Source organism: Agelaius phoeniceus, chromosome 5, assembly GCF_051311805.1.
Source record: "Agelaius phoeniceus isolate bAgePho1 chromosome 5, bAgePho1.hap1, whole genome shotgun sequence".
Classification (NCBI taxonomy): domain Eukaryota; kingdom Metazoa; phylum Chordata; class Aves; order Passeriformes; family Icteridae; genus Agelaius; species Agelaius phoeniceus.
This window is the reverse complement of record NC_135269.1, coordinates 59,683,811-59,754,717: the sequence shown is the minus strand read 5'-3', so window position 1 is coordinate 59,754,717 and position 70,907 is coordinate 59,683,811. Positions and strand designations below refer to the sequence as shown.

The 70,907-nt window shown below is 41.4% G+C and overlaps 1 protein-coding gene across 2 annotated transcripts; it reads right to left on the bottom strand.

The window, feature by feature from the left end:
- Window positions 1-11,107: 11,107 nt before the first annotated feature.
- NAMPT (nicotinamide phosphoribosyltransferase) lies at window positions 11,108-42,276 on the bottom strand. 2 transcript variants are annotated; one of them, XM_077179106.1, is made up of 12 exons: window positions 42,089-42,276; window positions 30,171-30,327; window positions 28,777-28,880; window positions 25,868-25,996; window positions 25,249-25,407; window positions 24,762-24,898; window positions 22,697-22,922; window positions 21,393-21,512; window positions 18,861-18,878; window positions 16,027-16,167; window positions 15,746-15,880; window positions 11,108-14,024 (listed from the first exon to the last, which is right to left on the bottom strand). In XM_077179106.1, exons 1-12 carry the CDS (start codon window positions 42,146-42,148, stop codon window positions 13,911-13,913), a joined length of 1,500 nt encoding a protein of 499 aa, XP_077035221.1. In that variant the 5' UTR covers window positions 42,149-42,276; the 3' UTR covers window positions 11,108-13,910. The 2 variants fall into 2 exon arrangements, with proteins under 2 accessions (XP_077035221.1, XP_054487963.1); XM_054631988.2 differs by lacking the exon at window positions 18,861-18,878 and having other exon boundaries at window positions 42,089-42,274.
- Window positions 42,277-70,907: the final 28,631 nt, after the last annotated feature.

Here is a 70,907-nt window from a genome sequence, read left to right as displayed (position 1 = left end):
CGAGGCTAGCTCGCTCATGCCAAGGCCGCGGGGCTGCCATCTAGCAAGCATGGTGATTATCAGCTCTATAGGGATTGCAAGCTCTCAGGATTTCAGCTTTGCTTGCTTGGTAGTGGTGCCCTGGGCTTGAGGCTGCAGCAGATGGAGAGAGAGGAGAAGGAGAAGGCGCAGGCTGTTCCACGGAGATGGCTTTGTTTGGGGAGGTCTGTGAAGGGTCTCTGCTCTTCTTCTTTCTCCCCTAATGGGGTACAGTGTGCTTCTTTTATAGGGTTGGAAAGGATCCAAGCTTGACCAATGGTAAGGGGTTAACATGACATTGCCTTATAGGGTTACAGAGATAGGTTAAGGGCGGAGGACAGGGAAACAAGAATTTTCTTTTGCTGTTTCAGCATTCCTATTGTTCATATTCTCCATGGTGCTTTTCCTAAATCTATGGGGTTTACTACAGTGCCCCAGCACAGGAGTGAGGAGGCAGCTAAGAAATTTCCTTGCACCATAGTGGGATGTGGGCAAAGTGCTCACAGAATCAGATGGCTCTTCCTGTAACAGAGGCTGGTGCTGAAGGTGCTGAGATTGATTGATACTGGCTTCTCCCAAAGCTCACAATCCCAGCACACAGTGGCAAGTTTGAGCAGCAGCCTCGCTCCAACACACTGCTGTGAAGGCATTGTGGTGTCACCCTAGAGCCAAAACACATGAACGTGCTCTTGTGCCCATGGGATTGCTCCAGCAGATCCCAGCCTCCAGGAAGCAGCACAGAGAGAGTGAACCCCCCACTGGGCACGAAGGCTTTGCACCTTTGAAGAGGTGCAGGATGGACATACCTGTCCATCTGTCCACAGGGGTGGGGACATCCTTGTATCTTCTTGTTCTTTGAGGAGGAACAAATGCAATCTTTCACTCCAGGAGATGCCAGCTCTCTCTTTTGGCAAAATGCAGTTCTAGATCCTAACTAGAGTGTTCCTATGTGGGCTTCTACCTAATTTCTTTTATGATAGTAGAGGTTATAAATAATTTCCCTGTACAAGACCTTGTAGTCCTGTTGAGAGAAAAGAGTCAAGAGGCAAAGCTGGGTGTGATACATTCTGCCACTGAGCACCCTCAGCCAGCCCAGCACTGGCTTCTTGTGTCTGAAATCTAAAGCAGCTCAGCCCAAAGCTGTTACCCTGGGGCTGGATTAAAACCAGAATTTTTAATGCTAGTTTGATTGTCAAAATAAATCTACTAAATAAATGGTCAAAGTAAAGATGGTCCTTGAAAGAAACAAGTTCCATCTAACAACAGAGGAGTTTGGAAAGATGGACAGGAATGGGAGGAGGAGGCTGGGCTGTGGTGTGAGATCAGTGCACAGATAAACTATTAACAGGTAAAATGTCTACTAGAAGGGAACTAGGAATTGCATGATCCAATGATTGATTAGTTAAATATCTATTAAAGGCATCCCTGACTGATGATCTTTGAGCTTGTACTTGATTTACTCCAAAAGCTCCAGGCATTTTTATTTTTTATGGAATGAATGTTTTATGACCCTTGAATCACCTGTTTCATTGAGCAAGGTTCCCAGTTTTCTCTAGAGCACAGGTATGAAACTTCCACCCACAGCCTGGTCTACACTTGCCTGCAGCTTTCCAGGGCAGCTTTACCTGGGTGGGAGTGAACTTCCCACTCCCCAGAAAGGCACAATTCAAAGCTGTTGTGATGATCACAATGTGTTTTGGAACAGGTCAGTTTAAGCATTTTGGATTTAAATAATGCAAGAATACTTAATTTTAATTTAAATCGTATTTATTTTTTCTACTTTTTAAGTTCTACTTTTAAAAATTCTACCTGTAGATTAATTTCATATTTGAAGACTTACGCTGACAAATTCAGCCTTTCAGCAGTTCAAAAATTTTCTAAGTAGCCATCAAATGGGCAGATTCACTTAAACCAAGCCTTTCTGCAAACTGTTCTGGTTTAGCAAACTGGCATTTTTTAAGGAAAAATATGTTTCACAGAAGAAATTCCAGTCCCCTTCAGCCAAATCCTTGTATAAAGGCTTTTATAACACTCAAAGGTCAGTTTGTTTTCTTGGAGAAAGCAAGTTCATATTTTCTTTCACTCTCATTTTCTAACCCAAAGGAAACAAAAATAGATAAACAGCCTCCTTTTGGTGCTAAAAGTGCCATTTTGTACTCTTATAATCTCTATAAAAAATGCAGTAAAGTAGCTTAAAACTTCTGTGGCTGAGCTGGTGAATGTGAAGCTGTGGAAGCACCCAAGTGCCAAGGCTCAGCTGTTTCTCACTGAAAGCCAGAGGAGGCCATCAGGCTGCTTGGGAGCTCCTCCACTGCCCTGGGGCTCCAGTGGGGTTTTTGGGTCATTGTTCAGACATCACTCATGGAAGTCCTGCCAAAGCTCTCAACCTGCAAAAATGAGCTGGAACTTGGGGGTGTGCACAGGTGAAATTTAGCTTTTCTGGCCCCAGGCTTGCCTTTGGGTTTCCATAGCCAGAATTTCATGCTGGCTGGAAACCCTGCTGCTCTGCCAAGGTCTGAAGGTCATCAGGACTGGGCTGTGAGCCAAGGCCACATGTCCTGCTGTGAGACAGCCCCTGTGAGGACAGACAGACACTGTGAGTGTCCCCCCCAGGCCTGGCTGGGGGAGCACTGGGCAGAGAGGATGGTAGTGCTGGTGGCCATGGCTGCAGGGACTGGTGCAGGGTGGCTGATGTGGTGCAGGTTTGCTGGGGAAGGAGAATAAGCTGCTTTTATAGGGCCTGTTGCAGTGGGAGATTATTTATGCCATGAGAGAGGTGGGTGATGTCCATACCTTGCCAATGGGGGAGGAAAGGGAGAACTCAGGCTGCTACCAGGAAACCACATCTACAATGTGAAACAAGTTTGTTGGGTGGAGCAAGGGGCTAAGGCAGAGTCTAAGGTGCCAGGCAGGAGGGCCTGGAGCTGTGGCTGGCAGCCCTGCATTCCAGCCCCTGCCCTGCCAGGGCTGTGCCATGCACAGGCAGCCCCAGTAAATCACCTCTTCTGAGCCGGGCTCTGGGGGCAAAAGGATGTCTCTGTCTAATGTATGTTAAAATTCTGCCATCAGTGCAAAATCAACAGTTTTAGCACAGTGTGGGTGGTGTTGAGGGAATCCTGCAGGCTTAACATACAATTAAATCTGTGGTTTATCTCTCAGTCAATTAATTATTGCATCCCTATTCGATGAATGAACAGCAGCACTCAGGGTCACAGTCTGTGTGCTTTGAGATAAGAGATGCAGTAAAGGCACACTGCAGGGCCCCAGAGCAGCAGCAGAGGGGCAGGAGATGCTCAAGCTGCCCCTCTGGAAGGCCAGGCCTGCTCATGGTGCCCAGCTGGCAGACATGGGTGCTGTAGCCAGCACTGTGTGGACACTGGGAATGGTGCAGGACCATGGAAATGTGCTGTGAGACCCCTTGCACTGAATCCACTGAGGCACCAAAGGGCACATGCAGGAATTGTATTTCTGGCTTTAAGCAAGAGGCTGTTTGCTTGTGAATGGGGCATGGGAGAGCCCAGCCAGGCCCTCAGGCAGACTGCCTGCTCCTATGGAAGCTATTGGTCAGCTCACTGGAGACTGTCTGGACTTTTCCTGGCTGTGTGCTCATTCTCCTGCATCTTGGTGGCATTTCTCAGGGCATCTCTAGACTGCAGCAGATGCCCTGCACTGATGATGCTCCAGGAGGTGAGCTGTTCAGAAAATGAGTATTATTTACTGGGTACACAGGGTCTGCTCAGGCCCTCACTGGAAGCTGAGGGTATGTGCTCCTCCCACTCACTATGTTCCCAGCAGAAAAATCCCAAGTCACAAACAACTGAAAATAGCAAAATGATCTCATAGATCAGTTGCTAAAAATACAGAGAGTCTACTTACAAACACTGTGGCTGTGTGGTGTGTTATTCATGCAGCAAAGACATCAGGGAATCCCGGATTCTTCCACTTTTGAAATTATTTTCCCTTCCAGGTGTTGCTGCTGCCCATTTCTGACCAGCACCAAGCTGACAGGGAGAGGATCTTATCTGGAAGGAAGTGCCAATGAATGAGGCAGGAGTACACAGTACACCCATGGGCTGTGCCACACCTGCCCATCAGCCAGGGGTGTGCTCTCCTTTTGGAGCCTGAACCAGCCTTTGGACTGTGCTGATCTGGGACTGGATTTGAGAAGTTGCTAAGTCTCCAGTGAAAGCTATTCAGGAAAGCTATACAGGATACACAAAGCAGTGCTCATCCCTCTGGCTTTTCTTAGATGCAGACAGAGGGATCTGGCATTCCCAGAGCTGGCTCCCTGTAGGCTCCTTTGCCCTGCACAACCTTGCTTTGCTTTGTGTCTGTCCTGCACAGGTGGACACCAGCCCAGGCAGAGCTCTCTGTTACCCCATGGATCTCATAGGCCCCAGGAAGCTGCTCATGGAGGCTGCAGTGGGTATCTGAGTATTTCTGCAGAAAATGAACACTCCTGACTCTGAGCAAGCAAGCAGGGCTGGAGGAACCAGGCAGGTACCCAGGGCAGGCCCTGGAGGTGTATTATGGTGCATTGTTCTGATGCACCATAGGTAATCCCTAAATACAGCACACACTTGCATTTGAGCTGCTCTGAAGCTGCACAGGCTCCTCTCCCAGAGAGGTTTGTTGAGCCCCTGTGGGTTGTCAGGTCCTGGCTGGAGCAGCTCAGGCTCCAGGGATGGTTGGCAAAACAGGCCTGGGCTGTCCCCAGGTCACCCTGCTCCTCCTGGGACTTTACCCAGCTAATGAACAGATCCCACTTCTCTGGGGCTGTGTTTTCTGCGGCCAAATATTCCCAACACATTCTTTACCTAAAGACATTATTTTTCATCGTTAGGTATTGCAGTAGAAACAAGGATTTGGCCAGCAGCAGGTCCTGTTTAAAGCTAAAAGGAGAAGATCCCAAGTGGAGAAAGAAGATTCTCCCTAACGTTGCAATTCAGAGCATTTTGCTAGCTGGTAGTAAAAAGGGAATGAAACTGGGCAGGTGTTTTTTCTTTTGTTATTTTATTTTTCCAGGTCTGTTGAATAAAGAAAAAAATCTTAATGCAATGTTAATTCCTCCAAGGCATTAGTACAACACTGCATTTGATTTTGAAAGCTCAAATAATATATAACTGCCAGGTAATTAACTATGTGGATTAAAAGCTAGTTGTTTCATTGATCTCAAAATATTGATCATTGCAGGTCACCAATGAGCAAGACGACATTTAGCAGTGATGCCACAGGACTGGGATCTCTTTGCCACAATTCTTTTGCTCAGTGGTGACCTAGACAATGACATAAACCTTCCATTGATAAAATCAGGGGTAATAAAGAGGAGCAAAGACAGGTTGTTGCAATGCAAACCTGACTTGCCTGATCACAGTCCCATGACATCCACTGGCAGGTAGCCAAATACCAACTTACACAACTCCAGAGACAGATATGCAGTGTCTTGGCAAGAAGCAATTCAGAGCCAGAGCTGGGAGTAACCTTAGATTATCATTTCAGCTCGAGCTGCCAGTCAGCTGGTGCCTGAGAAGGCTGCTTACACAACGCTCTGATGTATAAAATGAAATTATCAGAAAGAAGCAGAGCAAGTATGATCCAGGTAAACAGTTTATGAAAGATCATAGTCCATGAACAATCACTAATAGAATGTCCTTAGTATTTATGGATATTTCCTTCTATAGTTGGAATATATACACATCTGTAAACATCTGTCTATTCATATATAGAAAGATTTGCATCTTTGTGTGCAGAAACTGTACAGATGTACAGATGTGTATGTGATCCCTATACAATGAGTATTATATAAAATACCAATGCCAGGGCTCACTTGATGCTCCACAAACATGACAGAGGCACCCACACTGGAACTACTGCTTCCAATACGTCCTTGTTTCAAGTATAGAGGTGACCAGGTTTATATATGTATCTTTTTGGGACATGAAGATGATGCCTGTGGTTTTAAAACAAATGGCTCTTCACTCAAAATATTCTGGAATCTGGTTTAATCCTGAGTCCCTTGCTGAACAGAATTTTTTTTGGAGTCCAAGGATGAGCACTGTGCAAACTAGGTTATCTCTGCCTCTAGCCCACAGTGCTTGGAGGGGCTGTCTCTTACTATGCCCAGCTTTCCTGCTCATGCAAGTCCCTGAGAGGCATCACCAGCTGAAGCCTCCCATAAATTGGTCTGTCCCTTGATAATTGTCCCTCTTTAATCCAAACCTGAAGAACAGATTTGTCCCAATGGTTCACTGTTTTTCTTATCCCAAGGTCCCCCACTGCAGAATCTTGTGCCATTCACCATCAAGCACTGTACTGCAAAAGGATAAAGACAGCATGAGAACAAGAATACATTTCACAAAATTCCCCGAGCTGCCTGGAGTTGGATTTTCCAAATTTTCAAAAGACTTTTGATCTTGTGGACAAAGGCACAGTAAGACTAAGGGAGAAATTACAGTAGAAAGAATGAATTTAAGCTCCTGAGGGAGATTCTGATTGATAAATGCAAGAGAAAGTTACCTTCTTTGAAGTCCTTTGAAGGAGTCAATAGGTGTGTGGATATAACCTACTTTAATTTAAAAAAGGCATTCAACAAGATTTATAATAAAGTTTTCAAGGAAGCTAAGAAGTTTTGAGACAGGAGGAGCGGTCCTTACATGTACACAACATTGATCAAAGAAAATAATAGGAAGTTACTCAGCTTTCTCAGAGAGTGAAACTCCACTTGGTGATCTGTGCTGCTGGAGCTCCTGCTGCTTATCATGTTAAACAATGTAGAGAAGGGTGGGTAAGGAGGTGACAGCTTGCTGGAGGTGCTGAGTCATGCACAGCAATAAAGGTGGGAGCTGATTGTGAAGAATTGCAAAAGGACTTTATGAAACACTGTGAATGTAAATTATAATAGGACATGAAGTTTGGCATAAACCAATGTGCACAGGAGAAAATAATCCTAACCTTGCATAAAGTGACATACTATGATTCATCTACTACCTCTTAAATAGAAAGTCCTGGTGTTATAAAAATAGCTTAATAAAAATGTCAGTACAAAGTGCAGAAGCACTAAAGCCAAGCCAAACCAAACCCTGGCAATTCAAAGGCCAGGCAAGATCAGAGTGTGACACAGAGATTTATGCCATTGTAGGAAAATTACACATGGGTAAAAATTACACATGGATTCCTAAATTCCATGTGTTTTAAGAGAGTAGTGGATAGAGAAAGTCATTTGGGAAAGAACCAGAGGCCTTAGCTAACTTGCCACAATTGCCTTGTCTTTGCTGTGATTTTATAGCAACCATCCCAGTGACAGCACTTGTGTCTAATCAATTGATTAATTGATTAGACTAATGATTTGGGAAGGAATTATTATTTACAATCATACCACGAGCCCCAAAGTCACTCCCTCCTCTCATGCTGGGTTACAGCACACCACATATTCAATAACCATATGGGTTCTTGTCTCAAAATGCCTTTGGGCAGGACTCTGTTGTAACAGAGAAGAAAGGACTGAAACTCTTCCCAGGTCCTGCCTAATCCACAATGGGCTGTGAAAGGCAGACCAGGGATTAACCATGTGTGCTCTCTCCAAAGAAAAGAGCCATGGGAAGTCTGCACAGCTACAACCAGAGCTGGAGCTGAATTAGGCTCAGCAAACCCACCTTTAGTGGTTGGGATGGCAGTGGGACAGGTTATTTCATGAGTGTTGGACTTTCCCAGCAGACACAAGGCCCAGGATTGTGGTCTCCATGAACTCAAGAACTTTATCTTGCTACTCCATGTGCCAGTGAAGCCCCTGTCTGATGGAATTACCTGTGGGCAACCCATGTGGGACTGGCATTTGGTCAAGAAGCACCTGCAGAAACCAAGCTACAGTGCTTGAGTATCCAGCAGTGATTCATTAATGACTATAAAAGTTCTAAATGTATGTTTCCATGTAAAAGTATAGGGTTTTTACATGCAAACCAGTTTTCAGGAGAATATATCCTTATTTTTGCCAGATTCATGTCTGTTAACATTTTCATGGTCACAACTTGGACACAAAAGGTAACAAAGGGTCACCTCTCTCTGATCTTAATGTGTGAATCTATTTGCTTTGATTTGAAGGTGTAATGATTGCAAAACCTTGTACAGAGGTGAAATAATGCTTGTTATCTTTTGGAGATTTACAGTAGCAATAAAAACAAATAATGGTCTTTAAGCAGCAGTGCTGGAGGTGAGGCTGCAAAATCCACAGTGTGGGTGAGGAACAGGAGCTTTATGAAGTTTGTCACTGGCATTTGGTCTAAGAAGTAGATACAAGATACAAGGCTTGAAAAATGGATTAAGGTTAGACTGGGGCACATTAACAGACCACTGCTTTGTAATCACAGGGGCCTGCCAACACTGTTTTGGTTGAACAGACTCAAATGTTTTCACAGCAGATTACAGGATAGACTTGAACCTGCTCAACTGAGACAGAAATGGCAGGGAGGCACCTCCACCAGAGGGAGATTAGTTGTCATGCTCTGACTGACCTTTCTGTGACTTACAGACATATCTCTACCCAAAGCCACCTCACCCAGAGATTATCCTCTTAAATTGCTGGGCTATGTCATCCTTCTGACACATCCAACAACGAGCTGCAATTCCTTATGCTTAAAATAGGGCGGCATCTTTTGGAATAGGGAAAACTTCCTTGAAAGGGAAGAGCACACCAGCCTTGTTCTTTACCAGGAAACTGAGGAAAGCATGTCCCAAAGGCTGAAGAAAACAGCTCATTTCTTCTCCTGTTTGCGGGAAAGGGAATTAAGCTTGAGGCTGAAGTTCTCCCCTTGTTTTATAAGGTTCAGAGTCCATGCAGCTTGTTTGACATGTGTACTACTTATAGAAATATTTTGATGGTAAGAGTACTCAGACATTATAAAGCAAGTTTCCTAGCAGAGATGATGTAGAAGCTTTAAATAGCTACATTAATAACAAAAATTAATGACAAAGAAGTAAAAATGTCCAGCCCTCAAAACCTTCCATGCATCCATTATCTACCCACTTGAATTTCTTAAGCACTGTAATTATATGAAGATTCTGAAGCTATTTTCAGCAATTTATAATTACCTGGCTATATGCAGTATGATTACTTGACATGAGCATTGGATCAACTACCAAGAATCAGATCCTCAGATCTAACAAGTTATCAATGAAGCATAAATACATATACTAAAAATTAGAGTATGCTCATGTAAATTTATCTAATGATCCTGTGAAATATCTTGGGTTGATTTCCACATAAACTAAACTGCTGGAAGGAAAAAGGAATTATACAACCCAAATTTACTGATTTTTTTTCTCAATGGTAAAAAACCAATAAATTTGCCCTTGAACTGAGAGGAGTTGTGTAAGAGGAACTAAAAACTTTGCTAGGGGCACAATGGCTCCTCATCTGTCCTTAGAAGACCTCTGCTCCAGCCAGAAGCAGAAAACTGCCATTCTGGTGTCAGGAAACCTCACTGTAACTTGAAAATTCTAGAAATTCTGTTCAAAAAGCAATTAGGAGTACTCATGCAAAGATTAGTAAGGAAATTATATGGAACAAAATATGTTACTTGAGAAGAATCCTGGTGATTCTCTCCCGTATCGTCTGGATTGCTCTGGATTGGATGACACCAGACATCAGGGTACCTTTCAACAAAATATGGTGCCACAGTCAAATACTTTTTGGAAATTATCTACTGCTAAGTGCTTTTTGGATTAATTGAAACCAAATGCCTTTCTGTGAAGGGTGTTTTAAAATCATTACCAAGATCAGCTGTGCTGCTAGTAAAACAGGAAGATCCCTCCAAGAACATACTATCCATGGTTAGCAACTGGGATTTAGTAGGCATGACTTTACAAAGCATCTTTAATCTCATTATTTCCTTATCACCTGGTAATTTAGAAGGCATGTGGTTCTCCACATAAGGCCACATTCATCAGGTTTAAGAGGATGATCTCTCACTCAGATGTTTACAAATCTGATGGAGATGTGCACCTACAGGACCCTGATGGGACTCATGCAGAAATGCAATTACCATCACACCAATGCACCCTCACAGCCCCTGCCTCAAGCAGCTCAGCAGTTATAATTTTAATTGTCACAGTAGGATTGGAGGACATAAATAGGTCTCTTTTCTGTGAATCCCTTGCCTTCTGCACAGGCCAAGGCCTGGAATCTCCCTGCAGCTGACCTGGGAGCCATCACCACCCATTCAGGGCTGGTGAGTGACCTGACTTGCACAAAGGCTGGCAGGAGTGAGGAAATCAGCAGTGCTGGAGTTCCTGGGTTTTAACTCCATGCAAAGGAGGCAGGGGAGCCCTGGCACTTGGGTTGTGGGTGCTCTCTGTAAATCATGGAACAGAACCTTTAAATTCAAGCATTATTGTGGGCTAGAAGAGCCCCTTGTTACAGCAAGAGCTGCAGGGAGCAGCAACAAATGGTGACAGCATCACAGGAGGTGCTTTATCCACCATTACTGACACATTCCTGCTGGTACCATACCTGCAACTTAAAGTCCTGCATGAGTTAAAGTGTAACTTCCTCCAGTTACAGAAATCCTGTCCAAAGGACTCTCTGCTACAGAGCTGACATTATTTTTGACAGTGCTGCAGCAAACTGAAGGATGCAACACTGATGGTTGATTTGCCTTTAGACAAGCATTCTAGTGACTTTAAAGTTGAAATAATGAAACTTTATTTGAGAAAGGATTATGTCAAATATAGAGGATAATCTCTTCTATCAAATTCAAAGCCAAGTGCTTTACTTTTCAACACAGACAAAATGAAGCATGGATGTACTCACACACGCACACACACAAAAAAAAGGGAGAAAAAAAGCCCCAGAAACCAAACCAAATCCCCACAACCACACACACACCCCCCAAACAAGAAAAAAAGAGCTCAGTTTGCTTTCTCTTCTCTGGAGCTGAGCTGGCTGTCAATGTAAGCCCGACTGAGGCAGCTGAGCAGCTCTCCCTAAAGGAATGCAGTGCAGCACAGCCCTGCTCTGGCCTGGGCTTGGCAACAGAGAGCACAGGATGACATCTCTGATGCCCAACATCAGAACTTGAAGACACAGTCACATGGCTATGATTTTCACTGCCAGAACTAAACTTTATTTCCATGTGTATTACATACTGGTATTTGATGCCAAGTACATTAAAATTACTTTAACAGAGGATTTAAGTGAGGAATACTTATTCTTCACTAAACAAGAAGGAATGTAAAAACCTATAAGAAAAGAACTGTTTAAGCTTTGTTTTGATTTTGGCAAACCAAACAGTTAAGTACTCTTCTGTTCTCTCCTCAGATCTTTCAAAGTACCAAAAAAGTATATTTTTTTTTTTATAATCATGCAGCTGAAGAAAAAAAATAGTCTTACAAAATCCATTTCTTACGCTAAATATGGTTACAAATCAGAGTATTAAACACAAAATTCCCAATTCCTATTTTTAAATACAAATACTGTATTATATTATGAAATGGGGATAATTAAAATATATCAATGACTACAAATCTAGTAATTTAAAGCAAACAAACATGCTGTTTGCTTTCATGTGGAAGAATTAGGATATTGTATGGTTCAAGCACTGCAGTAATTTCTGTCAACTCCTTGATGCCCAGAATGTCAAACTGCCAAACACAAAGAGACAAGTGTTCAGGTCTGAATAGCACCAGGTGTTTTTCTTTCCCCCCCCCCCTTTTAAAGTTATTAACATTTAATAAAATGAGTGACATTACAACTTTCTGAAAGTGACATGCACAAGTAGAGAATTTGCTTTGAGTTTCCAACTAATAAGCTGGAAAAGTTTTAGACAATACTGAACAATTATAATGTATTTCATGGTACACATGAAAACAGTGCTTCCACAGTATATCCTCAGTTCTCAAGTACAAAAATATCGGTTATGGGTAGTCAATAGTTATCAAAATTTTTATTGGTACAGAATGAAAGCAGCATTTACTTTATTGTTTTTTAAACCATACATCATAAAATTCCCTAGTACACATGTGGAGGAGTGAAATAGGCTCTGTACTATTTACCTGCTACTGATCCTAAGGCCAGATTCAAAATCTTTCCGGGCCAAAACCAAACAATGTAATTAATAGCTAAGGGAAGGCAGTTCCTCAGTGTGAAAGGTCAGCATTAGTTTTACTAAAACACTATTCTTGAAACAATACATCACTTAAATGTATAATTACATACACTACAAGTGAAAAACAGGTTTTTATTAACAAGAACTATTGAGACTGGGCATAAACATCTTAACCACAAACCCTGGAAATAGTATGGATGCCTTGATGTGGCCCTTTTTGGTGAGAGAGTAAGAACAATGAAGTATGGCTTTTCAATCTTCCTTTAAAAGCATGTTTTATAAAATTTTGTAGGCTTAAATTATCTTAGGCCTTAACATTTTCCAATAACATCATCTACTAATTAGAAGCATTAATTACATCAGTATATTAAGCAATTGGCTGATAGCTGATCACCAGCAGAACAGGAACTGTTTGCTTTTGCTGTTGTTTTTTTGTCTTTAAGGGAGGTACTTTTCTAGTGAGAGCCATCCTACAGTACTATCAAATATTTCAGAGGTTACTACATAGCTTCTCAAATAAAATCCTCAACAGTTTCATTTTCCAGCAGATACTTATACCAAGCATATGCAGAGAGCAAATACAATCAAGTGCAGACAGTTCAAAAGTATCTCTCAAACACATTGTTTTACAGTTACCCTCTGCAAAATAAAAGCCCCTCCTCACCCCAAACAGATGGGGTGAGAAGGGGAAACAGGTCTGCCATTCATGTAGGAGTTTGGCTAGCATAGTTTTATTAAAGTTGTTAACAAAAATAGTTAAACATTTTTACAAGTTAACATCCAGTCTGACAAAAGGCAAATCAATGAAAAAAATACAAAAAAGTAAAAAAGTGCACTACCCAGTCCAGTATTTCGCTTTAAATTCATGTCACTTACAGTATATGAAAAATAAACCCAGAAGTGTAATTACTTTAAAATACACCGCTTCCATATTTCAGTATTTTACACATATATTCTATAGTGGAAGAGGAGATCTCTTAAAAACTTTACTCTTAAAATATTGAGGTGCATATACCAAGTGGGATAGACTTGGCAAGTTAAGTTGCAGTAGAGAATCCTTTCAAATTTGGCATTTCACTTACATACCTTACTGTGCCAGCAAGGTCAGTAATACCTAAACCTTCTAGAAAGAACAGTAATTTTGTTTAATGCAGATTTACTAATACAGACAACTACAAGAAATGGTGAGGTCAGCAACTCTATGGGATCTTAAGGAGATACGAGTCCTGATTTAGTTGTCAAATGGAACAATGTCACAACAAACTTTTAAGGCCATGTTTTATTTGCTGATTAATGGACAAAAGGCAATGGATTCCCCCCCCACTGAATATTTTCTTGAAAGTCTGTGCTCATAAAAATTATGAAAAGTTGGAAAGACTTAATTATTGAAATTTTAAATATATTTTACACAATCTTGTTTGTACAAAAATACAAGTTAAATATAAACATAAAGCAATCATGATAATTTTATGTAAATCCATTTTGTGATATTCTGTTACATATAAAAAAGTTTCGCAGCTCTGTCTCATTTGTGAAAAGATCAATACCAGATTGAATCACTACTGGCAAAGGGCCCTAAAAAGCACACTTCAGCATTAAATATGTTTTACAAGGTAAGTACCATTTCCTGATTTCATCTTCTAAAGACTGGCAAAAGATAGGGCAGTATGTCCATAAACCAACAAATAATTTGGCTACAATGTCATAAAACACAAACACACAAATCTGTACAATAAACCAGTAGCTATGCAGTACGAACTAGTTACACACACGTACACAGACATGGAATGGAACTCAGTGAGATGCTGACTGTAATTCACTGTTCTTCAGCCTGGCATTCTGTCTGACTTCATCAAATGAATATGACTTCGTTACCTTTCCATTCTTAAATACAGTGTGAAGCAGGTCCTGCAAGAAACACCGCTGTTTTAGCAAGAGTGATTTGGCAAACACAGGTTACACAAACTCCAAAGCAAGCACACAAACCCAGCCTGATAAGGCTGGAACTTTAGACTGTCAAGATACTGAATCTTTACAGCCTTTTCTGACACCTTTCACTATTGGTTACACAGAAGAAAGGGCTTGGGTCATCCTGTGCACAGACAGCAGCTTTGTGCTCCCTAGTCCCTTGAGTGTGGTATCTACCCCTGGCCAAAGCAAAATACACACCAAATACACCTTGCTAGGGCAGTTTGTAAGAAAGGTAACATGCAACCAACCAGTCAAATACAATTCAATTACAGATGTTTATATGAAGTATTTTCTACCTCTAGAAAAAAAAGTATTTCTTCACTGTGCCTTTTATTCATATATTTTGTAAAACAGCATATCAGGACAGGCTGGCACACTGCACACTGCAAGGGCAACAAGCACAGCTGGCAACAAAAGTCAGCACAGCAGCAACACTGAGCAGTCCCTGCATTTGGTGATCTACTGCAAGGACCTTTAGAGAAATGGGCCCACAAAAGGGCCCACATTTCCCTGGCATTTCCAAGGAGCCCCAGAACTGGTACCACACCAATGACCCTCTCTGATTTCCTGGGACCAAAACATTTTAATGAATAATTTGACCTGTCAAAAATGAAGGGACAACATATTGCCTAATTTCAGAGCCAAAGTCTTGCAGTTTGTGTTGAAGAGATTTCTCACCATTAGGTCCTTCCCTCTCTACATATATATGAATGTTCATAATTAACATATGTACAGGAATATGTGCATAGGAAAGTTACAAATATATATAATATCTTTGTGTCCAGAGCATAGTATCTTCAGTGTGTGCAAATCAGGTTTTTTTAATCTTGAAATTTCTCAGAGATGTGAGTTTTAGGCTTATAGTTATGTAAAGCAGTGTGCCTGGTAAGTACCTTCTGCCTAGTGGTACAAAACCAGCTTCTGTATACCAGAAAACTTGCAACTTCTAAGAGCAGAAGTGCAATTTGACAACTTATTTTCAGTCCTCTTAACTTGGGAAGAGACTCAACATGCAGTTTAAGGAGTCACTGTTGGATGCTGAAACACAAGACATATCAAACTGAAAGCCTGAGATTGGCATAAAGTTTGTGCTTATTTCATGGAAATAGCATTCCACTTTACAATTGTAAAGAATTCACAGGGAAACTGAATTCCTGAATCTTTAAAAACTGTGGAATTACTCTGTGTATAGAGCATTAATCCCTGAAGGAACTATTTTAAAAAAATCTCAGTGGGGAAGTAAAACACATTTTAGTTCCAGGTGTAACTAAAGTTACACTCTTGCTAAAGCAGTTACAGCTGTTCCACCTCCACCAAGGGTCACTACTCAAATTGTGCAATATTGGCCAAACAAAACTACCTGGCCAGTCTATATTGGGCAACAATGAGACTTTAGTTTTAAGGAGAAGTGGTAATGGTCTCATGTTTCTGAAGACAAAAAAAAGACAAAGATCTGTAATTGTAAAGCCTGAACATTCTACTGTCATTCTAACATTCTGCTGTTCCCAAATTTGGTACTGAGGTCATTTTTGAGGTAATAAGATGGGAATTGAACAAAATGACAGAGCAGAAATAAATTCTGAAATTAAGTTATAACCTGCTTTATCTCAGTGTATTTTTGCATGAAGAATGATGGTGTAGATTTTGAAAATTCATACCTGTCCATACTCTTCAAGATCTCCCTTGCCTTCCTCCAGTGTCACATACTCCCCAGCAGGTGTCCTATGCAACGACAGCCGGCCTTTCTTTGACCTTTTGTTGGGATCGGCTACAGGATCTTTGAAGACATTTATCTAAAATGAAGAGGATTTTTTTAGGAGGAAAGGGCTTTGTGGGACCTAATGCAGATGGTGGTAACAGAACAGGAAATGTCAAACAGGTTTTCAAATGGGGAGGCCTCTCCAGAAAGCAGAGGGGTAGAAGCTGTACACAGACATACCCCAAGGCCGTTGGTCACCACGTAACTACATTTGAAGGAACAGTTTAAGAGGTCTCTGGTTAGTTTCTGCAACAAAGCTCCACCAGATCCAAAGGCAATATTCTCAATACTCCATTTATTCTTCTTCATTCCCTCCACAATCTAATAAAAAAAAAAAAGAAAATTATGATGGAGCATACTTTTAGGCCGTGCCATTTTCCCATAAAATTATACTACTTAAGCAAGATGCTTTTACAGACAATTAAGCCAACTAACATTCAGTTTCCAGGAGATGTATGTAATAATTTGGTCAATACCTGGGACACTGTTTGCATTTTTATTTACAGCTCCAGTGTGGAACTGGAAAGCTTTTGCTGTAGCACAATTACCAGGCCAGCACATACACTTCCCAAACTAAGGTGGCACAGTGATGCAATGCCCAGAGAAACAGAGCTCTACAGAAAATAAAAGACTTCTTGGGAGTATTTCAGAGCCTTCCAACTTCTCAGAATTATGGAAGCAGAGCCTGTATCCTGAGAGAATGCAGCCATCCTGCTCTACTCCAGAAAGTTATTACCCTCTCTGAGCAATGACTTGAACAGAGCAATTCTCTTGAAAATCTCATTGAACTTGCTGATGTTACTCTAGACAAAGATGGGAAATGAGACTACATAAAACTGCTCACAGAGTTTGCTTTGCCACCTTCTCCAGCAGGTACAGATGAATGTGAACTGCACTCTATCAAGAGTGGAGGTAAAAGTTACTGTACCACTTCCCTCCACCCTGATTCTACCCTGACAAATGTGACATCCTCTAGCCTGGAGTAATGGGTGCTCATTTAGTCATGCTCATAAAGGGCCAAGATTTGTTTCCCTGACCCGTTACTCGTATGACAGCCTGAAATGATGCCTATAGCCCCAAAATAGGAGTTCAAACTCTCTTCTTCTAACATTTTACTATCAAAAGCAGGTGAGAAAACCAGAGTGGGTGAGACAGCAAAGTACCATCCATCCAGAAAAACAGGAAGATGAGAAACAGAATGGAAGAACATAATCTATGGGGAAAAATGCAGAGTTTCAAAAATCAGCAGAGTCAGAAATCTGGTAATATTTTGGGCAATCTTAGTGTCCTGCATCAAGAAGAAATGCCAGCATAACACTGAACAGGACTGTTTCAGGAGCTGCTGATGTCAAGCTGCTTTTTTAAGGGACAGCTAAGGCTCATAGAAGGGGAGAAAAAAATGGAAAACACTATTTCAATTTCAGACTGTAACAAACTGGTAGTGTAAACAAAAGAGCACACTAGTATTTTGCTTATGCACTTAGTCACATGCAGACTCTCTTCACAGGTACTCTCAGTCTGAATGCCTGACAGGGCCACTCCACAGGACACATGGACAGCAGGGCCATCACCTTCCCAGGACATGCTGGGAACACCCTCCCACTACACTCCTGTCACAGATTTCCCCAGGAGAAATCTTATCAGTGAGTTTCCATCATTCCAATGGTACCAACTTACTCAGCCTCACTTGGCAAGTCAAGCAAAATTAATGTCAAGCTCTACCACCATGACTTCTACTTAAGAGAACCCTCTGTAAGCTTTATATCCTGAATAAATGCCCTCTTAAATACATGACAGTCCTGTGGATTTTAGCAGTAGACATCATACACTCTCAGTGAACAAGAGCAAAAGTTATGTTTGTTTTCAGGTAATTAGTCTCTCCTGGAAGCAGTTAAAAGAGGCACTCAGGAAGATAAACAATTGAAATTAATTAAATTCTCCTTTAAGTACCTCAAAAGTAACTACAGCTGACAAAGGAAGACTAAGAAATGGTATTTTGTACACCTTCTACTTGAGAACAATGCCCAGTGGTGCCATAAGAAATGAGATTTAACTGGGCCTGGATATGGACTCTACTTATCAGTGCTGTCTTTTAAAGAGTGAATACAGGTAAGCTCCCCATGGTTCTGTCCTGACCCTGAGCAAGCCTGAAGCCATGTGAGCTGCTGGCCAAGCCTGAGCCAGGGTGCTCTGCCCACCTCAATGTGCAGCTGCAGAGGGCAGGAATGACACTGCACTCACTTGAACAGAGCTGCAAGGTAGCAATTACCTGTATAAACAACATCCTACACCAAGGCACGTGGTGCTGAGGCTTCCTGTTAATTGATACCTGCAGGTTAACAGATGTTAGTGCAAGAACAGCAGAGCTGGGCATGGCTGCTTAACCCTCGTGCCTGGGTGAGAGGAAACGTGAGCCCCCTTGCAGCTCCTGTTCCTGCTCTCAGTTACACATGGTTTGTTCACCTCGTGCTACAGGCACAACTCCTCACTTACTCTGGGTGAAGAATTGCTTCTATTCCCATTCTCTCAAGGGACTTCCATACTCAGGCTGGATTTCCCTTCCCCTCCTCACCAGATAAAGATCAATCTAAGCTGAAAGGCAGCTCTGACTGTACCAGTGACCCACAGCCAAGGCCCAGATATTATTATTTCTTCCTTAGGTATGGAGAAGAGATGGCAAACAGCAGTGGTAGTAGGGAAGAAAAGGGAGAGATCTGAAACAACTGAAGCCTCCCCCAAAGGAAAACAATACAGAAGAATTTTTTGCTTCATACTTTCAAACCTATACAGGGAGAACAATTCAGGTGTCAAGGTTTTCACCAGCTTCCTCTGAGCATTATGAGCATAATTAATACATGAACTGTGACTCCAGATTAGAGGATTAATTTTGTATAAAAATTTAAAGACATCTGGAAATTGAATGTTCAAAGAAAATCCTTTGAAAGTGTGGAGTTAGCAGATTGGAATGATTTTTAAAAGTGAAAATGCAAAGTAAGTCAAAAAAGTTTCCTTACCTGTTCTACCAGCATCCCCTATTAAAACAAAGAATTTTAAAATCCAGTTTATACTCTGAGTTGTTTTCTATATTGTTGTTTCAGCTACTTTGGAGAGCTAAATTAGATTATTGGTCATTACCCATTTTAGACTTTCCTACTGTACTCATTACCTTTCAATCTGATCTGTAACAATAAATCATGCCTAGAATTGAAAGCTGATACAGAATACTTGGAATAAAAATCTTGCACAGGCTACAAGAGAAAAAAGAGGGTGAAAAAAGATGGCCACAGTGATACATTTGTATTTGTTCATGTGAACTCCTTTTGGAAAAGAATCAATTATACTTCAGTGTTGGTTTGGTTTTGGTGGGTTGTTTTATTTTGGGTTTTGGTTGTTGTTTTAGGGATTTTTAAAAATGTTATGCTATTACACAATCTTCTAAAAGTCAGCATGGTAAAATCTGGGGTTTGCTGACATAAAAGGATGAAGATATTCACAATATTTAAATAAAACTAAAATTAGGTTGCAAAATCATGGTCATTTTGCTCCAACCTAATTTGCTGCTGTCAAATGAAAAAAGCCACTTTCCTTCCTGCCCATTTCTCCCAGCTCAAAACAAGTTTGTTTTCTTCTGTATAGTGCTGGCAAGTATTAGCCCCTTACTGGGGTACAATTTAATTCACTAAACCACCAAAGTGATCCCCTTTTGGCTGAGTTAATTTGCTGCTACTAAATTGTTTTAATGACTAGTGGTTCAATGACATGAGGCACAGCAAGATTTGAGTCAGGAAGAAATGAGAAGATGCCACTGGGCAGCAGTGATCTGTTTCTTCTGTATGTCTTGGGGAACTGGATCTTCTGCTCTCTTTTATTACATGTTACAGCCAACTGTTTCATAATCAATTACAGCCTCATAAAGAAAATAAACAGGCAGATCACCTGAACAAAGGATTGCTTATTCTGCCTCCCATTAGCTGTTGCAATTGTTTTACTGCTCTATTTAGAACTTGGAGAGCAGAGCATTTTTCCCTCTAGTGCAAAGATTTTAAACTACATGCTTTAATATTTAATTAGAATTGATGCTATATGACATCTTGAATTTTGTCCAGTATAACTTAGAAAAAGCAACCAGGGTTCCTTACAAGAAAGAATAGTCCAGTTTCTGTCCTCTCACAACTCATGAAAATCTCAGCCATAACACACTTGCCTAACACAGCCATGAGCCCTGTCAGATCATTGGTCAGAACAAGCAGAAATATTTTTCTTCTGTGTGGATTTTGCTCTCTTTAACAGAGTGTCTTCCCCTGCTATCTAATGATTACACTCTGTTTCCAACTATTAACTTCTCATGCTTGTGTTATGTTAAGCATATTAGCATAGTTGTACATTCTCAAAAAGCCACATGGGACAAAAAAATGGAATAGAATTTACTTTAAAGGCCATTGGAGGGGGAAAAACCTGCAGAGCATGACTGCACTCCATTTGGTCTATCAGATTACAATCTCAGCATTAACTGCTCCCTAGGGATCTGAGTGACAAATCTCAGTTCTGTCATTGAGGTTCACATTATGTGCCCACATTAGACATGCAGATGGCTTCAGACTAACTAAAACCCAAAACTGATACCTCCCTTGCTCATCATTTTTAGAAACAGTAAAAGTCAGCTTTGTTGAGAAGAACCTAAAGATGTGTCAGTCTAGAAAGCTAACACAAGTGTCAATAAATTCAAGTAAAATTAATCTTAATTCAACTTATTTCTGGGTTTGAACTCTAATACAGCTGGAGATGAAGACTCAGGACAAACCAGACAAAGTCAAATCCTCTTTCTCTTCCATGCCCTTTGTCATCTGTAGTTACTGCAGTTTGTACCTTTATAACCATATTGCATTACCCCATATCTACCTCTAGTCAATAGTGGTGAATTTATGACTTATTTCAAGCATGCCGAATTTACTAAATAATTTATGTTTTGGTAAAATTGAAGTTTTGACTCAGACTATAGCCTAACCTTTTACACATATTTCCAGGCTTCTCAACTAATCCTTAGTCCACTACTTGCTCAATCAAGGAACTTGCTTTCCTTACCCTAGGTTTTAAAAAGTTTCCTTCAAAACTACACCTTCAATATGTGAGGACAAGCAGACTTCAGATACATAACTAATGAGCCAAAGCAGTTAATTACTACTGCTGCAGCACAGTGATCATGCAGTGTGCCTGAGACATCAATGAAATGACCAAACACTGCCACATTTTGATCTCAATGAGACTTGACAAGCATGATGAAAGCAAACAAAAGGAGAGACAGTGGAAAGAGAAGGCTTACAACAGGGGGATTAGAAAATGCCTTTTAGGGTTTTTTATGCATCTTAATTTCCTGTGGAGTATTAATGAATTTGTTTTATGCATTATGATATCACTGCCAGTGTCTGGAATGAAGGGCAGGGGTGGGGTCAGCAGTCTCTGCTGCAACATCTGACTAGTTGTAACAGAGTCCAGATTAAATATCAACCTCATCAGTGTCACCCTGACACATGAACAGGATCTCCTACCTCTTGCAATGTGTTGATATCCACACCATCCCCTTGAATAACTCTGAGATACGGTGGCAACAGCTTATAGCCTTTTGAATTCTCTGTAATGGGAAACCTCTTCCCCAAGATCTCCAAGACCTATTGAAAAGTGGAAAGAAGATAGTTCAAAATTAAAATAAAAACCTGCCATTCCAATAGAAAAACAATTTCCACATTTGAGTCATGCTTTTTCTAAAAAATTAAAATAAGTCCATAAATATACCCACATAAACATGCTCTAAATCTATCCACACACAAAAAAAGCATGCCAGCCATTGTGGTGGAAGCCCTTAAAGCAGTCACAGACAACATGGTCTTTAAGAAGTTGCACCCAAGAGCTAATCAGAACCATGCTTCCACCCTTTCTCCCTTTGCTTGATGTGATTTTTGTTATTAAATGTGTCAGCTGAAGATCCTGCCCTTCTTTTGCCTTCCCTTAAGATGGTGGATGAGCCTTTCAGTTTTTTATGATTTTGTAAGGCACGGATATTTAAAATTAAACACTTCAGCTCGGAGGTTTTCTTATCAGCTCTGATAAAGATCATTCAGAGCTCCTATTTGTGATATGCCACTTATCCCAGAAAAAAAAAAAAAGTGTTAAATCTGTGTAGATCTAATTTGATAGAGTACTAATGTAACTAACATTGCCCCAACCTTCTTCATTTGCCAGTGCTGACAGTTAGTCAAATTCAGAGGTATCAACAGTTTTTATTATGAAACTGAAACAATCATTATGCTTTCTAAAGAGCAATAAGGCAAGAAGCATTTTTCCATGTGGACTCAGTGCCACTGACTTAAACGCACATCTTATTAAAGAGAGAAGAGGGCTACACGTGTATTTATAGCACAAAATCATGAATTACATTAACATGGGATGCCAAGATACCTAAACTTAGTAGTAAGAATTGTTATTGGCCTGGCATTTACTAGCACTGAAGTGATTTCCCATTGCATTTGTTAAGTGATAAAAGTTTCTCTTTATAAAAGCATTCCAGTATCACTACATCAGCAAAACTGATAACTTGCAAAAAGCTTCAAGAACCATATGAAAGAATGGGATTGATGAAAAATATGAAACTATTTGGACTGCAAAAGAGTTTCCAGATATATATACACTGAGGTGAAGTAAACATTTACATATTTCATAGGTCCAAATTAGCCAGCATCAAATATATACAATGCATACCAAGTTAGAGCCCTATATGTTTGCTAGCCAGTCATTACAAAAAACCAAACAATTGCCCTCCCCATCTTGTATAGAAATGGCTTCAAGGAAGGATTACCTTTAGAACAGTGTCAAGGGGATTCCCAGAATCTGGTCTAATAATAAGTGGTGCCTCTGGACTTCGGGCTTCAATTATATGCCTTAGGTCATCACCCCATATTTTTTCACAAGCATTGTAAATGTCATAGCTGTCACTAACCACAGATACAGGCACTGAAGAAAACTGTGTTACTATGTGCTCAAAAGCATCTTTTTCATGATCTTTCCCCCAAGCTGTTATGGTACTGCAAAGGCAATTGAAAAATTCATATTAGAATTGCATTTACATGTCATTCTGCATTTCCTACCAGCAACTGTTCAAGGCAATGATAAGCAGTATGATTACATGACAGCAGAAACTATGTGCTTATCAGGTCTGTGTTGCATGGATTATAAAGACACTATATGCTAAATAAACAGGCTTCATTCAGACAGTTAGGGAACTACAGATGCAAGAACAGAACATCTGCTCTGACAACTTCATGCTACAAAATGCAAAGTCAAGAATGAAGCACCTCATCATGTGTTAGAAAAAGCTAAAGAAGAAAACAGAATTTATTCTCTTTTTTAATAGTGATATAAAACAAATATTCTCACTTATACAAACAGTCCTCTAGAGGAACCTCAGAGCATTACCCTTGGTACAAGGCCACAGGAGAGCACATAAAACAGAGCTGCTGAGAGCAGTAGTAAATTACTGAATGCAGTTGATCTGCAGTAGCTGCTCAGACCAGCTGACATTAATGGCTTTGGTAACTTGTGTGCAAAGACCTAAAAATGCTCTTATGCACAACATAAAGAGTCAGTGGGCATTGAATTTTTACCTTAAAATTCCAGCATTATCTGCTGTGTGGCCAAGCCCCAGATCATAGTAGGAGGGAGACAAACAAGCTTTATTTCACAGAGGTTGGTGCAGTCTCAGAAGAGCCCTACTGACATGCCAGGGCAAGCACCATGCTCACAACACCACCTTGTATTGGAGGTTGTGGAACAGTAAAACAATTCTGTAAAAATTTGGGTCTCTTGTATGAGACTCTTTCTGTGTATTAACTGGGAGAGGGTGACTGCAGTCTGCATTTGGTGGTGCAAACTTTAGGTAGGGCAGTTTAGTCTCTGCTCTAATGCCACCACTTTAATATCCTGGGCAAAAGACACTTGATCTTGACTCCATGTATTTGTTTTTGCTTTCATTACAAAAAATTCATAGTAGTTTTGATCATCAGATATTTCAGACAAAAACTGTCACATCTATTGGTCAGGCAGGAGTTCTAGAGTGGCACTACAGCAATGGTACAGAAGTTCTATGAAGCAGTGCTGCTTTAAAGATGATCACTACCCTAGAAGGGCTATTCATGTAAGCCTTTCTGGCAATCCTAAGTGAATAACAACTATTTCAAATCAATAGTAAATATTTAACTGGGTTTTGTGCTCACTGTGAAACACACAACCAACCTTGTTTTATATTCTCATTTCAGTGCGTAGACATGCAACTGAAATTCAAGGATTTGCATTCACTCCCAACCTTGTACAGGACAGGATTTGAAAAAAAGTCAGAACTCTCTCTCTCAAATGCTGGAGGCTAATTTCCTTACTCTTAAAAACTCATTCACCATTCTTAGTGATATAGCAAGGATTTACCATTACAAGTTACACTGATGAGAAGCTTGAGAGCAACTGCCTCTTCTGGAGGGAGAACATGAACAGTGAGAGTCCAGAACTGCAACTCACAGAGTTTGTCAACTTATCTTGACAATATAATATTTAAATATTTAAATAATATTTAAAACAAAATTTGAACTTCATAGTGTGAATTCTCAATATCTATAGACTATAAACTTTCAAGCTTACTCTAAAAAGAACTGATAAGAAGGTTAAAGTTAAAAACATTTAAAATACATTTATAGCTAAGAACAAGCATGCTACTTATGTGCCCCTAGAACATACAGAGGCATCAGTACAGAACTGCAGCTTCAACAGCTGGATCAGTCATGGCTAATACTGTATATTTCTGGATACAAAGAGGGGTAAGAAAAGAATTACATTTTGTTAAGCTATTCTTACAAAAGCTTAGCCTAGTATCTTACCTGTGTTCAGCAGCTGGAACAGAATATCCTGGAACTGGATCTTTTGTACCATAGTACTTTTTAATTAGTGCAATTCCTGCTACAGTGTCTGTTCCTTTGAAGTTCACCAAGTGAGCTGAAGCTCCTATTCCTGCAGTCTGAAGAAGATGCAACTCTCAGTTTCCATGCCAGATACAGAAGCCTCCAGTCACCACCCAGCACCGGTTTGTAACAGCAAGACTTTGACTCAATTCCCACTTCACTACTATTCCCTTCATTCACTTACACTGGGAATACAGAGAAAACCTCTCCCAGTCCAGTGCTCACAGCTCAGACATTGCATCCACCCCTGTGCCAGACCTCCCCCTCCACACTTAGCCCAAACACAGGGCTCTGTGCATTCACCATTTCAGGGCAGAGCAGGGCCACAGGGGTTAACAGACACATCTACAAATCCTCATAACTAGGAACAATCAGACTTTTCCAATTGTTAGACAAGCAGTTTTACCTCTTGTGAAGAAACTCCTCTGTAGCCAAAGTCATGCAGTTTATATTCCAGTCCTTCCAAGCTGCCAGAAGTCTCCAGCAAATATTTGGCCAAAATCTTTTTCTGCTCTCTAGAGTTTGTAGCCACTGTGATTGGGTACCATGACTGCACAAGAATTGTCTAAAACAAAATCCATCATAATATTAGTTGCATATTTGTTTAGAGCTTGACAATGCCCAGCTGGCATTCATTCAGGCACAAAAAGGTCTATTTATTTTCATTCCCTGTTCAGAAAGTACTGATGCCTCCAACAGTTTGCTTTAGGGCTTAAGTAATTAGCCTTTATAAGGTAGGCAAGGTATTGCCCTTCCCAAGAGTTATCACTAGCTAACTACTGACACACAGTTCCCCCCATGGTCCTTTTTTATGGATAAAAGTACTGCTGTGAATTTCCTGTACAATATTTTTGTAATTATGATCCTTTGCCAGGTGGGGGAAAAAGGTCTGTGTAAGATGACTACAGAGAAGAACTAAAATAGAAAATGAAAGTTGCCAGAGATTTCCCGTAAAACAATACAGGATTCAAGCTTTAAGTGCACTAATATTTACTTAGAAAAATGGTGTTAAATTTCCAACTTACCTCAATCCAATTTGTGAGCCAGTAGCACTCTGGATCTGTGTTTTCTACTGTGAAAAGAACATTTCCTCTGGGAATTACAGAGCCCTCAGGAACAGCCTTTATTTCTATGGGAAGATGGCCATCATATTTCTGTGTAAGGGACAGAAATGTTGTTAGACAACAGGAAAGATTAGGACCTACAGCTCTTTGATTTAACCACAATGAACAGAAGGCTAGGAGTAAATAAGAGCTTTCTTCTTAATTTCTTTCAACTCTAAAAATAAACCCACCAGTCCAAATAAATTTTAAAAATCCATATTTTTTAAAAAAGGACAAAAATCATGTAACTTAAATACCAGTCTCTTTATCAAAACAAAATATGGTTATCAGTTGTATTCCTTGGGCAAATAGAGCCCAAAGGTAGAGAACTTAAGCATTCTATAAAAATACCTAAGTTTTACCCACAGAATGAGAAATACTCACTACTCATTTCCTTCAATGCTTTGACATGTAGTAAGCTAAAAAAAGTTTAGCTGCTATTCATATTTTTTTAAAATCCACTAGTTTTGCTTAGTATGAATGTGTGCTTTGTTCATTTATTACAGCAGGATCCATTTAATAACTATTTTAGAGAATATTTTCATCTTAATTACTGAAACTTCTTAAACATGAAGTCTTCCATTGGAATGTCATTCCTTTGTCAGTCTTTTATCCCCAAAGGACTAAACATTGTGTAAAATATACCCTTTGAAAAAGAGTAGAGTTGCAAATAGCAACTCTAAAGGACTAATTATAACTTTCTGAAAGAGCTCTGCAAGCTGTACTGGCAATATTGAAAATGTTTTGGATGGTAATATATTTTGACAGAAAGCTTCCCATGAGATATCCTGTTAAAGGCAACAAAAATTGCATCAATTCAGAGAAATTACAGATTCATAAGCAGCACCAAAACATTCTCCAGCACTCAACAGACATCAGAAATCTCTTCTACCTTACAGTTTAAAAGTTTATTCAAAAATGTAATAACCTGAAGCAAACTGTGTTTATATACCACACAGGGTCTAGTTGTCAGATTTGAAGATAACGGATTAACAAAAGACAACAAAGCCTTCAAAAAGGCTCAAAATAGTTTATTCACAATTCAATAAAGGCAAAAGTATAGTTAAGTGAAAAAAAGAATAAAAAGATTTCAAAGTTGCTGTAGGTGTTGATTTTGCCCATGGAAAAAATGGTATCATGCCATGGCTCTGTATTATTGCCCTTTGCAAAAATTTTGGATAGACTTGACTTGTACAATTTAGGACTTCTGTCTCTATCACTCATCACTGATTCCTGCCAACTTCCAGCCTTTACACCAGCCCACTGTTCTCCAGGAAATCCCTTTCTTCCTTCCAGCCCTTCACCCTCTCAGTATTTACCCATTCACTTACTCTCAAGTCCAAACTGATGGGTGTACATTTCAAATCCATGCTGGCACTTCCCTCCCACAGCCACTGCACCCTCCACTCTCCCTACCTCACCTGAGGAACTGAGCTAGGGAGGAACAGTGGCAGGTGTGTGAACAAACACTAGAATTCAGGGAGCAGGGATTCTGTGCATAAAGGGCACACACAGACTCAGAGTACATACACTTCCAGTTTGAGAGCCACCAGCATATGAGATCAAGACATGAAAACCATATTTGGGTTCTTATATATATAAATACACACACACACACAATTTTAATAAGAAAATTTGACAAAGGAATAAACATACACAGAAGGTATCCAGGAATGTTTATTTTGACTAGAACAAAAATTGAATGGACTTAGTCAAGCCACATTACAACTCAGTGAGGACAGACATGCAAAATTAAAAGTGTATTAATTCTGTTTATCCAAAGAGGGATCAAGCTTACTTTAACACAGATGAAAGCAGTTCACAATGTATAATGTAGCTTAAACACAAATATGGATTGAATTCACATTTGTACTTAGTTGAACTGGATGGAAGTCCTCCACAAACCTCCCCATAACTCCCTCTTAGAAAACTGTGGGTTTATTTACCTTGTTGCCATTTGCAACACTTAGTTGAAAATCACTCTTCTCTTGCCCACCTATGGTCTACCCCAGTGGCAGGGTAACACCCAGATACATTAACAAAGAGATGCCACCATAAAAGTACATAGAATTAGGGTATCCAGGGAAATATATATGCAGAGGACTAAAAAAGGGGCTTTCAAATGCCAAAAATATTCACTCACCAAAACCCACAATGTAACTAAGCATTTAATTACTCTGCAGAGATTAGTACATCTCTGATAAATGCTATTAGTCTGAATCTGCTGCTTTTACAGAGAAGAGATGTCTGCAATTACTTGAAGCCTAACACTTTTTAAACAAAAGGGGAAAAGGATAATTGTGAAAAGACTAAAGTTGAAAGGTTTTGTGTCAGAAGTGCTCAAGCCTTGTATTTTATAATAAAATTCACACTCATATCTCTGAAAAATTTATAAAACAACGGAACAAATGTGTATTTTCTCCAACTATTTATACAGCCAAGAAGTTGCAATGCTTTCTGCATTAAACACTGTAATGACTAGTTAGAGAGAGAAATGTAAATGATGCAGGCAAGCACTGAGTGCTGCATCACACATGGAGAGCTGCCAACGAGCCCCCACTCACTCAGGAGCTGGCTGACGGCAGCCAGAAATCCTCATTACCTGCAAAGCCGCGTCTGGCATCGGAAAGGATGGAAATTACTTTTCTCTAAGGAATTACAATTATATGATTATTCTTTGACAGCTGCTACTCCCTGTACTCTAAACATGAAAAGCTAAATTTATCCAGTCTTTACTATCAAGATTAAAAGGAGGGACTGCCATATTTATTCTACTGTTGATTCAGAAATCCTTCACAATGATCTCCAACTATTTTAGCAAATTTTTTTACCTCTAGAATATAGTTCCATCCCTTTTCATTGAAGACATCATCTTGAAAATGCTCCCTATATACTTCTTTGGCTTCCTTGATTTTCTCTTTGGTCACCACTTTACCTGGAGTTTCAGAAACAGATTAAAGCTTAGAAACTTGCAATATTCATCAACTGATAAAATAAATAACAAAAAGGTTCAGGCACAGCAAAGTTACTTTGCCTTCAACAGAGATATGAAGGAAACGTCAAATGCAGAATGTTTAAATCAAACTTTAACTTATTATACAGATTAGAATGCTCAAGAAACCATGAGGGTAAAATACACTTTGTGGTTTGCAGATGACTCAGGAAAATTTTGAGATTGTTCCTCTTTTATGACAGTCAAAAACCAGTCAAGAGGTTGAACAGCAGTGCTTTTCACAGAGGAATGTGTTGATTGTGCAAGCTGGTACATGCAGCAAGGACATATCTAGCACAAGGGTTAGGCTGTGCCATTCCAGGGGGAATCCCCATGGAGAGACTTTGCAACCAACCTTTGACTGACCACTTGTGCTAGGAACCAGCACACTCCCCACATTATTTGAATTAGCATGCTGCTGCTGTAGGGCAGTCATCTGCCTTAGAGAACAACCCTCAGATTGCCAAAGGTAAAAACAAAATTATCAAGTGTTTTGATTAGAATGGAATTTCAGTCTTTGGTGGAATTGGCAGAGATGTTGATTGGATCAAGACAAAAACATATAAGACATTTAACTAAAGTTTTCCTTTAAAACTTGGCAGAAGGCAACATGCACTCAGGTCAGAACAGGTGATATTTGTACATAAGGCAAAAAAGCAAAAAAGATTTTAAAGTTCACCAAAGAATTTTCAGATGTTACTCTTAAAATTATCAGTATAGAAACCATTTTCACATGTAGCTGCCATACTCAATGATCTAAGGTGAGCGACATCCAAAATTTAAGGAAAATTAAAATTTAATTTAAGGAAATTTAAAACCATTATTGGTTTACACAGTAAACAAACCAGCAAATACAGAACTGAAGTTAATGTTCAAAATGCAAAGTGTATTTTCCATCAAATCTTCTCTCTGCTTGTGACTCTATGCACAGCTTTGGTCTCTTTCCATTCCTTTCAATTTTGCCCACTTAAGTTGGAACAGGAACACCTTTTCAGTTTTAATACACCACTGGCATAAATAAAGATAATAGAGAGGTGTCTGGATTAAGAAGTTAATACCAATTTATGAGGGTGGATAGCTTTTTTCACAATCACATAAATAAGATATTATGCATGTCACTACTTGTGGTGTATCAGGATAACCTGAAATTGTTTCAACTGTAAGACTACAAGCTTGAAAAAAAGTTAGACATTTAACTAGAGAAAAGGTTTTGCTGGAATTTAAGACAATTACCTTTTAAATATTTATTCAGAATGTACTGCAAGCCATAAAAAACTGTTTCTTCATATTTCACTTTCTTTAATTTGGAATTTTCAGTCTTCTTTTCACGACATTCAAAGTAGGAATATACTTTGCTTGTGTTCGGTGGATATTGCTTGTAGTGTGTAACCTACATCAAGAAAAAATTCAGTAAGAACTCAAAACATCACTACAAAGCACAAGAGAAATCATATTTGTACATTAAAGCTTAAATATAACTCCCAGCTCTCCTGAACTGTGATTATTTATCCATTCACATTCTACACAAGTATTTACAGAATTTCCAGGCTTTTAACCTTTTTCAATTTTCAGTTCCAAGGACTGTCTTCCCTCTGTTACTCCTTGCTTCTTTATCAAGTCTTCTTTCCCGAGGTTGCTCTTCCCCTCCCCTGGTGACCTGGCTTTGGTTAACTGGGGGAGACTCTGGCTAGGATTCAGGAGCAGCACTGAGTGCCAATGTGCCAGGTCAGTTTTTGCTCTAGCACACCAAGCCTAATAGCTGCAGGAAGCACAAAATTCCATGCCACTACCAAACACCTGCTTCTATTTGAGTCCAGTTTTGCAGACCCCACCATCCCATAGCTCAGATAAACCCACCCTGACTGAAGAAGGCAGTGGCAAGGGCTTTACCCATGTGTCCCATTCCCAGTGAGCAGAGTGGGTCTCTCAAACTCTGCTTACACCAAAGCCAGTTCACAAACCTGTTACTGTCAGTAAAGCTGCTAAAATCTACCTGAGGTTTGTGCCTCCCTACAAAGTTTGCTAAATGGGCTTTTTTTTCAAAATTTGAAAAAGTTCACATAAAGGAAGCATGAGAAGTTGCTGCCTATATTACATGGAAACTGGTCATAAAACACAATGCTGAGCTGAATTCAACTATTACAGCTTTTCAGAGCTCCTGATAATAAATTTAGCCAGAAATTTACTTTGAGTCATAACAGCATTTGAAACAAGTACGCTCTAATAAACACTTAAAACCTTAAACCTGTACAATTTCATCTCCTAATGTGTAAAAAGCAAACTCCATGCAAAATCCTTAATTCCACACTGAACAAAAAGAATACACAATGACAGAAACTTGGCACTATCAATGTTTAAATTACAGAACACACAAATCAAGGTAAAGTATCCCCAAAGTTGAAGGTATCAAGAGTTTTCTTAAATTATGATGGGAAGTCTGTGAACAAGTCTATACATTCAATAAGGAAAAACTGTTCCTACAACTGAGAAAGCACCACTGTGCATCAGAACAAAATTCAAATGGTTGGAAACTCCTGTCTGAATATTTTTCAAACTCCCATATTTACAGGTTAGAGTATTAATTCATTATATGTTTCTTGCTGTTACTTACTCAAAATAACCTTAAAATTTTCTGTTTCTAATGCCACAAGGAATTGGAAAAGGGATAGTTTTACTGTTTCTCCCTTCTTGTCCTGATTTTTTAAATATATCTCAAACAGCCTCAAAGAAAAATATTTGAAGGTTGCTTTACCTGTATTCCTAAAACTGTATGTTAAGGAATTTTAAAAGGACAGTTTCCCTTCTCCTCTCAAATGTCATTTAAATTGAGTATTTGACTCAGACTGGACAATGAGCTACTCAACTGAATTTCTGGTTCTCCTGTACCAGCACAAGGCTGTTATGGTTGTGTTTCCAATGCTGCAAGGAAACATTCAAGAAAGGTCAATTTAAAGATCATTCCATTGTCTTTGCTTGTATGAGGTTTACAAGGCCAATCAAATAAAACCCAAGCTTGTCATTGCACGTTTTCTGCCCTGCCTTCAAACAAAGCATGGCACCACAGGCATTTAATGGAGCACAAACCTATTCTGTTACAATTCCACAGCCACTCAAAAGCAGAATGCCTAAGAGTAGCAATGTTAGACCCAAAGACAAAACCTGGCTTTTAGATTTAGTTCTAGCTATTCATAAATGTCTCGCTTCACAAATTATAACATGCCCTTTTCTAGTTCTGTGCAGAACTTCCAAGAAGTACATCACACTGCCAGCTCAAAGAAAACTCTCTGCATGATATCACCACATTTAAAGGAAAACGAAATCCCTGCACAAAAGAAAACACACACACACACACTCTTCTTTACTATGGAGCAGACAAAAATAGGCTCCATGTCTTTCTAATTAGTGGGTATATGAACACATACATATTGTGTATTAAATTGTATTAAAGGCACTCTGAGAAAAAGATCCTGTAACAAATCCTTAGAATGCCCATGCACTGTAAAGACACAGAGTGGGAACTCCTCCCCTCCCACTGGTGCCACCAAGATAAGTTACAGCAACCTCATGAAAAATTTTGCTCATTTTTACAACTGGTACTGGACTTTTGAGTTTGTGACTTGAGAGTAAAGGCTTGACACAGCTCAGCAGCTGCAAGTGTACACAGCACATGTGCCAGGACCAATTTTCCACATGAATATCTCAATTCCTTGTGGCAAGCTTGAGAGCAAAGCAAAGCAATGCTGCTGTTCTCATCACAATAGTTCAAACAATGAAAACCATACCTGCACAAGACAGGACACTCAGAGTTCTTTTAATAAGTTTATACAACTTACCAACTATGGGCAAGTTACTGAAGCCAACACCTACATTGTAATGAAAATCTGCGTGATCTTCTGCTCACATCTTGAAAATATATTCGACTTTGACAGTTCAAAGGCATCTCTTCCTGCTATATGTTTCTCTCTGTCAAAATGGTTACAGGCCCAAATTAACTTAGGGTGCACAGTGTACCCACTGAGCTGGTGCCACCTTTCCTTATTGCATTTAAGTACATTCTTTTAGGGACTTATTCTAGCTCTGCTTTGAAGAATGATCACAAAACAGTGCTCTGGCTGCAAAGCAAAACTTTAGAGTTGAAATCAGGCTGAAATGCTAACAGATTTATCCTTTATATTGCATTCCTGGGGACACAGCTCCTCCTGACTACCTTGCTGACAGTTTCAACCCCACTCAGGTTTCTCAAACACTGCATCACAGGTTTTGCTATCTTTTCTGATGTAAGATTAGATCTTAACCTGAAAATACATACTAGCTAGTGTCCAGAAGATAGTTACTTCTAGGGATTAAAACATTTATGAAAGTTTCGTGTTTGACAGAAATGTAATTTTATCAATTAAGTTGCTGTAAGTACTTGAAGGAGATAAGGAACTAACTTTGCAAGTCACATGTATGGTATTCCATTATATTCTTCACACATTAAAATCTATTTAAACAGTGAAAATACACGTCCCTAGCAATTAAAATATTTACATCTAAGCAAACCTTACAGCTGTAATTTTAATGATACTTCATTTGACATTCCACAAAGTTGTTAGTTTTACCTACAAAGCTGAGACACCCTTTTAAATACTACTCAATATTTAAAGGCACAATCACAATCTTAAAAGTACCACACTTCCCAACCACTGGCTACTTGAAGGGGGCTTATAAAAAAGATGTAGACACACTTTAGCAGGGCCTGTAGCAGCAGGACGAGGAGTGATGGTTTTAAACTCAAGGAGGGCAGATTCAGATTGGATAAAATACTTTTTTTTGTGATGAAGTTAGTGAAACACTGGAGCAGGTTGCCCAGAGAGTTGACAGATGACCCATCCCTAGAAACTCTCAAGGTCAAGTTGGATGAGGCTTTGAGCAAACTGGTCTAGTAGAAGATGTTCCTGCTCACTGCAAAGGGGCTGGACTAAATGGCCTTTGAAGGTCCCTTTCCACCCAAACTATTCTCTGATTCCATGTTGTATAGGTGTGTGAGAAGTTAAGCACAAGACCTCCAACCCCTGCTGAGTTATCTGGCCATCTTTGTGCTCCCAAGCCCTCAGACAGGGCACCATACTTATCAGGAATATCTGCCTACAAAATGTCACAGCAGCTGATTGTACTAGCTGTCATTTCTGGGTTTCTACATGGGGAAATAATACCCATCTGCCACAGTGGTGGTCAGGAGGCTTGGCATGTAGTGAAATGCCTGGTGGTAAAAAAAAAAGTGTGGAAAAAAAGGTCAAGGTCTAGGAGTGGGAACTGTTCACAGAAGACACAAAGAATGCAATTGAAAACAAAAACCAACCAACAAGAAAAAACCTGACACAACACTATAAGGCACTTGGACAATGAAAACTATGCTTCAAAAACGCCTGATCCTTGTTGTCTGATGAAGACTTGCATCTTTCTGTATCCTAAAGGAGAGTAGAAAGAACAACCAAAAGCAATGTACAATATTTGATATTAAATTTTATGTGACTTAAGAGATTAAGGCAGTATTGAGAACTCTGTGCTTTCAGTTAGGGGATGACAGAAGCAGGACTTGCACAGACGAGCTCTTGATAAGCAGGGGTGACTATAAAGTCAGTAGGAAATCCCTTTTCTTCAGGAAGAAAAAAAAACCCTAACCAACAAACAGAAAAGCAAACAAAAGCCTCTGCTGGGATTAAGAGACCCTTACAAGAAAACAACTCTCCCAAGTATCTTCAAAGGCCTTTTGATGTTTAGTTCAAAGGCTGTGGTTTAGGTTTTGTCTATAAAACATATGACAAACAGCTTTGGCACTACTACCTACAAGATTATGTACTATGACTGAAATAGAGCACTTTTATTCCAGTTGTGATAGCTCCTTGTTTAATTTAATGCAAATAAAGGTATATTCTGCACAAAGAATACTTTCAACAAGGACTACATCTATTTAATTAAATCAAGTTTTTTGAGGGAAAAAACATGAACCACAAATTGCATTTAGATCATCAAAAAACCACCCCAAACATTAAGAGTTACATTTTAAGAAAAAGGAATTAATGGGTATTCATCATAAAATAGGGATGACTGAGGTAAATGCTGCATTTTTCTATGCTAGATAAGATATTTGACATAAAAATATAAATATTCTTACAATCTACAAATTTTGTTGTACAGGATATCATGACAAACTCACTTTAAAACATTATTTAAGCCTAATGTAATTCAACCATTTGAAAACATGGGAAAAACAGATGGGACATGAGAAGTCAGGTGTGGCCAAAATCTCCACTGGTGGTAATTCCTGATGCCCCCCCAAGGTCAGATGCCAACATGAACCATCAGAAAGATGCTTCCAAGCCCTGTCTACAGTGCAGAAAGCAAACCCCCAAACATTTACCCAGCAGGATCTTGCCTGCACTGTAACTCTCATGTGATAAGATGATACCACCAGTTCAAGTAAGACAATATTTGAAATTTCTGCAGCTATTTTGAAAAATCCTTAGTGCTAAATGGGTACAGAACAACCTGGCCACTGCACCCATGGTGCCACACAGCCACAACCACAAAGATCAGAGGGACAGGTGGCAGGTAAGGCAGAGGGAGCATGGCCTGGACCCGGGGCCACTTGGCCAGGACACTGCAGGTCTGCAGCACAGGGGCCAAAGCACAGGCTGGTCACTGCACTGCAAGCCTGGATCTGCAAGAGACATTTGGGGATCCTCACCCCCCAGTACGCCTTGCTGAGTCAGACAACTTTAGTGCAGTGGTACTGCTGGTATTTACACCAGGGAGACTTCTGCAAAGCACCCCTAGACCTCCATGAATTGTGGTATTACATATTATTTACAAACATTATGGAAAGAGGCCATGGATGCAATACTGCTTTACCTAAACCTTTAGGAGATTTAGCCAACAGAGCAGCTAAAAGCAAAGTTTGCCAACAATCTACATGGAAAACAGCATTATTAGCAACAATAAGGAGATGAACCAGGACTTAGGAGCAAAGGGACTGCTCTATCAGATGTACCTCACTGAGATGAGGTAATTTACAGCAGTGATAAGGCATTGTGAGCCTCTTCAGGAAAAAACCCAACACAACTGTGCCTAACAGTTATATTCCACAGGGATGCTTTGGTAGCATTCAAGCAATCACAGAAGGAATGCACACCACGACAGTGGAAATGAAAACCAAACCAAAAGCCAGTATGGTTAAATGATAAATTTATTTGAACAAGAGAGGAAATGCCAGAAGAATCAAGCTTTAATAATTCAAGAGAAAGGGCATCCAACAACAGCAGGTAAAGTGCAAGACATTCTTAAGTGAGTTAAAAAAAGTAATCTAAGAGTCAAGTAGAATCTTACTATTTTGATTACATGAGCTTCAGATTACCATAGAGAAAAAAAAAGGCCTTAGAGAGGCTCCAGACCCCTTATTAGAATGCACAGGATTGAGACAATGTTCAAGAACCAAAGTGAGAATATTGGGAGATATCAGCTCTTATGAGATGAGAGAGATAAGCTAATAGAGGTTATGACTGAATGATGACCTTGTACCACTTCTAATGCCTCCATATTTGAGTTCATCCATCATTTCTTATATGTGTATTGAAAAATAAGATGACCAGAGGTGAGAAAAAAGAAGTTAAGAGACCAGTCAGTACTATGAAAAATAAGGAAAGCACATGCAAGCAACTGAATTCCTATGGAAGCTGCACATTATAGCAGAGCTGCTGTACATGACCAGGTCCACATTTATTTAAAACACAAGGTCAAGTGTAAGCACTAGCACTAAAAGTGTTCTAAATTTCTCAGACAAAACACAGTGCTTAAAAACAGCTACATTTTGCAGTTGATTGCTTTACCACTAAAGACTTTCATGGCTTTTGCTGTGGTTTAACCCTAACTGGCAACCAAGCCTCAAATGCCACTCACTCATTCCTGCCAGTGGGACAGGGGAGAGAATCCAAAGGTAAAAGTGGAAAACTCATGGGTTGGGATAAAGACAGTTTAACAGGGAAAGCAAAACTTCTCTGCATGTAAGCAAAGCAGAACAGGGAATTCATTCATCACTTCCCACGGGCAGGCAGGTGTTCAGGCATTCCCAGAAAAGCAGGGCTCCAGCCTGTGTAGCATTTACTGGGGAAAACAAATGCCACTACTCCAAATATTCCCCCCTTTACTCCTTCTTTGCCCAGCTTTATTCACTAAGCATGATGTCATGTGGTATGGAATATCCCTTGGGTCAGCTGGGGTCAGCTGTCCTGGTGTCCCCTCCCAGCTTCTTGCTGGTGGGATGGTGTATGAAGCAGAAAAGGCCTTGACTCTGTGCAGGCACTACTCAGCAAAATCAAAAATATCCCTGAATTATAAGCATTGTTTTCAGCACAAATCCAAAACATAGCCTCATACCAGCTACTAGGAAGAAAATTAACTCTACCTCAGTCAAGCCAGCAGTTTTACATCCAAGACTATCACAAAAGAGATGACAAAATGCCTTATGTTTACTGTCTACACATTTGTCAATAGTCTGCTGTACTACCACACACACTGTGGTAAGTTTCCTGCTCCTTAATGAAAAAGGAAAAACATTTACCTTTCAACAATGAAAGCTGCACTGGTTCTAGAAGGGCTGCTTCCCATTAATTTAAAAATTATCTGAATACTGTACAGTTGCAGTGCTCCTTTTGAGCAATGGTGTCTTGGGGTTTGTAGCAGGATGGTGTGACTGCAAATCAAAACTTGGAAAGTAAGGAATCTAGAGAGTGTGAAGATTGTGTCTTACAAGGAGTGTCGAGCCAGACGCTTCCAATGCTTTCCACTGGCAGAATTACAGGAGATAACACTCACACTCCCACCACAAGATTGTAATTAAGAAAAAAAAAAATATGGTCTGTTGTAAAGAATATTTTGCAGTCATTAAGTACTAGTCAAACCCAGCAGGCTAAAGAGTACTCATGTTTCTTCCTCACATACCTCTAGTCTTCTAAATAAAGAATATACAGGCTGTCAGAGCCTAGAATAAACAGACACTCACGTGAAGGGCTTCAGAACTCAGTGCTCTCCTACATCCACACAGAGTAAAAAGTCATCTGAAGTGACAAATACTTAAAATTCAACATGTAAGGGATACAGAATTTAAACATACATTTTGGGTTTCCTTGAAGCATCCAGAAAGAAATTAATTCTGAAATAGATCTAATTTACAGTCTAGATAGCAAGTCAGCTCCTCCTAAGAAGTAATTGCACGGCAGCTTATTATAACTATCAGCTTAATTACAAAACATGCCAAGCAACAGTAACAGATCTCATTGGCAAAAGCAAAATAAGCTATTATTACTGCAGCAAACAAGGTTCAGTCAATAGCCTTTGCCCACTTGCAGCTCCTGGTCCATCCAACCCAGGCCTGGTCCATGCCAGTCATGGCTGTCTTCCCACTGAGCAGCACAGCTCTGCCAAGCTGATCCTCTCAACACCGTTCCAGACTACCTATACTCTGGAATATTTCTGGCCTGTACAGAAATAAACAAATATAGGCTAAACAGAGCACTGGGAATCAGAGAGAAAGAAAATGCAGAGGAGGTGTGTCAGCAATGTCAGACAAATGAGGCACTGAGGGCATGGATCCTTTCACGGGGAAGGGCAGACAGTGAACAGAACCCCACTGTCTCAGAGGGGTAAGACTGCTATAGAATATTGTATAATGTGGGTGTATAATGTGATTGTATAGCTAGCTGTATAGATGGAGCTATATAAATTGTGTCTTGCTGCAGACACAAGACTAAGACATCACACAACACACAGTGATTTTCAAGGAGCCATCTGATACCCCCTCACTTGCAGTTTTCTATCAACAAGGATTTTAACTTCAAATACTTCCCCTTTTCAGTAATACCAAATCACCAGTAGAAAACTTCACTAATAGAAATGCCATTGCTCTAGTGCACATTAAGACATTGAGGTTCCCCAGATAACACTGCATTGATGAATCTCTTGAGAGTCTCATGATTAGGAGAATTAAAAGGACTGCTGTTACTTATCAGCATGTTGCACACACACTATACCAAATGCCCATGCCCAGACTCTAAGGGGATGGCATATAATTCCCAGCATACAGGAGCAATTATACTTTTGGGGGATTTGTAAAAGCTTAAGAATACAGAACAAAGTACACAGGAAGAAGAATCTAAGTGATGTAAAAACATTTATCTTGTTATTGTGTTTAGAGATAAACTGTATAATTTGAAGCCCAGGCTCAAAATCCTGGAGCACTTGTACAATTGAGTAAGCTCCAGTGTATAACAGAAGCTCAGTACTGGAACCAGTGCATTCTCACCTACTGGGAACTACTCCTGTCTAGGAATATTCACTTTACTAGCAATCAGCATGATACTCAGCAGTTTTTCAAAAGCACTTAAAAGATTTTGAAACTGAGTACTTAATAATCTCTACTGTTTAAGAGGAAATGTCCTATGATGCACATGCAGACAGGAAAATAGTGTAGAAGGAGGGGAGGCTGTATAGGCTCTCAACAGACAAATCTTTGCCTATTGAATTACTTTGTTTCTGAAATTGTACAGGCACTATAACAGTAATGAGTTGTGCTTTCACCCCAAATTTCCAACTGCAGCAACAGAGAACTCAGACACTGGAGCTAGTACTCAAACTAACAAGTTGTGACAGACATGACCCTGACATGCCACAACTTTTTTATGGACGGACAACTGCCTAAGCTGGGGTGGTACCACTCACTGTGGTCTGCATACCATATGGTGTTTATGGTATTTAAACCTGTATGGTTTATATACCATACAGGTGTTTATTTCTACGTGATTTTTGTCACCAGCATTAGCTCGTATGGACTGGCATCTACTGCAATTAGATCACCATGTAAACTTCTGAGCTGATCCATGTTTTTTCTCAGTCTAAATGTTATGTACAGACAGTTCTGCATACACAAACAGATGCTACAGTTGTGGATACAGCAGAACTATCTAAACAAAATGAAAAGAAAAAATTCCCCAATCAACTCTCAGTTGTTTTAATTGCTAATAGGAGTGTTTGGTAACTCCTGTAAAAAGCTTGACATTGCAAACTACCAGATATTTTAGTGCAGTTTTACTGAAAGTGCTCTCACTAAGTGAGTTTCATTGATTGGGAAACGACAGTATCATCCAGGGAGAAGATAAGTGATGTTTGCTCATATTACCTAACAAGATAAGAGCAGCTACTTGTTTAAGTATTGTTCAGAGACACTGCAATTCCTAAGATTTGGAAAAAAGCATATGGAAAGACAGACAATTTGAATAGTCCTAACAAAGCAACTGAGGGGGGCAACTGTTCTAAATATAATACAAAATGCTCCTAAGCTGCCACAGAAAACCTCATCCAAATTTGGTTTAAAACTGGGAAAAAAAACCCAAAAAACACCTCAGGCCTTTATTTGACCTCTTTAAGATTTCTACCACTCCTGGAATGTAACCAAGTCATCTACACTATGAAACAGCAAACAAAACAGAAGCAAACTGGTTTTATGTCACTCCAGTGTGCTGAACTGCCAGCAATCCTAGAGCACACCCAGTGCATTTAGAAAAAGTAGTGTGCAAATTAGATTTGAAGTAGATACTGTTCTAATCCAGGCCTGCAGTATTTAATGCGATTAGTTTCAGACATGGAAAAAAGTGCATCTTCCATATTTGAATAAGTTAGATAACAAACACTTAAACCTGGTTCATAAAGAGCACTGTAGTCAGATTACAGTCAGAATGGAAGCAGCTTTGCAAGCCCTCAGTTGCAGATTCAGGATGCCCTCCAAGATTTATCAGCATCTCCCAAAACTCGTTCCCACAAACAGCAACAATAGCTCTTAACTTTCTTTATGTCTTGATGTAACTTAAAGTAATAACAACAAAAATGAAAATAGTAGTAATAGTAATAATAATATCACCACAAGTCAGCAACTGCTGAGGTTCGTACTTTGGTAGTTACTCAGTAACAAGAGCTAGTCACAACATAGCTATTGCTTTTTCAATTCCTCTATCCAGAAGTACCTTCATCCCTGAAAACTCATCCCAGCATCCCAACGCTCAAAAAGCTAAAACACAATAAATGCTTTACAGCGACAACCAGGACTGTTACTGTAGTTTTGTTTACAACAACCTCGTGGACATTGCAACGCAGTTCCTGAAGGAAATAAGTGATCCCTGCAGCCCCGGAGGGGCCGGGCACCCGTGTCCAGCCCGGCGGGGGAGTCCCACGGGGGCTGCGCCCAGCACCTGGATGCTGAGCGCTCCCATGAGCGCGGCACAGGGGCAGGAGCAGGGGCGGCTCCGGCCCGGGCACACGGGCGGCGAGGCACGGCAGGAGCTGCCGGGGCAGAGAGCTCCGGCCCGGGGCGCCTGCACTTCGTCACCGCTGTCAGCCCCGCTATTTCCAGGAAACGAAGGGAGGGCCGTGCGTGCGCCTCTCCGCTCTAACCTCTACCTCGCCGAGCGAATGTGACACCGCAGTGCCCGGGAGCTGAGCACAGGGCTAGCGAACACGGATTTTGCGCCAGCCGGTTCCCGGGGCGCGCTGCATCGCCGCCAGGCGCACGACCGCGGGCAGGAGCGGCGGAGCGGAGCACGGCGGGAGGGACGCGGCGCGGGAGAGGGAAGGAGCGGCTGCCCCGCGGCAGCGCCGTGCGCGCCCTCCGCGACCCCGGCCAGGGCGGGGGGCGGGCAGCCCGGCGGGGCCGGACGATGCTCGGGGCCGGGCGGCCCCCGCCTCCCGCGTGCCCGCCATGGCCGCCCCCCGCGCCCAGAGGCGGGGGGATGGCGGCGCCCACCCCGCCCGCTTTCACTTTCTTTTCTGGCGCCGCCGCTGCTCCCCCGGCTGCGCGGCCCCCGGCACCCCGCGGGCAGCGGCTCGGGGCTGCCGGGGGCGAGAGGGGCAGCCCCGGCCAGGCCTGCGCCGTTCCCCCCGCACCGCCCGGGTGAGGCCGGGCACCCTCATTGGCGCCCCGCGGGATTTCCCAGCCCCGGCCAGGAGGGCAGGGGGCCGGTGGCGGCGGGACCGGCCTGGCTCGGCGTCCCGCGGACGGCGCGCACCGGCAGGTCCGGTGTCCGCAGAGGTGACCCCCTCTCTCCCGCCCGGCTGTCCATGCCCACCTTGTAGGAGTCGGTGGCGAGGAGGATGTTGAACTCGGCTCCCGCCGCAGCGCACTCCATGTCGCCGAGTCCCGGGAGGTGCCGCCGCCCGCACGGACAGAACCGGGCTCCGCCGCCACCGCTGGCGTTTTGAGCGGGGGGAGCACGGAGAGAGGGGGCGGGGCGGAAACACGGGATCGCGGCCTGGGCGGGCGCGCGCGGGGACGCTGATTGGTTGGACCGCTCTGCCACCGAGGGCGGTTCCCTGACGTCACGGCAAAGGGGGCGGGGCCCGGGCGCCGCGGGGGCTCCGATTGGTCCCGCCGCTGGCCGGTGCAGGGGGAGGGGCGGGCGAGAAGCGTCCCGCGCCGCACGTTCTCTTTCATTTGGTTTGGGCGGGGCCCGCCCGGTGACGTCACCACACGGCCGCGAGCGCCCTCTGCCTGTAGCAAGCGGCGCGCGCTCGGCTGAACGGGCGGCGGGGCCGAGGCGGGCGGGGGCGGCGCGCATGCGCGGAGCGGCCCCGGTTTCGGTTCTCGGCAGCCGCGGTTCCGGGAAAGGGGAGGCGGCACCGGCACCGGCACCGGCACCAACCCGGGCCCGGGGGGGAACTCCCGCCCGCACCAGCACCAGCACCCGCTGCCGGCCGGGCCGAGCTCCGGGGCAGCCGCTGCGCCCTGCGGTCCCTTTTACCAGCGCCTGGGGTGATGCCCGTGTGGGGAAGGACCTGCCGGCCTTCCCCAGCAGCCCGATCTCCGTCCACCCCCACTGCCCGCGTTCGGCACCGGCTGCCTCGGTGGAAAAGCATGACACTTTCTGACAGAAATACTTCCGAGCATTCTTTACAGTTCTTTACAGTTGCTGTTGATTACATATAAAGTTACACCTGCTTTCCAAAAGCTTTCTTTTATACTCATTATAACTTTAACTGGTATTCTCATTGGAGGAAATACGTGAGGTTTTCGAACCGTATTTATCTGGCATTCGCATAGAGGAGGAAGAGGAGGCTCGGGTGGCTTCATCTCCCCCCCGGCCCCGACAGGGCCTTGTAGCCCGCTGGGGCTCGGGTCCTTCCCCCAGGGAATGGCCTCAGTCTGCCCTGGGCAGGCTCAGCTCGGGCACTGGGGAGAATTTATTCACAGAAAGGTGATCAGACATCGGAACGGGCTGCCCAGGAGGTGCTGGAGTCACCATCCCTGGAGGAGCTCGAGGAAAGGCTGGATGTGGCACTCAGTGCCATGGTCTGTGTGGAAAATGTGTATTTTATGATTGACTTTTTGCAAATATTAAAATGAATATTATATGTGTTATGCTAGAAAGTTATGCTGTATTGATTTTCTTAAGGAGTGTGTTAGTTTTAGGTTGTAACAAAATGTTAAAATAGAAACTATGCTATGTAAGATACTTTTTTTTAAAAGAAAGGAGTCGCAGCGAGATAGCAGCCACACCGAAATCTTTCAGAGAAAGAGAATTTATTGCTGTCTTATCAGAAGAAACGAACTTTTACCCACCTCACTCAGACAGGACGACACCATTAGGATTAAGAAGAAGAAGAAGCTGACACTGACCTGACAGAATCCTTTGTTTGAATGGAATTTATGCATCATGTATGTGATGTATGAATATGCAACAGGTTATTGTTTTTAAGGGTTAATCCTTTGTTAATAGGTGTCCTTTTTTGGGCTTATGCTGCCCAGAAAAAGGTACCTGAATGTCAGTAAGTCTTTGTTTCTATTATCTCATATTGTCCTAATCCAAATTGTCCAAATTATTATTACTCTAATTGTATTACTATTTTTATAACCATTTTATTATCATTAAACTTTTAAAATTTTATAAAACAAGTGATTGGCGTTTTTCACAGTCTGGTTGGCACAGTGGTGTTCAGTCAGAGGGTGGGCTTGATATCTCCAAGGTCTTTTCCAACCTAATGGATTCTGTGAGTCCTTGGATTGTTCTGAGATGAGAGAACACTCTTGGTAGTATTAGTACTTGGTTGTATAGAGCACTTGGTAGTATATTACACTTGTAGTAATCTATAACACTCTATAACACTTGGTAGTATATAACACTATATAACACTTGGCAGTATATTGCACTTGTAGTAGTGTATAACACTCTATAACACTTGGTAGTATATAACACTATATAACACTTGGCAGTATGTTGCACTTGTAGTAGTGTATAACACTATATAATACTTGGTAGTATATAACACTATATAACACTTGGCAGTACATTACACTTGTAGTAGTATATAACACTATATAATACTTGGTAGTACATTACACTTGTAGTAGTGTATAACACTATATAATACTTGGTAGTATATATAACACTCTGTATTTGCTGCTCCAAAGCAGCAAATCCAGTTCCTGTCACAGCCATGGCTCGTCCACAACTGGAAGATTGTTGTCTCACTCTGCTAATCAGGCATATGGAAAAATAACTACTAACAATGCTAGCCTACTGCATTTAAAAAAAAAAAAAAAAAAAAAAAGAAAGCTGCATGGTTAGCCTTTTTTGTAAAACCACTGGTGAATTAAAACTTACGTTGTTTGATCATAAACAAAATCCAAAAATTGTATAACTACTGTTTATTAATATGATTCAGACACATTGAGTTTCACCAGTCAGATTTTGGTAGAAATAAGGATGTCTCAAAAAATTGCAATGAATAAGGTTAGGAATGAGATCTTGGTTATTTCTGACATCATTCTTTATAGATCCTGGTGTATCCATAACATCCCTGAGAGCCACATTAATTTGATTACCCTTGTGAGTCCCTGTTGACCTCAGCATGCTCTTGTTTTATGCCATTCCATGAGAGAAAAACACCAGTTTTATATATATAAATATATAAAAATATATATACCTTGCCCAGAGAGACTGTGGGGTTTCCCTTGCTGGAGATATTCAGGAACCATCCAGTCACAACCCTGTGCCATGGGCCAGCTCTAGGCTGACCCTGCCTGAGCAGGGAGGTTGGACCAGACACCCACTGTGGTTCCTTCCAGCTCTACCCATTCTGTGATTCTGAAAAACTACTTTCATTTGCTTTCTCAGGAGGGAAAGGGTATCCCTAGAACAGGGAAAGGTCTGTGAAGATGTTGGAAACGTTAAGAGACTCCATATATCAGGAGTTTCATGTGCACTTCTGTCTGCCATCTTGTTTGAGTGCTGTTTTTCACCAAAATATAAAATTAGCAATGGTAATTGCTGTATTGCTATTGGCATCATGAACTTGCAACTTATTCTTGTCTTAGATGTTCTGCTTGCTTTTGTTCAGTCTCATGGACACAAAGTTATCTTCTTACCATAACTTCCCCATTAGAGCAAAAAAAAATTTAATTTCCATTTTCTTTCTGAGGCTTCTCTGCAGCTCTTCCCCTTTTATCTCTGCTTGTTTGTTGCTGCATAGACAACTCAGTCTGCTGTCTTCCACTGGCAAGACTGATCTAAAAGTGCTTGGTAATTTAGAAAGCTGCTCTACCTTTTTCACATCCCCCTTAAATAAAAAAATATTTTTCTGAAATTGTCTGGACTTAAACCTTCCTTAGTTCCTTCTGAGGATTCCTTTTGTGGAGTGCTCTATCAATGTGACAACACGGTCATGTGATAATTTGAAATTATCTTTATATGCAAATCTCCCATGTTTTGTCACAAAATTTTCTTCTATGGTGCCACATCAGGACTTTGCCCCTTAACACATCCTTTATCTGTGTTATCTGTCCTTATCTTTTTCATGGTGAAATCTCTCTGCTGCAAGGGACAAAGCCTAATTTATTTTTTTAAATTCTGCTTTAATATAAACCTGATTAGTAAAAAACAAAACTTATTTTTATCAAATCAGTCTTTTAGCAAGAAACTGGAAAAGTCAGAAAAATACTACAGTTTTTTTTGTTTTGTTTTTAAATGGCATTTCTCACTACAGAATTCTGCTGATATATCTTCAAGCCTTCAATGGAATAATTAATGATGATTTGCTCAGACAGAATTTTTGTCAGCATCTCGTTCCCCCTCCTGCTGGCTCTTTCTGGCACCTTACATTGTGCCAGATCTTGAATAATGGTTTAATTTAGCTCCTATGAACATATCTTAAGCTGTATCTATAATGAAATATGGTAAAGTTAGGGCATTTCAGAGTATTAATAGAAAATGGTACTATGCTAAACAGAACTATGCTAAATCACTATTGACTGGTGAAGAGAACATATTTTAAGTTTGGAAAAAATTAAATACAACTCTTGCAGCTGTAGGTGGTGGGAGTACTGTCACAATGTTGAAAGAGAAATAATCCTGGGAAACTTAAATACTTGATTTCTGTGCTGTATCTGTCCTCTATTTTCTGTAAAACTGGCTTTGAAGTGTTCAACTGGCTTGTTGAAATCAGGATTTGTAATATATATTATTACAAATAATTAACTTCTCCCTCCAGAAGGAGCCACACCAAGAAATAATGTTCTTCAATTTAAATGTGAGCTCAGTTAAATTGTTTCTGATACCATTTGCCTACAGAGAGAAGTGAGGTTCTTCAACAGTTATCTTCCAACATTTTCCTTTAGCATGTGAGAGATTTTTAAAGGTACTTGTTTAGATATTTTTAATGAACAAAGCTCTAATGGTTGCTGTAATAAATTCATATTAATCCAGGGATGTATTTTGTTCGCCAGGGATTTCTGATAATAAATGATGCTCTGTGTAGCAGAATTGTGCACTCAGCATTTAATGTATATAAAGTCCATAATGTGGTGCTGTATCAGGAGGAGAGCTATCCTGTAAATATGTCCTCAGGCTGATGTCCTAGGGAGTATGCAAGGACAGTCAAATTAAGATGGATATTACACTATATCCTTTCTTCAATCACTACTGCAAAACTTGATATTTATTTAATCTATCAGTGAGAGTCCTGTCACCACTGCATAGAGGATTGCTGTGACTGGAATTTCTGCACACACCATCATTATATACAGGGCATGAATTTTCCTCTCTAGTGTTTCTGGTTGTTTTGGTTGACACTTCTGAGCCTGAACAAATCCCCTGTGCTCCCTTTATTTGGGTGATAATTCCAAGGCACATTGACAGATTGAATGTCAACATTGTTTCTTAATGCTGTTGTTTTTCTTTTCAGATATGCTGCAAAAGGGCAGAATTTTAAATGTGCTTCTTTGTGCTTTAGTTACTTGTGGTAGTGTTTAAACTTACAATTTTTGCAGCAGGTCCCTTGGTGCCTGATGGCCAGGCTGGTGCAGCTGGAATTTATCAGATATCTGTCACTTGCCACCTTGCTGCATACAGTTCTTTGCTGTGAAGCTGTGAGGAAAACAGAGTGGAACCTGTGGATCCTTTCTTCCTTCAAGGCTAAACTCCTTTTATCCTTTCTAAAGCTTCCCATCCTACACCATTCTGCAACATCTAGTTCTCATAGTGTTCTTTCACCTTGGATACCTGGCTGGGACTCCAGAATAAATCAGTGCATAATTGGTTAAAATCACCTAAACAGGCTTCAATGTGCTTGAGAATTTAATTCTCTTTGCTAAACCATGTCCATTAATAGTCCTGGTAAATAGTATCCCAATCACAAGGAATCACAGAGAAGTATTTTATTTTCCATAGAAGTGAATAAATATTTCTGGCCTTCACATATTTGTCCATTTTTTTGCTTCTGAGTGTGACTCACTGCAAGTCAGCTTTTCTCTTTTCTTTATAACTTCTTAAGAACTACATCTGGCCCCTAGGTCAGTTCTCTGGAAGGCCATGCCCGTGTTTCTGCTGGCACTTGGATTAGTAGATGTCCTGACATGCTGTGAGACTTCTTGCCTTGACTTTTGGAAGAGGCAAATTTTAGATTATGGGGATGGCTTTGTATCACACCACATAAATTGTTATTTCTACACCAGTACTGAGGTGTTTGCATCTTCTTCAAAGAGTAACAGAAGTTCAGTCCCTTCATTGCTCAGAGTGTTGTAAAGCTGAGATAGCTTGAAATTGCTGTCACACAGATGGATGAAATGCCACAGGACACGCTGAAAATTGCTGTTACAAATATGCCTTACTGGTTCTGAATTGGCACTGGGGATCCAGCACAGGTGGACCTGCTGTCTCTTTTGTCCATGCTGGGGTCTCCTCAGGAGCTGGGTGACAAGTGAATGTTGCTCATGGGTGTTTGAGTGCATCTGTCCAGCATCAGCTTGGATCAAGAAGCACCCTCCTGAGCAGCAGCTTGCTGAATCCAATGTGGCTTTATGAAGTTAACAGTGCAAGTCTTGCATTTCTGGATTTTCTTGGTTTTGTTCTGTGGCTCAGATATGCAGTTGTATGGAACTGGCTTGGGTTAATAAAGCTAGTTCTTATTATCCCAGGTCATATAAAAGTGGCAAAACCACTTCCTGAACTGACACCAAGCACTGTGTAATGTGGTTTGTGCAGCGCTGTACCTGAGCCAATAAACTTTGTAATTGTAACCTCTGAGCTGCACTGAGTGTCCCTGACACAATGTGCAACTAAAATAAGCTTCTGTAGCTGGTCAAGTGATGGCTGTGGAGTGTGGGATGCAGTGCAGGAAGGGAGCTGACAGGAATATTAGGCTCAATCACCTGTACTTTGTCCACACACTGAGATTCCCAAACATCCAAAGAGCTGAGTTTCTTTTCCTTTTGAATCAAATCAGCACAAAGTATTTTCTCTGCCTCCCAAACCAGCTATCCTCCACTTCATTACAGTGGTGAGTATCAGCTTGGTCAAATAAAGTAGAGTTCATTATAATGAATGCCTCTGTCTTTTATAGGAAAAATAATGAAATATTTCCAATACATTTATTTCTGAATTCAGATATACTTCTAAATTGTTTCTTCAGCAGTGTTTGGCCAATGTAGAATTTGTGATATTCTGTCACAGTGTGAAGATTTTACTGCTGTTTGTCTAGAGTTAAGTTTATAATTTAATCAATGTTTACTGCTCTGGAGTAAATGCTGAATCCTCTGGAGCTGAGACCATTTCTAGTTGTGTATTTGTTTATCACCTGATGTGTGAGAGCCCTTGCACTAACACAGCTACAACAGCAACCACCGTGTCTGCAGGGCAAAATTGAGCTTTATGTGATGGAGGGATCAGAGACCTGGAGCTAAACTGATTGACTTTTGTTTTGTATTTCACAATACACAGTGTGTATTGGACAGTGGGACAGACACACAGTTGTGTGTCCAGGTGAAAATACAAGGTTTCAACACTTCTGCAGCACATGTGAAGTTCAACCGAGCTGCCACAGTTATGTCTGAGGATCAAATCCCACCTGTCCAGTTTATAAATACAGAAGATGACTTTCTAATGATTCAGGTCTCCATTTTCATTCTAGCAAGCTGAAAGTTCTATTTTCTTCATTTGATTTGTGCCTTCTGTGAAGAAAAAAAAAACAAAACCAAAACCAAAACCAAAAAACAGAACTCCCTAGAAATACCAATCATCCAGAGTTTCTTTTTTTGAGGAGTAGACAGCATGGAAGATTATACATATTTACTGATTGCCCAGTTTCTGTAATATTCATGCTGGCTTTGTAGGAGAACACCTGAAGCAAACTTAAGGTAAACCAGCACATTTGTAAAAAGCAGTAGAGGGACAGACAGTGGGCATTTTGCTACAACCCATCAGTTAGAGGAGTTACGGTTTCACAGTTTGTGACATCAGCCACTGTCCTCACATGAACTTCAGCCTTGAGCTGTGTTTTTCTCTGCTCAAACACTTTCTAGTTCAGCCTGATCCTGTAAAATGCAGTGGCATTCTAGGCTGCCACTGACTTTAGTACACTCAGGATCTTGTGCACTGTGTCTTTAAAGAGAAGGGGAAAAAGGAATTGAATAATTTCTTTATGCTCGCTAAAAGAATTGTACAGAGGGCAAGCTCTACTATACAGACAGTGTTCTGAACAAAAAATATCACAAGGTTATAAAAGTTTTTGCACTATAATTTTAAAGAAATGTGATTTTTTTTCCCCCTCTGGTGTCCTTTTTGAAAAGGAACTGTGAGGTTTATCAGGGAAATACCTTGCTCCTGTTGTTCCTGGGGAGAGTGAATATAAATTGATAGGGATTGTACAGAGCCCCAAGCATTGTCCATTCTCATACCAGTGCACCACAGATTGCAGTTTGACTGGGAGGCAAATCAAGACCATTTCAGTCAGCAAGGGTGTTTGTAACGTGGCTGGGGCTGTGATGCTGCATAAGGATGCAGTGCTGTTCTGCTAAGTCATCCCAGCTGCAGGTGAGCAATCCCAGCACACAGATGCAGGAGCATTTCTGCTCCTTCAGAGCTGCTGCATGTAAATTGCTGCTGGACTGAGCCAATCCTTGGGCTCCTTCTGTGCCGAGCTTGAAATACAATTGTCTAGGAAAATACCTTTAAAAACAGGGACATCCTCACGGAAATTTATAGGTTTGTATTTTGTTGCTTCTTAAGGTAAAAATGAAGGGAAAAGATTTGTCTTTAGAATATCAGCCTAAGCTGAAAACAGGCAAAAACTGCCTTGGGTGCTTAAATTTAACATGTTAGCAGTCTGTTGAATTGAGCAGGATTAAAATTGGTGTGTAATTTGGTGAGTAAGTGCAAAAATGATGAAGTTGTGTCTAAGTAAACTAATTTTCAGAGCTGGAGGTCTTTCTCTTTGATGTCTCAAACATAAATAATCTCTGAAAAAAAGTTGCTGGGCTTTTGTAAAGTGGTCTTACACAATATTTGCACTGCACAGGTCACTGTGGTTCCCAAGCTCTCAGTGGACTGATTTACAGGAAATGCAGAGTCACTGGAGCAGTGGACACTCTCCTAGAGCACTGCCCTGCAATCCTTACAATGTAAATGAGCTGTAGGTTTCTTCTTGGCCTTTTTGCAGAGCCAGTGCACCCTCAGTGCTGCCCACAGAGCAGAGCCTGGCTGGAAGCAGCCTCAGGCACCGGGGCTGGGCACAGAGCGGGAGCCCCTGCGCCGCCCTCTGCTCTGGGGCTGCTGCTTTAACACCTGGGCAAGTTTCTGCTCCCGCTGTCCGCAGGGGAAAAGATTTCAGCAGCATTTTGTGAAGAGCTTAATCCCATTAGTGTGCAAGGAGAATGGCCTAGAAATGTGCTGCGGATGTAAGCAGAGCAAGGGGCTGAGGAGAGGCAGGCGCTGGAGCAGTCGAGCATGCACAGAGGCACCGACAGGCATCGAGGGCTCCCTGGGCTAAACAAGGCACCTGCTATGCTGCACAGAGTTTTCTGTGAATGGTACATTTGGATTTAGCTCTTTTTCTTTCTATTGAATTCTACTCTATGTTGGAATGCATGAAATAGAAGTCCCTCAGAGAGAGAAAGGAGTGCAGGGTTTGAATTAGAACCTCTAGAGAAGCTGAAATCTGTTAAGCCACACAGATATGAAATAGAAGTGTAAGTTTTAGTTTTAAGTTAGTAGAAATATATCTTAAATGCCTTAAGAGACTGTGTTAGCTAGTAAAAGTCCCCTAGAGCCTAGTTTAAAGGTCAGTAGTGTTATAGATGCAGATTATAATACTGGCTTTTTGCAAATATTAAAATGCATTTTATATGTGTAATGTTAAAGTAACTTGATTGTAAAGATAGTTTTTATTTCTCTTGTTAATTAAGCTTAGACATAGTAGTGAAATAGCTGATATAAGTATGCTTGTGTGGGATAATGCCTGCTTGGATGGGATAACATCCAATGAACATATGAAGATACCTGCTGATATGTCAACTATCAGCATTCACTGTCTGAACACAGTGTGGACCAAGCCCAAAAATTGGAGGTGATAAGAATGGACTAAAACCACAGCCAAGGAATACACATGCTCTAAAAGGCGGATCCAAGGAGGAGCCATGCTAAACAATTCTTGGAACATGTAAACTCGTTTGGGAAGGAAGTTTACTATGCATAAGGGTCTATGAATATGCAAGAGGCTGATGTAATGAAAAGGTGTTTTAGGGGTATCCCCAAAGATAACAGTGTGCTTTTGGCTGAGTGCCCAGATGCACCCAGCTGTAATAACCTTTGCTCTATGCTCCTTTGTCTCCTACTGTCATTTATTAAACTTTTTACATTTTCACAGGAAAGTGAACGTGTTTTTCACAGTAGTGTTACCTTTCACAAAATTAGTTCATTAGGCATTATGAAAACATAGCAGAACATTGTTTGCATTTCTAGATGGAGCAGCTAGAACCATTTGTGTAAATAGATAAAATTATATGTGAAGATTTTGTGTAAGAATTGACATTACTTTCACACATTAGAATCAAGCCAGGATAGGTTTAGGAAGAATGTTTTAGAATCTTGCTTTTAGCTGATTGGATGATTTATGAATAAAATCCCTGTATTTTTTCTAGGGCAGTGCTCTAGGAGAGTGTCCAGTGCTCCAGAGACTGCAATTCCTGTAAATCAGTCCACAGAGATCTTGGGAAAAGAAGAAGAGAAAGGAAGAAGAAAAAAGTGCGGGAGCTGCTGCTGCTGCTTCTGCTCAGGACTTTGTGCCAGAAATCTTTTAGCATGGACTTTAATACACTGAACTCCTTGCCTTCAAGACTGATGTATTCATGCAATAAATGACTTTACTACAACCAACAGCTGCTCTTGTCTCTTTGAAGACCCAAGGCCCATGAAAAACTCTACAGCTTTACTCACAGTTGTCCTAATTTTTATTTAGGGCTTTGTAATTAAACATGAAATGGAAACTGTAGATTGGAGCCTACTGTGGCAGGACGAGACAGGAATGAACTTTATACCTCAATTTCAGTACAGATCAGACTGATGCATAAATTTTAAAAAACCTCCCATATTATCTTAAATTATGAGGCTGAGGAGTAGAAGGAAGAGCTGCCTGTGTGCCTATTGGGGAGGGAGAGGGCAGGCATTCTGTGTGACAGCTTGTGCTGCATCAGGAATCAACATGGGCTCCAGTTTGAACTATTTGATTTGGATTGCACCTACCTAACAGATACCTGTAGGTTCTGGCTTTGCCCTTTCCCTGTGGTGACATTTGGAGTGTTTGCCAATGTGATAAGTTGCAATGAACTGAATTACAGCATGGCCCCTGCACACAGCATTTCCTCTTTCCCCCCAAGATTTCCCAAGCTCTCTGACTTCAGTTCCTGACTGTAATCTAATTTCTTCCTCAGTTTTCTCAAGAAATGAACCAAGTATTGGATCACACCCCTGAAATTCACAGTTGTTTTTAGCTTGTCCTTTCTCTGGGCTTAGCCTAGTAACTAAGACTTAGCATACCTTGCTAAGATATCTTAGCAAGGTATTTTTTATATTTCTCTCTGTGAAATTTGATCCTGAGATCTCAAAGATAGTGGAAACAGAAGTGAGATTTTAGATGGCTTATTTTTAGAGGTATGATTTTTGTGTCAAAACAGTACTGAAATTGGGATAAAACAATAGTCATATCTAAGTATTACTTCTTAAACAGGAATATGAGATAATCGTCAAGGAAAAAAAAAAAAGCTGGCATTTATCTTATCACGTAGCAATTAATAATCATTCCACAAATATTTGGGGAAATATGTGGGCCAGTGAACTCACTGAGATAAATAGGTTGTGTCAAATCCTTGGTGTCAGATAAAATGTGAACTTTTCCATAGCCCTTGTTAATTTTACAATATTGAACCAGTGCCTTCCTTATGTTTTCATTTTCCATTCACGTTGTCTTTCTGTTTAATGCATCTATTTCACTGCTGCTGGCAGGAGTTTCTTCTTGCTGGGGAATCAGAAGTTATCTGATTTATTTTTCCTGTACGGATACCTCCTCCAATGTTTTACATAGTAATGTAAATAGTAATGTCCTCTCTCTATAAACTGGTCATAGTAGTGAAAATTAATGCATATTTCTGTTAAGAGGATTTATTTCTGTGTCCCTTTATTAGTGTCTGTGTATTATCCAGTCACCTGGATATATTATATATATATATATATATATATATGTAGTCACAAAGATCTGCTATTTTATTCCAATCAAAAATTTAACTTTAGAAGAGTTTTGAGATTTAAAGAACAACTAACTGATAAATGTTGTGCAATATTTACTAATCCCAAAGGTCTTTTTTACAGAGAGAATGGAAATCCAACACTGGAAATTTGAGGGGGAAATGTCTGACTGTGTAGTTAAAACAACAGTGTTCTATTTGATGCTGAAATACTAAAGAGCCAAAACTTTTCCTCACAAAGGCAAATATTCAGAGGAGAGTGAGGGTCAACTAACTAGTGTCACTGTCATATTTTATGAAAAATCCCTTCGCCAGGATTTTTCTCCTGAGAAGCTGAGAAGCCTCAGAAAAGAAATGTAAACCATAATTATCTGATTGCTTGGAATGTGCTTTGGAGGTTGCTTACCAACAGGTGCATCTTTGATTGGTTCCATGTGAATTGTTTTTACTTAATGACCAATCCCAGTCCAGCTGTGTTGGACTCTCTGAATCTGTCACGGGTTTTTTATTATCATTCTTGTCTAACCTCCTGATGTATTCTTTCTCTTTCTTTAATATAGTTTTAGTATATCTTTATAACATAACATAACCTAATGTAATGTAACATAATGTAATAATTCAGCCTTCTGAGAACTTGGAGTCAATTCTCATCTCTCACCTCGTCCTGGGGATCCTCACAACACCGCAACAATTGGTGACCACAAACTAGCATGAAGCAATGGAGAAGAGTGGGAGTGAAATTAAAGGCTGAAAATGCCCAGAAGACAACAGCAGGGAATGTACACGGAGAAGAAATAGTCAGACATCTCTGTTTGTGCAAATGGTGCTGGAGTCATCTTCTGTGCCCTTCCTGAGTTATGGCTACAGACAGGTTTTATGGGGTTCCACCAGATCAGGAAATCCACAGAGGAATTGTGTCCCAATTCTTCTGCTGAGTCACACCACAGCACAGTGGTGTTCTGGCTGTGTTACCCCATTCAGCATCTCTTCTGTCACATCAGCTTCCCTAGAGCTGGGGTTATTTAATGTGACATGCAAGGCACAGTTAGGGCAAGGAGGGCAGCTTTGAAGTTCCATATATCCACATCACTCTGAGAGTTCCAGATGCAGTCTGGAGGTGCTATGGCTCCAGATTCAGACCTAGGAGTCAGAGGATATTCCTTAATAGAATTGTAGTCTCTAAAAACATAATGTTATTTTTAGCTGGTAAGAGAAGAGATGCACCAAGGGAAAATGGTGAGCTGAAGTCTTGGCAAATCCTGATTTGATTTCTTTTTCAGCCATTTCCTGTTGAATCTCAAGCTACTTAAACCATGTGATAATTCACAGAGCTGTCCAGGTTGGAACAGCCCTTGAAAGAGCTGTAGCTTGAGTCTGGCCTGCTGCTCAAAGCAGGTCAGTGAAGATTTCAGACAGTATTTTTCAGGACTTTGTTGTGTCAGGTCTTGAAAATTTCCAAGAACACAGGTTCTCCAGTGTCTCTAGAGAATTTTTTCCTGTGCTTAATTATCCTCCTAGTGATTGCTCCCCACCCTTATATTCAGCTGCAGCTATAAGAAGGCTGCTATGAGGTGCTCCCTACACTCTTCAGGTACGTAGGGCATGTGTGATCTGATCATACTGGATGAGTCTAGATTTGTCAGGAGGCACTTGCCTCAATCCTCTTCCAAGGAGAAGACAGTTCTCCTTTGCTCCTTCTCGAGGCAGAACAGCCCAGGAAACCTTGCTGGTAAAGAATGAGGCCAAGGAAGTGTGTTTGAAAAGCCATGGTGGTCAGGCAAACTCCCTGGTGACTGGAAAAAGGGGAACATTGCTCTTGATTTTTAAAAAGGGAAGAAAACAAGACCCAGGAGCTACAGTGAGCTCATTTTTGCGCCTGGGAAGGTCCTGGACCAGATCCTCATGGAAGCAATGTTCAGGCACACACAAGACAAGGAGGTGATCTGAGACAGCCAGCATGGCTTCAGTCAGGGCAAATCATGCCTGATTCTGGTGGAATCTGAATCTTTGGAGACAGTGGTTGCAGGGCTTTAGGGCTTTAGTGCCAGAGCAATAAATAAAGCTGGGTCGTCCATACCTTTGGGGTTATCTGGAATCCTGAGCATGCTCTAGCCAAGAAAAAAAAAAAAAGAGCTGGAAACAAACAAGTTGAGGTTTTATTTTAGCTTCTCTTTCCAACTCTTTAAAGTCTATATGTATTCTATGTATTCATGAGATGTGTTGTTTTTAGCTACTCACTCTTTCCTACTTGTTAAGTCAGAAAATTCCCCAAACACCTGCTCAGATGATGCAGCATTTTTGCTCAGATAATGCAGGTGTTGGGAAGCCAGGCACCAGTGGTTCCTGCCACCACAAATGAGATTATGGAAGATCCTGCAGGCTATGCCAACAGTGAAGAAAGGTATCTAGAGTGTTTGAACTATTTGTTCATATATTTGTTATACCTATCTAAAGGTATCTAGAGTGTGGTACATGAATCCCTTGTTCCCCTTTTACTGTGCACGGGCAGAACCTCTTCATGGCTCTTATTTATGATTCTCCAAGTGAGCTGATTGAAAGATCCATCAGAGGAGCAAATGTAGATTGCAACTGCAGGTGTCCCCCTTGAAGGGCACTGCAGGCCATGTAAATTCCTTTCAGCAATTTCTGCAGTCACTATTTCCTCTAATTGTTGGGTTCAGATGAAAGGAATTCAGAGCAGTTCTGGCTCAGGAGGTGAGCTCCTGATGGTGGGACAAATCTGTACAAGCAACACATGCTGAACCCCCTCTCTACACAGACATTCCTGTGTACTTTTTGAGTCTGTACGTTTGTCATAAGGAGGCAAGAGGTACCAATACTCCTGTGAATATTTCTGCAAATGCTGCTGTGATTTATTAATGTATAGAAGACTTTGGTGAAATTTCTGGTCTTCAGCTGAGTTATTTAGAAAAACACAGTGAATTCCTGCTTAGATTTAATATGCTTAATTATGAGTGCCTAGGGGAAACCTGGACTACATTTAGCATTTTCTGAGCAACACCTATCAGTTAACACAGAAGCAGCACAATTGAAGTGCTTTAATCTTCTGCTGCTCCAGTCTGCATGACTCTGCTGGCAGTCAGTGGCAATGATGTTAGTAAAGATGCCCTAATTTTTATGCAAGAGTATAAGCTTTTACCCACCTCATACATGTTGATTATTTACAACTTGGCTGTGTGAATTAAAAAGAATCAAATCACGTGGGCCTTGTTTCATTCCCTGTTATGTTGATATCAAATGGACATAAACATACCAAAATCAATGTAAAACAGGTGTAATGATTACAGAAATAGGTAAATTTAAGCTGAAATTTTCTTCTCTTCTGCTTTAAGTAAAATAGATAATCAGGTGTGAACTCTGATTCAACAGAAGCAAGAGAATCATTAGCACAACTTCAAAATGCCTTTTTTTTCTGATCCATGTCCAGTTTAATTAAATCATAACAATTAAATCCTTCAAAGATCAATAAAGACCTGTGTCATTAATAAAATTCTTTTAAAACATTGGATAAAATCAGACTTTCAAATAGTGAATAAAACTGCTGTATGTTATGTTATTGTGACTGAATATCAAATCAATATCAAGCCTGTCGTGTTTAATCTGATTAAGCTCACCAGGACTGTGTCTCTCAGTATTAAAAACACTATCAGGAGGAGCAGTATAATCTTATCTTCTATGGACTAGACAGTGGACAAGATGAAATGTATATTCTCTTATTCAGTTGACTGTATTTTTACTTTACAAGTATCAATCACTGATTATTTATGCCATTATCAGAAGGTCTTGCATTACAAAATGAAGAGTGTGAAAATCACTATATTGTCATGTACAGATGTGTAGAAGGCCAGAAGATAAGGGACTAATGTGGTATCTCAAACACTGATAGCTGGATGGCTGTGGAGCCAGCCCAGGATTGCAGGTGGGTTACCAAGGCTTGTTGGTAATGAGAACATGCTGTGAGAAAGGACTGAATGTGGCTGGAGAAGGGAGCCATGAGAAGGTAGGGCAGCACTTTGGAGGGACAAATATCCCTGTTCTGATTCCTGGGGATAAGCACAACTCAGTCCAGTGCAAGCACAGGAATAAGATCAAGCAGTGGGCATGGACTGGTGGGGGGGAACAAGAGCACCCAAGACCCCCAAATCCTCTGACCCATTTCCAGAAGGGTCTGGAAGAACGGGCTGTACATAACAACTACTTTGCATAGAGAGCAAGAATCTGTCTTCAGGGTGGGGAAAATTATCTATAAAAGGTACCCCCCAAGCCTGAAATTCTCCCAGGACCCTTGACACCCCTCAGCTGCATCAGCACTGGATCCAGGAGCAGTGATCCCTTTCTTCCTTTCCTTCTTTCTTTTTCCTTCCTTCCCTTCCCTTCCCTTCCCTTCCCTTCCCTTCCCTTCCCTTCCCTTCCCTTCCTTTCCCTTCCCTTCCCTTCCCTTCCCTTCCCTTCCCTTCCCTTCCCTTCCCTTCCCTTCCTTCCCTTTTCTTTCTGTGTCTTCCTCTTTAATTCATCTCTTTCTTCCCTTTCATCTTACCCCTTTATACAAAACCCACTGATGTAAGAGGCCAGGGGTTAACATAGCAATTTCCATGCAAAATGTGTAATTTACTAATAAAACTTTTTGAGTTTTTGCAGACCCTTTTACTTTTGTTGTTCCTGTCAGTCATAAGCATTTATGGATCTTGGGTGTTCCCTTCCTCCTAAGGGTGGGACATCACAAAATTGTTGCAAGATTTTGCTAAAGCCATCAGTGTAGTTAGGTTTTCAAAACATACTTCTCTTTAATGAAGGTTGATTACATAGAGTCCTTGGTAAATGTCTTTTTGTGTACTTCACACAGATTTTTAAATAGGCTATTATTCCTAGAACTGAGATTTTACATTTTAATATCTCCTATTGTAGCCAGATCAGAATTCCAGAGAGATTTGAGAAGAATTTCTACTCTGTAAGGTTTTTTATTGTTTTTGCTATCTTACAGAGCCTTACAGTTTTGTTGTGTTTTTCTTTAAGTTAGAATATTAATCCAGCATTCTGAATAAATTTCCCATCTCTTCATCTTAATTGGAACAAAGGTCTTCATATTCTTTTCCACATGTAGTCAAACACTACTGAATGGTTTTGAAAAGTCACTTCAGCTCAGGCAGAATTTCCAAGCATATGAGAAATTTTGATCAATAAGATGGTAATCAAAAAGAATATCTTCTGTACTTCTGTATCTGCCTACCCTCCTAAGATCTTCGAGCCCTTTCAACATTGAAGGAATGAAGCTTATAAAATATATTGAGTAGGTAACATTATTTTCATTTAATAAATTGGGAAGTCAAGGCATACAAATTTGTAACCATTTTTAAAATGTCCTCTGGGTTTTTTTTTTTTTTAGTCAACAGCTTTGTCCAAGGCTCTGAATGCAGAACAGTTTAAAGCCTTTAATTTTGTTTAGCCCTTGAATCTTCAAGTCCATGTGGTCATCCTGGAGAGTTACCATTTTTGTGGAGCCTTTGTCACTGTGTGTTCCTCATTCTGTGACCCCTCCATTGGTGTTCCTCCTCCCTGACCTGTGCCATAGCTCAGACAAGGCCCCCACTCAGCACTTTGCTGCCAGGGCCCATTGACATGGGCACTGCATTTTGCTGCTATTTTCTATTATTCTTTCAGGGTGTTTTTGCCATTCTTTTTGCTATCCTTATTCCTGTTCTTTATCCAGTTTAAGTTTAGGGGATTCGTTTTTGTTCTTCCTTATTCTCAAAGACAGATGTCCCAGACTTCATCCTCCTAGAGAAGGACAATGTGGGATTTAGAATTGACATGGTTTGTGTGAGGCTGTGCTGAAAGAGGGAGATCAGGTTTTGCTGCAGTAGTGCTCAAAGGGGGTGCTCGTTAGCAGCATGTTTGTTCAAGATTTAGGATACTAAATCTACGGCTAAGGACTTGTCAAAAATTACCCCACTTAAAATAATCTAGGTAAAAGCTTTTGTGGTGTTTATGAGATTCCCAGGATGAGGTGAGAGATGAGAATTTGACTCCATGTTCTCAGAAGGCTGATTTATTATTTTATGATATTATATTGAAATAATACCATACTAGAACTATACTGAAGAAAGAGAAAGGATACATCAGAAGGCTTTAAAATGATAAAGAAAGCTTGTGACTGACTCCTCAGAGTCCGACACAGGTGATGGTGATTGCTCATTAATTAAAAAAAAATTCACATGGAAACAATCAAACATGCACCTGTTGGTAAGCAATGTCCAAGCCACACTCCAAAGCAGCAAACACAGGAGCAGCAATCAGTTAATTAATGTTTTCATTCCTCTCTGAGGTTTCTCAGCTTCCCAGGAGCAGAGCTTCTCTTCTTCCCCAGAGCTTCTCTTCTTCCCTCCCTGGGCAAAGAGGATTTTTCAGAAAATATCATGGTGACAAGCCTTGATCCCGAGTTCATCATAGTGCCACAGGTAGTCTGACCTTCGTGTAAGGCCTGTCATGGTAGAGGGAACCTTGGGCTTGGGCTTGGTGCTCCCATCCAAGGTCAAGAACAGTGCTCTAGGTGAAGTCCATCCAATGGAATCAGGGAACATATTTCTTCCTGCCACCAGCACTCTGTCCTCATGCTGTGCTCCTTGGCTACCCAGAAGTTAACAGTGGTGGCTATTTTGCCTTGTATAGCTGCTTCAGGCCTAAGAGAAGGGAGAAGGGGCATGAGTGCAAGACACTGTGAATGCAAGCATTTTCCAAAGCTGTCCCAGCCACTGTTCCTGCTGTAGAGCAATTACAGGCAGTGGAGTGGGCTAGATTTGTTCAAGAGGTGTTTCCCTTGTTTGACATCAGCTGGAGAAGACTCCTTCACAGTAACCAGCTCCATCACATCAGTCATTCTGGTTAAGACCACGCTGCAATAATTGTGTTGATTGTGTACATTGTGAAAAGAGCTTGCTCTGAACAGCATCCACTTTCATTTCCTGTCCCTGGTGTGCTTGGCACCATGTTGTTACTGTCAGTGTTATTGCCACTGCATTTATTCTCTGTACATGGGAACAAACAGTACGGCACTGTCTTCCACGTGCCCTCTTTTTCCTTTTCCAGAACCTTCTGGGATTTAGTGTCCCTTCTCTGTCTTCCACTAACCTTGCCAGGCCACACTGGCGTTCTCAAGAGTCCAAGCAATCAGCAGCAGCACCTTTCTAATGCTATGCTGAAAGAAGGGAGAAAGGCTGAAGAAATAGGTAAAACAAAGCAAGACAGGAGCCTCTTAATTCTCCACATGGATGAGTTATGGCATGCACAGACAATTGTGAGTCAGCATGAGAACAGTGTATGATGGAGAGAACTTCCACTAAAAGCCATTAGAACTTACCCTCCCTGTCCCTACCTAAACACAGAATCCATGCTGTGGCACCAGGCCCACTGGGAATGGGGCACAGAGACAAACTGCAACAGCAATGAGAACTCCACAAAATTTTGATCATTTTAGAATAATTCAGGTTAGAAGGGAGCTCAGGAGGCCTCAGAGTCATCTAAGGGATCAGACTGTGTCCCTCAGGGCTGTATCCAGTTGGGTCTTGAAATCCTTGGAGGATGGAGGCTCCAGAACTATCTGGACAATCTGTTCTAATGCTTGATTGTTGGGAATTCCTTCATGGTGAAGAAACTTTTATCAATGTCCAGACCTGGTACACCTTTTTAAATTTCAATTTGAGCTGATTATCTTTTGCTCTTCTGCCATGGATCATTTAGACCCTTCTCTTCTCCAGGGTACAGAATCCCAGCCTCTCTAAATGGACCATGTGCAGCAGCTCCTTGATCCTCCTGAACCTCCTCCTCAGTAGACAAAAAGTAAAATCTGCACCAGACCTTTTTCAGCACCTGCCTTGTAACAGGAGCACAATCATTCTGGACTCCTTGTACTCCTCAGGTGCTAAACAAGAAGTATTTACATAAAGTTGGACACTCAATCTCTTACAGATTTGTTGGAGATGATGGAGATAAGGGCTCCATCTGCACTAGTGTTAATTATTCTTCCATAGCAGGATATTTCTTGCATGCAGCCATGAAAATGCTTTGTTTCCTCTGTGAATGCAGGGGTTCAGATCCCTTGAAGCTGTGGTACCTCAGCCTTGTCAGCTAGCAGCCCACAGCTCACAGCTTCTTAACTCACTCTGGAAAAATGCAGTCTCAGACTAATTGAACAGACAGCTGCAGCCCCTCACAAGTTGCACTCACACATTGCCCTTTGCTGCTTCCAAGGCTTTCCAGAGGAATATAGTAATTCACATGGACTTTAGCCTAATCTGTAGGCATACACTGAAATCAAACAACCCTTCAGTTTCCAGGTTTTACACAAATAATGATGTGCAATGAAAATGTGATTAGGGACTTTAAAGCCAAAAGAAGGTTTAAGGAAAATAAGAAAAAAAGGGAGTGCACTGGGAAGGAAGAAGACAGTTTCTATTTTAAATTATCCTGAGCCATTTTATCTATCAGCATTTGCACAGGAATGCTGAATCAGATTAGATTTTATACAACTACTCCCAAAATAGTTGGATATATTCCAGGTATTTATTATGTGCTGAAATTCCTGCCAGCCAAGAACGTGTTCTCAGAGATCACCTTCATACATCCTCAAGGAATCTCCATTACCCTGGCCTTGGGACAAGTTGTGCAGCAAAACTTAGCTGTTAAATGTCTGAGTGCTGCTTTCATCTGGTGTCTGAGAGGGACAGTTAAAAGTTGAGCATCTTTAAAGGAATTTGGGAAAACAGACACTCATCACTTGGCAGAGTGTATCTCAATTTAATGTATCTGACAGACAAAAGGCACACATGGTGTGACAGTAGTTACCCTGGGGCAAACATCAGTAATCTGTGAGTCCCTCTGAGAAATCTTTGTGGTGTGATTGTAGAAGTTTGTAACTATCTGGAGTAATGAGATCCATATACCATATGTATAAAATATATTTTAAATACAGACATTTAAAAATAAATATATATTGATTCACCTATCTGTACCTGAAATAATTTACACATAGGAATTCAGTGGAACTACTATTGCCATAACAGTAAAAAAAGAGTGCAGTATGTGGCAGGTTAACTGACCTCTGTATTTTATTTCTGCCTGATGAGGGGGCACAACTTGTGCTAATGATGACATTTTCACAGTCTGCAGCATCTAATATTACAGTGAAATGTATCTATGACTCAAACCCTCTGGAACAGTACATAACTTCAGTTTACATGTAACATTTCCAATGTTTCACTTTCACATTGATATTTATTCTTTTGTCCAGGGATGCATCACTCAGACATCCTGTGTGTGTGATTAAGGGAATCTTTGGCCATCACATCTGCTGACAGCAGAACTGACTGCCTTAGCAATTGTGTAATGCTACAATTTTATTTCCACTTTTGATTTACTCAAAGTAGGATTAGGGATCAGCATTAAAACTAAGTGCCTGGCTACTGCAAACAGTATTCCCTGAGAAGCTGCCATGGTTTTCTTCATTTAAAAGCATATTCTGGAAAAAATGTTTAGATTTCACAGTGCACTTATTCTGGACAGCAATATCTGAGGGTATTTGAGGGCTTTATAACTGCTACCAGAGTTGACATCTTTCTTTATAAATTTAGATAAATACAAAAAAAGCTGTAAGAGATTATTTAGATCAATGAAGTGATTTAATTATAGCAATCATTGTACCTTCATATACAACAGCATTGGTATGAAAAAGGATCAGGTGTGAGAACTCCCAAGTCAACCAGCAGAAGGAAGAAGGATGGAATCCCCTCAAACGTCCCAGCTTTGCAGGCTGCCCCTACTCACTTAAACCTCTCTTAATCCTTACCCAAAATGGACACAGCTGGAGCAGGCCCCAACAGCTCTTACATTACACAAGGAGACTGTTTGCCCAGCTCAGAGTGTAGCTACACAGAGAAGTTGCTTGAGACACTTTATGTAAGCTTCAGTGGTCCCAGATTTCTCTTTAAAGAGGGTGGCAGCTACATCAGTCTGACTGTGGGCAGGGCTTTGATATCCACTCTGCAATTTTGGCAGATTCCCTCCTATACAAACACACACACACACGGCAGCACCAGCCCTGAAACTCATCCTGAAGTTAGAATGCTCCTCCACAGGCATCAGGCTGGCAGGTTTCCTCCTTGCAGTGCTCTCTGAGAGATGGACAGACACACAGCCTCTTTTCAGATCCCCTTCATCTGTCAGCATAAACAAATAAATTATCTCTGATAATATTTGGCTCTACCTCTAATTGAAGTGAGCCTGCTGCTGCTAGGCAGGTAACCCTCATGGCCATGCTTTTGGGGATGTGCTGGGCTTGCTGAGCTGTGTACCTTTCACATGGAGGGCTAGAGAGGCATTTTAGTAACCTTTCCTCACACAGGCCAATGTTGCAGAGATACTCATTCAGAGAATATTTGTTTAAAGTAAATTTTGCTGTCCTGTGCCAGCAGGAGTCCCCCCACTGAAGTGGCTGTACAAGTGCTTGGCTGCAAGGCGTGGCACTGTCCTGTGACCATCCATCCTTGTCACCATATTGCAGCACTGGGCAGGTGTCACCAGGCTTCATGTGTCACTGGTTTGCAGGGCTGGCCTCTGGGCTGAGCCCATGCCTTGCTGCCTGCCAAAAATTGTTCCAGCCTGCCCTGAAGTAAGTGGAAGCCATCTGGTGAATAAACAGCCCCGTGAGTGAGCTGTGCCAGGGCAGGGACAGAGGGGAGAGCCACACAGGCCATGGTGTGCAGTGTGCTGAGGCCATTGCTCAGGGTGGCACAGAGGGCAGCACAGCAGGAACAGCTGCAGAAATGTCACATGCTCTGCTTCCACCCATCCCATTCCCAGGGGGTTGTGATGGAACAATTGTGACTGCAGAAAAAATAAAGAAGTTGAAACTGGGAAGGAGGAAGGCTGGAGTTTCATATTTAGTGTCTAGCTGTTTGTGCTCCTTTTTATCTTAATATCCAAATCAGGTCTCAGAAGCTTGTGTGGTCTGGGACTAAATTAAGTGAAATATCCCAATTCTGAACTGTTTTGTCTGTGACAACTACATACAAAACTGGTTTAAATATCTTAACTGTGTACAAAACACTGTCCTACATGAGTACTTTTTTGCATCTGCAGGAACAGCTTGTACTGACTACTTGCAAATGTCATATCTATGTACAACTTGAACCCTTCTGCAACTACTAAAGCAGCAGAATCTCATGAGAATGCCAGGGACAATGCACCCACGATGGATCACATCATCATTTGAATTGAATGTTTATGTGAATCATCACATAAACATTTATGTGGAAACCCAGGGCACCAGAAATATTTCTCTGTCTGCTCTGGGGTGCCCTGACCTCCAGGGGAGCACTGACTTTGACCCTCATTCATGGAAAAAGTTTCCTAGACTTCAAGATAGACTGGAATCCACTAAAGTGTGAAGTAGATTGTAGAGAGTAGTGCAGGTGTATCACTTAGGTAAGAAATTTAGGTTTTGAGATTTTTAGTATGTTGTGGGTGGAAGCAAGATAGGGGGCACAAGGTGTCATCCTGAGTTTCTTCTTCATGCTTTTTCTTCCTCCTTCTTCATGAGTTTGGGTGGCATTTTGTAATTGAGTGAAAAAATCCACATTGTGGGCTTTTGGAGATCAGTTATTAAGTTGAAAGGGGAAATAATCTAGGTGTCACTTCTTAATTGGATAGTTTAGCTTTAAAAGACCTTGTAACAACAAATTGTTAGCCATTTTTGAGGTGCTTTTCCAGTATGCTGAGCCTAGTGTGAACAATGTACAAAACTTTAAATAAAATAATAATAAACAAAAACCTTAAGACCAAAAAAATTCCAATGCTTCTCTTGTTCCTAACACAAAACTGCTCCAAGAGGGTCTCCCCTGATAGGCGAGCCCCCTAAAAAAGCCCACCCTAAGTCCCAGAAGTTGGGGAATCAACAACAAGTACCCCAACACATTTAGATATACAAAGGAGATGAGCTGCAGCAGGAGCTACCTGGGGGAATATGGGAATATTTTGAACTGTCAAAAATTCCCACCAGGAGAAGTCTTGAGTGTTGATTACTTAATCATGGATGTGTTGAGGAGTTCAGACCCGTTTTCAAGGCAATCTCCTGTCTCAAAGCAGCTTTGCTCTCTCATCTGTGCTGATGACAAGCTGGGATGCTCCTGGACCACACAGGGAATTCAGTGATTCAGTGCACAGGGTGTGCAGAGGGGCACAGCCCTGATACCCACCTTGCCACCCTTATAGCTATGGGACAGACCTGAGTTTCACACTGAGAACTTACTCTGACAGCTCCTGCCACTTCAAGATGTTGTCCTGGTTGTAGGATTTGGAAATCTGTTCTTGAATTACTAATCTAAAGAATTTATTAAAATTGAACACACTTCCAATTCATTCTGAATCATACAACTTCCCCTGAAAAATTGTAATATTTTCCCAAGTGAAAAATCAATGTTTGCTGTTAAGCTTTTATTTACCCAAACCTATGAATCAGTTCTACTATTTTAAGGGAATCACTGGCCTCTGTCACATTTGCAGCTAGACAGCCTTGTAATGAGTTGTAATTAGGTGTGAATTATTATGGCAACCATTACATTAACTTTAGGCTTTTCTTCATCTAAGTATTAGTTGAGTTCACTGTTTGTATGTTTTTATTCACTGGAGCAAAATCAGCCAAAGCTGAAAGGGAAAGCAAAATGGCCTTACAAAGCCTCTGGATATCACAATCAGTTAATTTCTTTTGCAGAGGTAAGTGGATATTGCCTCGTGGCTCTGTTTCTTCTGCTCTCCATGTTCCTAGAGACACTTTGTCTTTCCAAAGTGCTGTTTTGCCCCAGCCCCAAGGATTGTGCAGGCCTGCCCCAGACCTGCCACATGGGACACTGAGCAGCTGAGGTCCTCCAAACTCTGCTAGACCCCAGTATTCAGAATCAGTAGTTTTAATACAGACTTTGAGAAAGACAATGGATTTGTCAATAGTTGCTCCAGGGAAATGTTTCTGTTATCACAGTACCTTGTGCAATCTCCCTTTCCCGAGATAAGGAGGAAAAGACTGCCCAAGGGATGCATCTCCATGATGGTGTCCACAGCAAGTTTAGCCTATGTTTTACCAAATAAACAGCTCTCAAATAGATGCAGGAGTGCTGAATTGGATGATAACATGACAGGGCATGTTTTAATGCAGAAAAGAGAAGCACAGCCACTCCCAGCAACCCCAACAGCAGAGCTGCAGCAGCTCAGAGGTGGTGTCCTGCCTTGAAGGGGTGTCCTGCTAGCCAGTGGGTCAGCAGCTGCTGCAATACCACATCTGGTCTCCTCAAGCTAGGGAGGGAGAAAGAGGAAACAATATTACTGAGAAAAGAGGTTTGAAACAGTAAGAGAAGTGTTTGGTAATAGCCTGGGGTCAGGGCATCTGGGGTTTTCACTTCTGGTTTGGGTTTCTAGGAACGAAGAACCGTAACGCCCTCTGTGTGTGAGTGAATAGTGCCCAGCTGAGTGTGGCTTCACTCCCAGCTGAACTCCTGTGAAATTCTGATGGATAAATGATATCCAGTTTAATAGCTGGCTGGCAGAATGGAGTGCTGCATTGTTTAGTTTCGACCAGCAATAACCCTGAGCAAATCAATACCATCTGCTCTCAGCTCGGAGCTTTCCCAATCAGCATAAAATAAAATAAATGCTAAAGTTTTCAGAAAATAACAGCTCCCCCCAGAATTGTCAGGCTAGCACCATATGTCAGTCTTCCCTTTTAGCAATGCCCCCAGAGCTGTGCCCATCATTACTCAGAAGTGACAAGGTCTGGATCTCAGGCCTGAAATGTGCTCACCCACAGCTTTGGTGTTCCAGCAAAAACAGAACAAGAATTTTGCCATGCTATTAAATTATGTTCGGCCTTGCTAACCTCTGGTGACAAATGGCTCCATCTGAATATAATGCTGTCAGCCTCTTTGCACCTATATGAAAAATAGTTATAACATGTCTTAAGGACCAGTCAGGAGAAGAGCTACAGCATTTTTATGCAGGATAACTCCCTGAGGAAGCAGGATGAAATGGAGCCACCTCACAGCTTACAGCAGGAAAAAGCATTAGAGACAGTCCAGTGGGAGATGGGTCCCCAAAGGGCCCAGGGACCCACAGCAAACAAAGAGACTTTGTTTCTGTGACACAGCCATGCCTGCTGAGGGGTGACAAGCCTGTGGAACTGAATCAGGAGCAGGAACAATGAAATGGCATGGAAGAAACTAATTTCTTATTTTTGTAGTAACAGCCTCTCCCTTACAGGTAACCAGGAGCTGGAGGCAGCCTGTGCTGCAGGACACAGAAAGTGTGGTGGCAGTGCTGTGGTGAGACTCGTGCTCAGTGGGAGTGGGCAGCCAGCTCAGCATGGGCTGACCTGCCCTGACAGGAGGCAGGACCATGGAGGCAGCTGGGCAGCACAGGAACTCAGTGCTCTTTTGTGGCTGCTGCTTAGGCTGACCATGAGCTGTGCTCCTCCTCTCCTGGAGCCCTGGGAAATCACAGTCAGGGTTAAGAGTCCATAAGGGTCACATGCAAGTTTTTGGGCCTTGAGTCCCAAAGATAGGAATAAATTAAATATTGTTTTAATTTATCAAGATAGAGATACTTCATATTTTTCCTTTTCAACAACTCATGGTTTCTCAACACCCTGTTGAGGTTTGTGCTTCACCTGCTCACTGAGGTAGTTTGAACATAAAATGTGGTGTCTCTTCTTAGTACATGTCCTTGCACAAAGGCAAGCCCAAGGCTTGTTCCTGACTCTCCCAGCATCTGTCTGCAGGCTGACACTGCTCCTGGCACCAGCTAGGAAACACAGGGATGTGAGCTGCCTTCTCCAGATGTGCTTCTGGCTGGCTAGAGCCTGCCCTGGCTGCGTGGACCATGTGCCCACAGATCTCCCAGCCAGCACAGCCTTTCCCACATTGTCATTCCTGGTATCCTTCACCAAACCAAGATGAAATGGTGAGGATGATGCATGTTCCAGCTGGGAAGGGAGGAGGAATCTGGAAATAAAGGAGTGTTCTTTAATGTACAACCCTGCTCAGACACAGCAAGCTGTGTTCAAAGAGGGTATGACATGCTTGTTATTGCAGAATAAATATAATGCAAAGAGGGATTTTCCCACCAGTAGTCCAATTTTAGAATTTTTTTCCTGCACTGTAGGCAGACAGCTTTTAAGTGAGAATGAATATTTGTCTCCATATGATATGGGAAAAAAAAAGTTGATTTAACCTTAATATAATCCCAGTTCCTTGTCAGGGATCAGTTTCAAGCACAGGCACTGGGTTTAGCTGCATGGAGTTTCTGAGTGCCTCCTGATATTCAATAAATCCCTCCATACTGAGCTCAGCACATCAGCAGGGATCCAGTTGGGTTTTACTTCATATCCCAAGAGATGCCCTCTCAAAGCACACCTTCTCTAAGATGAACTTCTCATTCAGCATTTCACTGTTTCAGTGATCTGAACCCTGAAGTTACATATAACCTTGACATGTCTGACACTCAGAATCTGTCACAATCTGCCAGAGTCTGCCAGTCAGATCTGGGCTGTGTGATGGATGAAAAAGGTGCAGAGGCAGAGATGGCAGAAGGAGGAGCAGCAGCAGTGGTTTGACAGATGATGTGAGGAAAATCACTGCCTTGCAGCTATGCAGGATTCTCTTCCATGGGAATGAAGGTGCTTATCCCAAAGCAATCCTGAATGTAAAACCTGGGTATGGAACATTACTTGTTGAGTTTTTGAGAAAGCATTCAGACTACCTTGACTCAATCCCACAATAAAGTTAAAAAGAATAAAGTCATACCATATCCACTGCATTTTACTGAAGATACTCTTGTGTGTTTCTTGTTTCTGAGAGTTTGTAGACAATACTTAACACTTTCCTGATGCTGAGGCTACATTTATGCAAGTAGAAAAACCCCTGTTCTCTGGCCTGGATCCCTCCTGGCATGGTTCAGCTTGTCCATACAGCCAAACTCTCCACTTGCCAAATCACAGGCAGCATCCAAACAGCCTGCAAGGACCCAGGCTCCTGCCAGCCCATGCTTTGCAGCCTGCCCAGGCCTCACCCATGCAGGCATCTTCCTGATGATTTAGTTGCTGATCAGGAGCTGGCACTCAGGCCTCAGTTCTGGCTCCATTTTGCTCTGGGCTTTAGACTAAGGCCCCAGGTGTTGCATGGAGAAGGCGGCTCTGGTTTGAAAGGAGGTGGTGAGTGTTGGGATGCTCTGGGGTAGGCTGCCCCCTCTGTGCCCTGCTGTGCTGGCTGCAGCATGGCACCTGCTGCCCAGCTGGCCTGACAGGCAGGGGAAGCTGCCCTGGAGCACCATCGCTGCCCCTAAAGCACAGCAGGGAGGCAGAGGTTTCCTGGCAGAAATGTGTGCACAGGGAAAATTATTTATGTTAGGAATGGTTTTCCAGGGAGGAAGGATGTGCTGGAGCTGAGAGCTTTCTCAATAAAGGCAGAATTGCCCTGAACTGGACTTCTGGACTTTTACAGGAATTTATGGAATCATAGGAGAACATGTGGGCATGATGGTGGCAGTATCCCAGCTCCTTCAGCTGGGCAGAGCAGGCACAAGGGAGCAGCCACAGACTCCAGTGGCTGGGAGGGAGGAAGGAGAAAGAGAAAGCCTGTGCAAAGCACTGGGTTGTGCAAGGTACTGAAGGTATCTGTAAATGAGTCTGGAGCAGGACAGGATGCTATGAGGCAGTGTCAGGTTTCAGGAAAGGCAAAAGAAGAGGGTAGATCAAGGGTAATTACTATTTCATCCCCCAACAAAGCTGCATGATGCTTCTGCTCCTTATCTCTGAGTCAAGACCTAGT

Bases quoted from the DNA above. Each gene is read 5' to 3' on its own strand.
- NAMPT (XM_077179106.1), bottom strand. From the start codon at position 42,148: ATGGAGTGCGCTGCGGCGGGAGCCGAGTTCAACATCCTCCTCGCCACC. The intron at 15,881-16,026 runs GTATGTCTGTGT...TCTTCATTTTAG, and splicing joins TGGTGACCAACGGCCTTGGG to ATAAATGTCTTCAAAGATCC. The intron at 14,025-15,745 runs GTATGAATTTTC...TGTTTCTTGCAG, and splicing joins ATCTTGAAGAGTATGGACAG to GACCTGCTTCACACTGTATT.